Genomic DNA, 72,089 nt, shown 5'->3' with positions numbered 1-72,089 from the left:
GCAGATGTAGTTGGGAGCTTGGGGTGCAGGGGTCTTTTCCTCAGGTTGGTGCAGCGCCTCAATCCTGTAGGGCTCAGCCAGGGGCAGAGATTCATCCCTATAGGAACTTTCCTTCTTGCAAGAACAGAACAGAACCAACTAGGGAGGGGACCCTCACCCTTTATACCTGGAGAGGGGTTAATCCCTCTGCCCCAATATCTGGGCAGGCCCAGTTGACATCACAGGCCTAGTCAGCCCACCCCCCTTACATGTGACGCCAACTGCTAGGCTCCTGCACTTGGCTACTTAGTGTCTCTCTGGTTAGCCCTCTCACATGCAGGCCCATGTGCAAGAGACTTAACCCTAGCACTGCTATATGATACTAAACAGAAAGCACCTAGGGTAAAGGATATTAGTAGCTAGGGACTACGTGTCTACATTCTCCGCCTCATTCTCCCGGATGAGACACATTATATAAATCCCCCATGCCATCAACATTTATATAATAAAAAAGACAATAAGCAAGGTACAAACATATAACAATAACTGTGATAGCAGTCCCTTCCCTTGGAAGAACCAGAAACATAGCAGCAATCAGGACAGGTTTTAGGGTGAACAATGGGCCTTCCACCTTCTGCGTAACATCACACCCTCCAGACAAGGAATTCCCTGCAGGCTTTAGCCTCTAGTCCACCTGAAGCTTTGTATTGCACAGGAGAGCCTGGTACACCACCTTCCCCGCAAGAGTGGTTTCCTATTGCTGACTAGTTCCTAGCCCTCCGCATCTCTGGAAACGTATCCCTTGCCTGGTAAACAAGGCCAGAAGGGTTTTCAATTCTGACCTGTCCTGTGGATAGTTCTATAGCTGCTTTGGTGCAGTCTCTGACTTAGGTAGATCAACTCACTCTCCAGAGGAGAGAGAGTGAAAACACTACACCCACTCTCCTCTTCCGACCAGTGATCTATTTTGTTACCCTGCATAAGCAACAATCTGGTCCGGTCCATATGTGGCACATTTCCCTGGAACATAGGATCCCACCACTTCAACATATCATTTTATACTAAGTCCCCTCATACACTGCAGCATGTCATTAGATACTCAGTCCCCTCATACACTGCAGCATGTCAATAGATACTCAACACTCACAATAATATTTTACATTTCTATAATGCATTTTATAACAATCACACATTTATAGGCACATTCCCTTTTCTCCCACCCCTTCAGTGTGTTAAGGGCCTGTGTTCCCCACTTAACCCTAGGAACACATTTAGGGGCACCGTGGTGGTAGTAGAGGGATTGTCATGGTTTGGGCCGGCATGGCAATGTCCCTCTTCTCCCTAGATGTAGCCACCTTCATCACGGAAGAAAACAGATTCTTTTGGCTCGCAACCCTAATGGCTGAAGCTTGAGAATGTCCCGGTCTCATTGTCACCGTACTGCGTCCTCGTCCGATTGCCGCGATCACACCACACCTCCTTAGAAACGGAGGATCAGGCACTAGCTCCACAGATGCCGCTTTCTCCACAGCCAGCGCTCGGGCCTTCTTGATTTCCCTGCGCCACAGGAGGAATGGATTTGGATCAGCGCTGCTCACCACCAAAGACTGGAATCCTCACTGGAAGAGATGAGACGACCTCACAGCAAGAACGTGGAAGTACCAGCCGGTACCTCTGCGAATGATGCACCCACGTCACTCTGCTGGGCAGGGGCACCCTCATTGAGCTGCTGAGCTTGCTCAATCTCCATGAGGGAGAAGGAGAAGGACCCTCCACACCGGCCGACGTGGAGAACGGTAAGTCCATCATTGCTTTTCAGGGCGGGGCAGCACCCACACACCATGTAGTGGTAATAGAATCAGTGTATCCTCCCCCTGGCGAATCCAGGAGTCCCAGACACTTCTAAAAAAAATGGCACGGCTATGGCTTTCACGCCAAGCCACACTTTTTTGTAAGATTAAGTCTTTGAAAATTCTGCACGTGGTCCTCCCGGTTTTGGCAGGAACCGCTTTCAGCCACCAGGATCCTCCACAGGGACCCTGTATTCACTGTGTGCATGCTGGCAGTTCCATCCTGGGGTTCTATCATTTCAAGCCTCCTCCCTGGCAACTCCACATGTATTCGGCTGATACCAGGACTATCAGTGCACATCCCAGTACAGCAATAGTCCCCATTTACTGGCACTCCAAAGGTAATAGTAACAGTCCAGATTTAATGTGGTTCTGCACTCCAAGTCAGAATCTCAGCAGCGCCTCCCAATGTAACACCCTTTCACCCGCCCCCCCTCCTCCCGGGAGATTTGTGTGTTACAGGTGTTTTGGTGCTAACCTGTAGATTCCCAGGAGACTGTCTCCACAGATGTAGTCGGGAGCTTGGGGTACAGTGGTCTTTTCCTAAAGGTTGGTGCAGCGCCTTCATCCTGTAAGGCTTGGCCAGGGGCAGAAATTCATCCCTACAGCAATTTTTCTTCTAGCAAGAAGTGCTCTGGAGTATCAGCAACAATGCAACCTTTCTTTTATTCAGGGTCTCACAGCACAGATACATCCTTACAGCACATAGTCATTCTCCCTACAAGGCATTCTGGCCCAGGGGTATACTTCCCTCTCTCCTACTGGGAAAGGCAAAGCAGTCAGAGCCCTGGCTACTCTCTGTACTCAGACACACCTCACCCCCTAAGGGGTAAGGCAGAGCAGGACTCACTCAGAACTCTCTTCCCCCAGAGGGGAGACAACAGAACAGAACCAACTAGGGAGGGGGCCCTCAGCCTTTATAGCTGGGGTGGAGTTAATCCCTCTGCCCTAATATCTGGACAGGCCCAGCTGACATCACAGGCCTAGTCATCCCACCCCCCTTACATGTGACGCCAACTGCTAGGCTCCTGCACCTGCACTTGATTACTTGGTGTCTCTCTGGTTAGCCCTCTCACATGCAGGCCTATGTGCAAGAGACTTAATCCTAGCACTGCTGGATGATACTAAACATCATTCTCTCACATAAATTACAGGAACCACAACAGTAATTCCCCACTGGTTTTTGTCCCAGCCAGCATTTTTCTACTTCTGTTCAAAATTCACTATTTATCACCTTTTGGCCAATATTAAGACACTGTGTTAAAATCATTTTAGGTTGTTTACACCAAATAAGCAAAAGTAATGTGTCATGCCGCAGAATGTGCCAATTATGACAAATTATTCTCCTAGTGTCATGTGCCAATGGTGAATAATCAAAAATGAAATTCAATCTCTGTTCCTGTTGTTTAAGTCTTGAGTTCAAAAGTTTCCTTCTATCCATATAATATGCCCTGTTCCATATCTTGTGTAATCATTTGGCATCATACCCCTGAGAATACACCTACCAAATAAATCTCTGGCTTTCTTCAGAAATGTACCCATATATGAGCAGTTGCGATGTAACCATAGAAACTGCCTGAAAGGTATGCCATCACTTACCGGTTTTGCATGGAGATTATCATAACACAAATGTGCATTCATATCCACGGGCTTTTTAAATGTTTCAGTAACTAGTAATTCTCCCTGATCTACTCGTATTCTCAAATCCAGACATTCAATTGAATCTCCACCAAACATTGATATAAATTACATATTGATCGTGTTGAGGTTCAGGGACGAAACTAAGTTTGCACTTCTTGATGCCTTGACAAAGCATAGAGTGTGCTGTGATGGTACAGGTAAATGTGACTGCTTTAAATAAGCCTGCCATTATCCCTACCTGTCAGTAATACATCTGTATTATGTTTGTGTGTGTGTGTGTGTGTGTGTGTGTGTGTGTGTGTGTGTGTGTGTGTGTGTGTGTGTGTGTGTGTGTGTGTGTGTGTGTGTGTGTGTGTGTGTGTGTGTGTGTGTGTGTGTGTGTATATAGATATATATACTAGCTGAGAGCCCCGGTGTTGCCCGGGATGTTTGTGGTGTGGGGGTGGCATTTGGGTGGTTGGGTGGGGAGTGGTCCACGCGGCCCATGGAGGTGTGCGGTGGTACTGCTGCTGTGGCTGTACTGATGGTGATTGTATCGGGGTGCTGATTTGGGAGGGTTTGGTGTTGATGTGGGGATGCGGATGTGGGGGTGCTGATGTGGGTGTGGCGATGGGGGAGGTGCGAAGGTGCTGATGTGTGGGTGCTGATGGGGGGTTGGGAATGGCGGGGAGCCTAGAATGCCGGTGTGCTGGGGGGGGGGCAGGGGATACCGGTGTGCTGATGTGGTGGTGCTAGGGATACTGTGTGTGTGTGTGTGTGTGTGTGTGTGTGTGTGTGTGTGTGTGTGTGTGTGTGTGTGTGTGTGTGTGTGTGTGTGTGTGTGTGTGTGTGTGTGTGTGTGTGTGTGTGTGTGTGTGTGTGTATATATATGTGTGTGTCTGTGTCTGTAACAGGGGAGTTATCCCTGTTCAGTAATGTGCCTTTAATCTAGCAGTGTGGTGGTTAACTTCTGGTAGTTAATTACTAAACACCACCTGCCTGATTGAGATGGCTTACAAAAGCCTGTCTGTTCAAACAGGAAGTGAGAACACTTTAGCTGACACCTGAGCTGAACTTGGAGACACACTTGTTTTGAGCTCTGCCAAAGTTAGAAGAGCTGCTTTCAAGACACAAGGCCCAAATAAGATTTCTAAACCTGGATGCTGATTTTCTGTGCACGCTCAGTGCGGTTCCAGGAGAGCAGAGAAGCTTACTCTACAGCTGATAAACAGATAAGACTTTCATGATTAAGAGACTGCTTATATCTGCTTATTTTCATGCTATGTTTGGGGCTGGGGAGAAATGCTTGACTAGGGAGATGTGAATTGGTTGCATAGTGTTTTCACTAGAATTACTCCCAAGTGAATGGAAGCTTTGTTCCCCCCCCTGTTTTTGGATAATTTTCCTGATGAAAAGGAACAGGCACAATAAAGCCTATTATAATTTCACGTTATAAAGCCTCCTAATTGCGTACCTCTGTGAACGTCCGTCCACATATGGTAGTCAGAAGTGGGACAAGAGGTGTCCTTGTAGTTAAAAAGGACCGGAGTTTTTATGTGAAATTTTTTGTTATGCTTTTTTTGCCTACAAACAGTCTAAACAACTTGGAAAAAAAAAAAAAAACCCTCATGCAGCAGAGATTAGATTTAAAGGGACACACACCACTGAAACTTACACTGCACTGAAACTTACAAAACCACAGATGGACTCTTTTCCCCAATCCCAAGAGACTGCTGAAGCAGGTAAACCTTTAATTACCTATCACAAAGTGTAATACGGTCATTGAAATAGGGATTTTGCCTTCTAGCCATAGTCAGGGTTCAAGAAGTGAGCCAGCCCTTAAAAAGGGATAGGTTTTTCTTGTTTTCAAAAGTTTCGCTGAAGCAGTGAAAACAGATGGTGACCAACGAGTGGTACTGATTTTGCAAATAAAGGTTGCCACACCGCAAAGGTCTACCAGCTGTGAATGGAGTATATGCAGAAAAGTGAGAAAATTGATACAAAGACTGTGCTGAAGCAGGGGTATTTTTAGCAAACAAATGCTGAGTGTAAAATTGCCCTATAAAGAAAAAGTTTTTTCAAAGCCAATTGCTGAGTGTTGAGTCCACTGCAAAGAATATTTTTTTTCTGCAAGTAAAAAAGTATGCCTATTATCTTGGGAGCAAAACAGACACCCAAAGAGTGAAGTGTGAATGCCATAATACCCAAAGATGAGACTGAAAATGACTGAACTCAGGCAGAAAACCAAATTCTGTTGCTGAAGCGGAGGGATTCACCTAGCAAATAAATGGTGTATAGCAAATAGACTTTTTTTACCTAGCAACTGCATAATCTTGTATACCTGATAAGAGAAAATGCATGCACAGTACTGCTGATATTGAAAAAAAAAAAAAAATTACCCAGGAAAGAAAAATCTACAGAGATGCCTGTGAGAGCCATGACCTCTACAAGCAAAATATGCCCATCTGTAGGACTATCACAATTGGGGGTTCTAGCAAATACAGTGGCAACAGCTGCAATAGCGCCTCCTGAGGTCAGGAAGAAAATGACACCTGAAGCCTAAAAATGGAGGACAAGATGCAGCGTTCCTGTAATGAACTCTACCCCACGGAAGAGTGGCCCTTCCAGTCCAATAAAGAGGAAGACATCTATTACGGGGAACCCGAACCGAGTCACACCCACAAAACACCCCAAGAATGGTGGGGGTGCCTGAACTCGGCATGAACAGAAAAGACCGCTCCCTTTGATGACGAATATGATCAGCAGGAGACAGAGCGGGAGCAGTGGATCACCGAATATTTCCGTCAGCTATTACAGTTGCAAGAAAAGCCGGGTGGATCCAGTGACGCTGCTAAAACTTCAAATGAAGATGGAGACCCCAGTGTCCCTGAAGGGACGGTGTCATCCAAATCTAAAAGGAAGAAAAAGAAAAGCAGTTCTTCACTTACCGTGGAAGTAACAGACACGTCCGCAGATCCTGTGGAGAAAAAGGGGGACCGAGATGCCCTGCAGGCTAGAGAAAATGGAGAATTCGTCCCACGCATAACTGAATATCCAGAGGGCCCAAGGCAGAAGTCGTGTACCCCAAAGAAGTGTCTGTCCGGTGCCAACAGTGAGGAACCCTCAACCAGTCATCCCAGGGAAGTGGAGCCGGAACCAGTGAGTGACGATCCCTTGACCAGCCCTGAAGACGCCCTGAAAATTGCCAGGCATGACTGTGATCTGCTCTGTGAAGAATTGGAAAGGGAAAAAAATAATAATGCTGAGCTACAGAAGACTGTGCTCGCAATTTACTCGGCGGCCAAGACTCAATTGGAGGATCTCAAGACTGAGCTAGATACTGGAAAGGCTACTATTTCCGCCATGGATGTAAAGCAGAGCCAGTCTGACAAAATGGTGGCTATGCTAAACCGGAAGTATGAGGAGGCACTGAAGCAGATGACAGTCTTCCAGCAAGAGGTTCACACTCTGCGCATAGAGTTGAATGCCTCACGACAGGAGGTCAACAGTGGCCGGATAGAAGTGGACGTAGCTCAGAAAGAGGTTCAGACACTCCACAGAGCACTGAATGCCTCACATCATGAGACCAACAGCTGCCGCACAGACCTGGAAGTTTCCAGAAAGGAACTACAGAGTCTCACTGAGGAGCTGGACATTTCAAGGATAACTATCCTACATCTTAACTTAGATCTCAAAGTCTCTCAGAAGGAGCTTCAGAACTTAAACCTGGAGATGGAAGTCTCACGCCAGGAGACAGCCCGCCTCCAAGCAGATGTGCAAAAATGGAAGGTGGACTGCAAGGAAGCCCTGAATAGTACAGAGACTGAAAAAAGAGAAAATTTAAGATTAAAAAAAGAAAAATCTGTGTTGACAGAATACGTCAAGGGAAAGAATGAAAAGCTGCAGGCTCTTAAAGAAATAAATAAACTTTTGAAAGAGGAAATGTTTGAAGCAGAGCACCGACTGCAGAACCAACTGCAAGGTCTGCATACCCACCTCCAGTATGCTGAGGAGAAGCAGCAAATGCTGCAGGAAGAAAAGCTGCAGGCTGCTAAAGAGGTACAAGCACTGCAGGAATGTCGGAATACCCAGTACATCCCCACAGAGCAGTATGAGGAGCTAAAGGCCACGCTGCAGGTCTTCAGAGCATCATTGGAGGCAGAGCTTCGATACCAGGTGACTCTGTATGAGAGGGAGCGTGAGAAGGCTCAGAAACTGGAGCAAGAGCTGGAGAGACAGAGAGACTGTTCCATTCCCTTGAGTCAGTACACCAAGGAGAAAACAGACGCAGCAGCAACCTTGACGACAAAAATTACAGAGCTCCAGAATATGAAGGAGACTCTGATACAGATTCCTCCAATACGGAAAAGGGTATTGGCACTGCCCAAGCACCAGTATCCCACAGTAACTAATGCCCGTGAGGACAAGGGTACAGTGAGAGTTGGGGACTCCACGCAACTTCAAAACAAAAATACAAAGTTTGAGCCACCAAAGAAAGCACTAGCCAAACCTACAGCTGCCCAACAGGCAACAAACAGAGGTAGGAGTACAGAATCCTTAGCTGAAGAAGCTGAACTGGTGACTCCGTGGTGTGAAGAAGCTGCAGAAAGACCGCTTCAAGAGCAGAAAACTCCAAGGGCTAGTCCTAATTGCTCTACAACTGTTGCCATACACTTTGTCTACAAAAAGAGGAGTGCCCGACGCAACAGAAATCTCAAGACCGCGCAAGCAATAAGAAGACTTTACGTGAAAAAAGTCCTCCTCGAGCGACTGAGGAGTGCTGATCTCAAGCACCTTCGGGAGGAGACAAAAATAAACTGGAGAAAGGGCTCCAATCCCAGCGGGACAGAAGGTTCTCTTCCTCCATCCACTCTCATTCAAGTCACAGAAAGATCTCGAATGAGAGTGGAAGGATGGGCTTTGGTCGTGGTAAGCCTGAGCTTCCCACAAACAGGGGAGGTATGTAACAGGGGACTTATGCCACGTATGTGTGTTTATATGCAGCTGAAATGTTTTTGTGAAACGCGTACATTTATAAATAACATTACATATCTACTTTTTTCACAGATGTTGATATCTCCATTCCACAGCCAGAAGATCATATGAATGGAAGTATCCAAACACAGAACAACTTACAACTTTTACATCCTGCGCACAAGATGAAAACATGTATTTGACTGTTTTATACTTAACTTTGTCACTCATGCTATAAGACACAGTAAATTGTCCACGATAATTTAGTATTTTTTTTAAAGAAAATCAGATATTCTCTAATGTGTATTTTAGCATTTTTAGATTGAAAACAAAGAAAAACCTGGCGCCAAAAGTTCATTGGATAATCCTGTACTCCTCAGGGGATCAGCACACTTGCTTGACAGGCCATATAGGGGAAAAAACACAAACAGACACAGATCATAGTGCAACACTGTAGGGTTAAAACAGGTCTACACTAATACACACACTGCACATATAACATAGAGACTCCTAGTGACTATAAAAACTATTTATTAAATAAAAAGCACTATGCCATAAAATGGTTTGGACAAATGAGAACACCACTGGTCATCTAGATGTGAAAAATCAGAGCCCTACTTACAAGCAGCAAGGCAAATACAGGCAATGCAACAAAGAGTCTTCCGGCTTCTGCTGATGTCTTTGCAGAGATGTAATTCCTGCTGCACCGTGACTCTCGTGCTGACTCTCCCTCCAGGGGTTAACAGGAACAGTGGCAGTGTTGGAGGCCTGCTTGTGGGGCTCACAGCTCTCCTCCACATGAGGCTGCTCTCCTCACTTCCTCCTCCGGTTACACAGGCTGTCTCAGCGTACCTGCACGCGAGTGTGCACGTGCCCTTAAAGGGACAGTACAAGCGTCCTGTATGCCAAGAACTAACGGCTGCAATGGGGCTCAAATGTGACCAAGTGTCCCAAAAAGTCCAATACCAAGCTCAAAGTGACTGTGTCACCTGCCCTACGCGTTTCGTGGATGTTACTCCACTTCCTCAGGGGCTACAAAGACTGACACTGAATGACATGTACATATACCCTAACCAATTAAAAATTAATTGCCCAATTAGGCTGTATAGCCTGCATGTCATTAATATCAAATCACTACGTCTCTAACAACATAATACACATACAATACATTAAACAACATTAAAAACATTCAGATATCGACTAATAACCATATATCCCAAAATTGAGGCCAGATGTAATATCATAATTGGCATTGATATATACCAAAATGCCAAATTGTGGCCAAAGGATAAACAAACCTGCTTAAGCCACTTAGTATGCTACTGCTGGTACAGAGTCAAATGGATAAGGTGTCATCCATTAAGTAATGGTTGCATTTAACTAATGTTTGTTTGAGCCATTTCATCTACCTAAAAAGGAGCCCAATTCAAAATCAATATTGAGCCCATATGGGGATAGAGTCTTAAGTTCATAGATCCAAAAGGCCTCCCTCCTATTGATGTGTTGAATGTTATTACCACCTCTCCAATTGGGTGTACACAATTCAATAGGTTGACAGATAAGGCCCTTTGGATTTTTGCCATGATGTACCAAAAAGTGGTGGGACACACTGTGTGATGTTAAACCCTTTTTGATGTTGTAGATATGTTCATATATATGTCTTTGAAACGTACGACCAGTGCGACCCACATATTGCAGGCCACAAGGACACTGCAACATATAAATGACAAACTCCGACTTACATGAAATATGTGACATGATTTTGTAGTTTTTGGCGGTGACATTAGATTTAAATTCTGTGCTACAACAGCTGTACTTACAGGCTATACATTTACTGCATGGTTTAAACCCATTTTTAACCTGATTGATGTTCATTTTTATTTCACCTTGGATTAAAGGGTAACTAGGTGCCAGTTTGTTCCTAAAGTTACCAGCTTTCTTAAAAACAATAGATGGCTGTGGTGTTAGTATCTGTGACAAAGTTGCATCCTGTAACAATATAGGCCAATGTTTGGCAAAAATATTCCTTATTTTGGGGGCCATAGCGTTATATTGTGTTATAAAGGAAATATTATTTTTCCCTTGGCTGTCCCCTTTGTCCTTATATTCCAGGAGTTTGTTCCTGTCCATATCTTGAACTAAAGAGATAGTATTCTCTAGTTCGTCTAAGGGATAGTTCCGATCTAGAAACTTATTTTTGAGTTCATCCGCCTGCTCTACAAAAGATTCCAACCTGGAGCAGTTGCGCCTAAGTCGGATGAATTGTCCTTTCGGAATATTCCTAATCCATTGCGGATTGTGATGGCTGTTGGCCATAACATAATTGTTGGCCTGCACAGGCTTAAAAAATGTTTGTGTATGAATGTGGTCATCAACAATACTAATATTTAAATCCAAAAAGTTGATATTGGTTTTATCATATTGGCATATTAGTTTCAAATTTCTGTTATTGTCATTAAGGTACAAAATGAATTGATCTAATAAATCCAGTTCCCCATCCCAAATAAAAATAACGTCATCTATGTAGCGCCGCCATAGCACGAGCAGCCTTTATATATATATATTTTACAATTGTCACACTGGTGTTTTAGTCTTTAGCGCTTGTGCACATTTTTTCTTTTTAGCATTTTTAGATTACAACTATTAACATAATTTATAAATAATTAGAATAGATACTAATTAGTTTTGGAACATGAAAATAAACTTTTGAATTATAAACATTGTGTCTGTGCACCATTTTACGTATAGCTCATGTTCATGCGTCTTTAAACGAGTCATAAATACTAGGAATAATGTTTTAATACGTTGTGTGAACGACTACACAATGTGTTATCCTAGAATTTTCATGTATTCATGAAACTTCAACATGAGCAATTGTATGAAGCATTCACATGAAATATGACCATTGCAGTATGTCAAGTTGCCATCAAACTAATCACACTATTGTTAGGGACACATACCAGGTTACTGATACAAGATATCCCCATGTAAGCAGCTCATACTCCTGCAAGTATATTAAAAGAATGTATGTTGTAATTGTTCATTAAGTCTGAATTATACAATTAAGTAAGGAATGTGAACAATAAAAATTAACTAAATATTTGCGAGCACAACTCCTCATAAATAATTGTAATGATTTTTTAATGGTTATTATGAAGTGAAAAGGTGATAAACATTAAATATATTTAAATGTACAGTACTTGGTAAGTCTAAATATAACATTCTCTGCATATTCATCAGTACAGCAATATCTCTTATCTTCTTGCACAACATTCTGCATTGTATGTTGCACACATTGTAGGGAGGGAAACATGATTTAGAGAAGGACAAATGTGTTAAACTCTTACATACCATTCTCACGTGAATATGTGTTAATTCAGTCGAAAATGTGCATTCCAATTCAGAGAACAGGATCCTATGATTAGATACACACAATGAAATGTGACACAGATCACAAGATGAGTATAGATTATCTTCTATGTACATGAAAGTCTTACATGTGAAATAATTTTCGATTACAGTTCGGCGGGTCTCCACCCCACTGGCTGTATGCTCCCTAACCCCTGGATGAGGCACAGGAGGATCCTTCTCTAGATCCTCCCGAATGTTACCTTGAAGATTGTGACGTAGTGCAATGTTGTGCAGAATGTACAACAAATCACTATGTCAGCAACCTTTTGTGGCAAATACTGTAGGGTTCCACAAATCTGTCAAGAAATCTGACGCGACTTTTCAACAGTCCAAATGTCCTTCAATAACCGAGCGGGTGGAGACATGGGCCTCATTATAACGTTCTTCTGCAGGGGTCTGAGTATTACATAGTGGGGTCAGGAGCCAAGGCTGGCTTCCATATACCGAGTCGCCTATTAGACAGTTAAAACACATAAATGTTGATATAATACGTAACAAAGATTCAAAGCATTGCCTATTGACTTGTCCTAGTACATGAAAGTGATTGAAGAATGTTCCACACATGACATTAAATACAATATTCATAATTTAATAGCTTTGATATAGTGTCATGATGACATCCGTTGAACATTATAAACATGACACTCTGATGGCTATAGTATTAATACTGCAATATGTAAGCAATTACTGTTTTGTCCACTAATTCTCTATTGTGTGATTAATAATTGATGAAAATTTAAAGATGCCTAACATGGATTTTAGTTTTTGTATTAAAAAAAAACCCATATAAAATGTTTCAAATGATTTGTTTTTACATTATATATTATCAAAACAGAATAAAACATTAACCTGTACATGAACTTTAGATATAAGTTCAGTTTGTATTACATTGACTGACCCAATAGCCAACCGTCCTCGAATACCCCCACTTCAAATGCACGAAAGACTAAAGAGTTCTGCAGGATATGGGAATTATGGCAGGCACCTGGGAATAGGGCAACCACACTCAGAATTTTCATGTTTGTATCACATATAACTTGCACATTCAGCGAGTGGTAATGTTTCCTGTTACGAAAATGCCTCTCAATTGCACTTAGTGAGGTAAACGCAACATGTGTGCAATCTATAGCACCCATCACTTTGGGTAACCCTGCTATATTATAAAATGCAGTCTTCAGTGCCTGCCACTCTGTCGGCTCACTAGGAAAATGTATATAATCCCTAGCGCGTCTAGTCAGTGCACATAGAAACTGGCTAAGGACCAGCGAGAATGTGGTCTGCGAGACCCCACCTACTATGCCCACAGTTGTCTGAAAAGACGCAGAAGCAAGACAATGTAAAGAACTCAGCAATTTAACAAGGCCAGGCACTGCATGACTCCTGTCTGTTATTGGTTCTAAATCTTCTCTTAACTCATCATAGTGTTCCAAGATAGCCACTGAGCTCAATCGATAGCGGCTGATCCCCTCAGCCTCACTTAATTCTTCTAGGGAGCATCTTGTTTTGAAGTTACGTGGTGCCAATGTACGCCTTACTTCTAATTGCCTCTCCCTCCTCTCCCGCCATTGTAAAAGAATCTCTCTCCTCCTCTCAATACGAACTCCATCACCACACAATTGCCTATGACCTCCATTTCACCCTCCAAGGTAAGTGTTTCCATGTATCCTGTAAATAGGCAGACTAATTAACCACATTAGTGTTAACGAGACCACATGTGTTGTATAGTATCTAGAACACGTGAATTTTATTAATCCAAGCAGTCATTATAGATTGAATGAGATGTGTTGCACACATAATTTAAATGATGTAATCCGAAAATAAACACCATTCATTAATCCACAGTCAAAGCGATGATGCGAGCCAATATTAATAATTGTTGTTAAAAATCACACAATCATGACATTTGGATGTAACATGTTCAGTCATGAAGGTGTTAAATCACAAGAAAAAATTGGTGCTATCTAGAGAGGTGTGGCAGAAGCCTTGATTATTGTCAGGTTGTTTTATGATCATGGGAGTATTGCCCTTTAAATAAACCCCCTCCTAACGTTTGCAGTTAGACAATGAAGTTATGAAGATGGATGTCATGCAATTGTACTTAATTGTGATTCAATAACCGGTTCCCCTTCGATTCAATTAATGTGAATAATCCCCATGTTCCCCGGGGGACACAGAAATATTCACGACAACACACTGTGACCTCCAGACACCCGCGAGGGCCACGAAGGCCCCCAGACACCTGTGGGCACCCCCCGTTGGGTGTATTGTTTTTATTGTGGGTAGCGGGGGTGGGTGAAGCGGGTATTGTCCCCAAGGATGGGTAGTTAGGCCTACTGGGTGGGTAGTGGGGGAGGGTGGTTAGGCCTCCTTGGTGGGAAGTGGGGGAGGGTGGGTTAACCCCTTAAGTACTATAGCAGTTACTAACCGCTAAGGTGATTAAGGGGTTAGGGGACATTAGATTTTATTTTTTTAATTATTTTGTATTGTTTATAGCAAAGGAGAACATAGACGGTGATGAGGATGAGGACGGCCTTCATTGTGGGTGCCGTGGCTCTCCCTTTGCTCTTCGTTTATTCAGGTTGCAACCCGGCTTGGCGGACGTCCCTCTCTGGCTCTGGATCCCGGCTCCCACTTGACCTTGCAGCTTCTCTCATCCCTCGACCACAGCTTGGACCTCGACCTCCCGGATCTCTCTCTCCCTGACCTTGGCTAACGGCAACGACTTCGTCTCTTCTGTACTCTTCTCGTCTCTTCTGAACGTCTTCGGTACCGGCAAGTATTGCTCCACCTATTCATACCTGGCCTGGCAACGCCGAAACACCACACTCCGGACACGTTCCTTCTGCTGCGGGTGCGTGCACATATACGTCCCCACCTCAGTACAGGCATACCCCGCATTAACGTACGCAATGGGACTGGAGCATGTATGTAAAGTGAAAATGTACTTAAAGTGAAGCACTACCTTTTTTCCACTTATCGATGCATGTACTGTACTGCAATCATCATATCCGTGCATAACTGATGTAAATAACGCATTTGCAACAGGCTCTATAGTCTCCCCGCTTGCCCACAGCTTTGGTACAGGTAGGTAGACAGTATTGCTGTTCAGGACGTGCTGACAGGCGCATGCGTGAGCTGTCGTTTGCCTATTAGGCGATATGTCCTTACTCGAGAGTGTACTTAAAGTGAGTGTCCTTAAACCGGGGTATGCCTGTATAAGGGACGAGTCTGGTCTGCGGGCAGCACCGGCGTAACAGTTCCAAGCCCATTATGGTAAGGGATGCAGAATCCTTATTGTGTATAGAATTGAAGTCTGTAGATACACTATGTGTATCGATACCATTAACTACATTCCTTCTATGCTCAAGAAAGCAAATACTCATTGGCCGTGTGGTGCAACCTACATAGCTTTGTATTTTATTTGATCTATTTCATGGACCTACATTAGCAGGGAGGTTGCTGATATTTACAGGACTAGTGGTTAGGGCTACTACATCATAAATAGGTAGTCCACTCCCACTATCCTCCGGTTACAGTTCTCACCTGATTACCCTGTATACTAACGAAGCAACTGCATAGCCAGTGATGCCCTTCTCAGTGTTTGATAGTGGACACATTTTTGTCTCATTCTCATCAGAGACTGTGGGCCTCACACAGTAAGCAGCGGTAAGCCCCTTATCACCAGCTTCTCCCCAAAAAAGCCTACTGCGATTCAGTAAGTACAAGAGTGTGGTTGACCAGTGCATCAGAAGTTGATTATGTCCCATAAACGTATGTTTCTCCGCTAAGATGACTCTACTGTATCTTGAAGTATTAGTACAGCATCCCTTGCCAGGGATAACCAGAAAAAGGGCTGCGCACTTCCAAAAAGCAGGAGGAGGCTCACAGATAAAATAAAGGGATTTATTCTATAAATGGATCAAACTTGACCCCTAGAGCAGCAACAGAAACACACCTACGCGTTTCGGGCCATATGCCCTTTATCCTTGATGGCCCGAAATGCGTAGGTGTGTTTCTGTTGCTGCTCTAGGGGTCAAATTTGATCCATTTATGGAATAAATCCCTTTATTTTATCTGTGAGCCTCCTCCTGTTTTTTGGCAGTGCCCTGCCCTTTTTCTGCATCCTTCCTGCGATTCAGTAAGCCACGATAAGCTGGCGATACGAGCAAAAATCAACGTTCCCCCCCCCAAAAAACGCAGATGCGCGGCGATAAGCCACTTTACGGCACTGATCAACAGTTTCTCAAACTTGCTGTACTCTAGTAGCCCCGACCAGCTAATCGCGGCTGATTGCCGCTCTAGAATGGTGATTTCTTCTCCAAATCATTCCGCCACAAAAAGTTGGCAAGCAGGTGGGGAGAAGCGGCGAGACAGCATTTAGAAAAAATCAGGCCTTCCTCCTGCATTGGATTGATGCCGGGGTCTCAGGAGCTGATATCCATTAATATCACCACCGGAGAACCCCAGCAAGAATCAGATGCATGAAAAATGCATTACAGGCAACTTCATTACATTAGAGGCTAACCGCTAAGGCAATGAAGGGGTTAAACACCTGTGCAAGGCTTATTGTGGGTAGCGGGGGTGAGTGACAGTGGTATTTAGTCCTTGGTGGGTGTTTAGGCATTGCGGGGGGCTTGCGGGTTGACTTAACCCTTTCATTACCATAGTGGTTAATACCACTAAAGTAATAAAGGGGTTAACCCCTCCCACTACCACCTGGTAGGCCTAAACACCCATCCTTGGGGCTAATACCCCTTCACCCACCCCGCTACCCACAGTACAAAAAAATACACACAACAGCCCCACTACCCACCTCCTAGGCCCCCAATAAACCATTACAATATTTAATACACAACCCACCCCCTGTGCCCCCCCATACTGTAAAACCATGATTTATTATTTTACACACACGATTAATACCACTGTTCAGCGGGGGTCCCTGGTGGTCCCGACGGGTGTCCGCAGGCCCCACAGTGCACCCCGGACGTGCTCACGGTTGTCTTGGGGCCTCCAGGAGGTCCCCGCTAGGCTCCGTGGGCTTCCAGGTGGTACCCGCAGGTCTCTGTGGGCCCCAATGGGGTCCACGTGTGGTCCCCGAGTGTGTCTGGGGCTCCCTAGATCATTTCAAACAATCCAGGAGGAGCAAAATATAGGGAAATAAAAACAGAAAACAGTGCAAATTTAAGTGCAGACGTTGAGACTCTGATGAAATAATAATGACAATATCTTGGCTCTGTCGGTCTATCTACTCACAAGATGTAAGTGGTAAGTATGCAGTTGGCAGATTGGGCTGCCACCCCAGGTAGTAGCTGTATATTGTGGATATCCCTCCAGGCTTATCTCGTCAGGGTTACCATGGTGTACATATGGGAGGAAACAAAGCTACATAGCGCGATCTGTCTTTCCAAAAACTTTATAAAATGAATATGAGCATATAAAATGTGCACTTACAATGTGCCAGAATTAAAAATGCATTTATCACAATCACAGTGATTCTAGGGGGTTTTATCCGATCTCACCGCCTCCTCTCTGGCTCTGGATGTCAGCCGTCTGCAACCTGGAACGCTCAGCTCCGTTTCTCCTCCGGCGCGTGTGACGTCACTGCTCAGTGGAAGGTACAGCTACGGATCCCTCACTAGACCAAAACACCACTCTACGCGTTTTGCCCAGCTCAGCAAGCTGTCAATGGCTTCGTCAGGAGTGTGTGAGTTGTGGGGTTAATGAATATCCTTATATACCCTCTCTGGTCTAATTATGCAATCAATGCAGACAATTACATCAGCGCTATGGTGACCAATCTTTACATAATTGTTCCAATTAGGATTTCTATATTACACATGTTACATACTTTGATTCTTGATGAAACATCATTCTCATAGATGATAATCTTTATATAATGTTATCCATCTACAGGAAAATTATATCTATTCAGCACTTGGAATATATATATATATATGGAGTATCAAGTGCAGTTTAATAGTATTTTGATTTTTAATTAGCAATTTACATTTTATAAATGGAGTTAGGCTGATTTCTTTTAAAATTTTCCTTGAGACTTATGTTAGTCTCTATGTATACAATAGAGGCTGCATCACAAAAATGGGGGGGGGGGGGGAATTCGTTCTTGTTCATGAATAAATGTATTAAGTCAGCAGTTGACAATGGGCAATTTTAGTTTATTTTGATGTAATTGATTAATTCAAGTTGCTGCTGTTATATTGCAACCTGATTGATTGTAACCAACTTTATATTTATGTCAGTATTAGTTTCATTATTATTTCATCTAGCTGAATTACTTAGAATCTGCTTCTGTGTGAATAATCCTAGACCACAATACAGATGCTTCTGGGATAGTAAATTCGTATCTGGTGTTATAATTAATTGGTTTTAATGCTAGCTGACATTAGGGGGAAACTTCAAGTAGATATTACTTATAAGGTAATTAGGTTCTTAGTACTCATTATATAATTTTTAGTGTTTATAAGTGACTATAAATTTGGGTGGAGAATGACATTTCATTTACATTATAATATACATATTTATGCGATTTATATATTTTTTGTATTTTTAAACATATGTTCTCAATGCATGTTTATAACACAAGCGTAACATACAACAGGACATGTATAATCTACTCTAAAGATCTATAATGATAAAGACTCATACACATTCCAACAAGTTTATACATTATGTCATATCAAAAAGGTGTTATACAATCTCTGACTATCAGTGCTAATACACATAGTGTGATTTCACTATCTGAAAACACACGCAGATAGGATATATTGAGCCTAGAGGAGAGGAAAAGGAGAGGCAAAAAAAGGGGGGGGGAGGGGAGAGGAGATTACAATCAGTTAGATATTCAGACTAGGAAGGGTGTCAGATCTATTTCTGCATTCAGGCCCCTTGGTGTCATAGTTTTTAGGCGGTGGATCCAAAACGCTTCCCTTCGCAATAGTTCTAAACCTCTATCGCCACCCCTCCAATGTGGCAGAACATGCTCTATAGCTTGATAATGCAGGCCTGTCGGTTCACCAGCATGGAAGTCAGAAAAATGTTTTGGAATACTATGATTCTGCAGCTTCCTGTGAATCCCACTAATATGTTCCAGTATTCTTGTTCGTACAGGCCTTATGGTCTTTCCAACATATTGTAACCTGCAGGAACATTCCAAGAGATAAACCACATGGTCTGTCCTGCAGGTTATGAAGCTTGATATTTGGAAGCTTTCGACTGTAACGTTTGATACAAATTGGTTTTGGTTAGGTGATTTGAACCGACAGGCTGTGCATGTCTTGCATCCGTAAAACCCCTTTGTATGTAGCCAACTATTATCTATACAGTTTTTCTTACTTCTCAGAGCACTTGGTGCAAGTTGATCTTTGAGATTCTTGGCTTTTTTATATACTATACTAGGTCTATTAGGGATGACTGGGCCTAAGACAGGATCATTTTTTAATATATCCCAATGTTTAAATAGGATTTTTTTGATCGCATTTGCCTCCCTATTGTAACCCGTAAGGAAGGCATATTCAAAGTTCCTGTTCTCCTTTTTTGTCTTATCTTTTACTTTCAATAGGTCAGATCTATTCATGTTCCTAACTTTTTCCCTAGCACCATTTAATAGTTCCTCATTGTAATTCCTCTCCAGAAATTTGCTCTGGATCCTATCTGACTGTGTTTCGCACTCTTCTACATCGGTGCAATTCCTTTTAATGCGTATCAGCTGACTGATTGGAACGTTGTCCATCCAATTCGATAGATGACAGCTATCTCTCCTGATGTAGTTGTTTTTATCAGTGTCTTTGAAATGTGTTTTTGTCTTTAACATTTTATTTTCAACATAGATGTTTAAATCTAGATAGTTCACCGCTGTGTTGCTCCACTCATTGGTGAAAGAAAGATTACATGTGTTTACATTCATATTGTCCAAAAAAGTAATGAGTTTGTCTTCTCCCCCACTCCAAATAATAAAAATATCATCTATGTAACGGCGATAGGTGACAAGATCCGCGCCCAGCTCGTTATCACTCCAGATGTTGTCATTTTCCCAATTTGCTACAAATAGGTTTGCGTAGCTGGGCGCAAATCTCGTCCCCATCGCCGTTCCACATTTTTGCAAATAAAAAGTGTCACTGAACCAAAAATAATTGTGGTGTAATATAAACTTAATGCTATCTATAATAAAATTAATTTGTGATTCTAATAAAGTGTCGTCTCCCTGGAGGAACCCTTTCGTGGCAGCACATCCCTGATCATGCTGTATTACTGTATACAAGGATGCGACATCGCATGTCGCTAAGATAAAATGATCTTCCCATGTCACATCCTTTAACACATTTAGCAGATCTGTTGTATCTCGCAGATACGATTTTTGTTGGGTCACATACTTTTGCAAAAAGGTATCTATATACATTGAGAGGTTTGCAGTTAGCGAGTCAATCCCCGAGACAATTGGTCTGCCCGGGGGATTGACTACGCTCTTGTGTATCTTAGGGAGGAAGTAGAAGACAGGCATCCTGGCTTTTTCCTGATATAGGAATTTGTACTCTTTTTCATCCAGGATGCCCGCCTCCCTTCCCCCATCCAACAATTTTTTAAGTTCCTCTGTATACTCCTTGATCGGATTGGAAGGTAGCTTACTGTAAGTATTAATGTCACCCAAGAGTCTTTGTGCTTCCTTCTCATAGTCAGGTTTATCCATAAGGACGATACCACCTCCTTTGTCTGCCTGTTTGATAATGAGGTTTTCCCTTTCTATTAGTTGTTTTAAACCTTCTTTCTCCGTTTTAGTTAGATTTTCAGTTTTCCTTTTGTTTGATTGTATAGTGTCTTTTTTAATCAAATCATCAAAATCTTTAGTAATCATTTGGAAGAAAACCTCCAAATGATTACCTGAAGCGAAGTGGGGAAAAAAAGAGGATTTAGGCCTCAGCCCTGTATGGATAAATTGTCTCTCCTGTTCAACAACGGGGGGCACTGTCGTATTCATTATGGGTTCGGTATGTTTACCTAAAAAATATCTTTTTACAGTCAGCTTCCTTAGATACCGATTGGCATCTATAAATAAGTCAAAATTACTATGCCCTTTCATAGGCGCAAAAGATAGACCCTTGGAGAGAATGCTTTTCTGTGGGTCAGTAAGAATTACCCCACTCAGATTATATACATTATTCATTTCTATTTCGCATTTCTTTTTTCTCTCCCTTTTTCGTCTGCCTCTCTTTCCTCTGACAGTAAATCCTATTTAAACATTGGGATATATTAAAAAATTATCCTGTCTTAGGCCCAGTCATCCCTAATAGACATAGTATAGTATATAAAAAAGCCAAGAATCTCAAAGATCAACTTGCACCAAGTGCTCTGAGAAGTAAGAAAAACTGTATAGATAATAGTTGGCTACATACAAAGGGGTTTTACGGATGCAAGACATGCACAGCCTGTCGGTTCAAATCACCTAACCAAAACCAATTTGTATCAAACGTTACAGTCGAAAGCTTCCAAATATCAAGCTTCATAACCTGCAGGACAGACCATGTGGTTTATCTCTTGGAATGTTCCTGCAGGTTACAATATGTTGGAAAGACCATAAGGCCTGTACGAACAAGAATACTGGAACATATTAGTGGGATTCACAGGAAGCTGCAGAATCATAGTATTCCAAAACATTTTTCTGACTTCCATGCTGGTGAACCGACAGGCCTGCATTATCAAGCTATAGAGCATGTTCTGCCACATTGGAGGGGTGGCGATAGAGGTTTAGAACTATTGCGAAGGGAAGCGTTTTGGATCCACCGCCTAAAAACTATGACACCAAGGGGCCTGAATGCAGAAATAGATCTGACACCCTTCCTAGTCTGAATATCTAACTGATTGTAATCTCCTCTCCCCTCCCCCCCCCTTTTTTTGCCTCTCCTTTTCCTCTCCTCTAGGCTCAATATATCCTATCTGCGTGTGTTTTCAGATAGTGAAATCACACTATGTGTATTAGCACTGATAGTCAGAGATTGTATAACACCTTTTTGATATGACATAATGTATAAACTTGTTGGAATGTGTATGAGTCTTTATCATTATAGATCTTTAGAGTAGATTATACATGTCCTGTTGTATGTTACGCTTGTGTTATAAACATGCATTGAGAACATATGTTTAAAAATACAAAAAATATATAAATCGCATAAATATGTATATTATAATGTAAATGAAATGTCATTCTCCACCCAAATTTATAGTCACTTATAAACACTAAAAATTATATAATGAGTACTAAGAACCTAATTACCTTATAAGTAATATCTACTTGAAGTTTCCCCCTAATGTCAGCTAGCATTAAAACCAATTAATTATAACACCAGATACGAATTTACTATCCCAGAAGCATCTGTATTGTGGTCTAGGATTATTCACACAGAAGCAGATTCTAAGTAATTCAGCTAGATGAAATAATAATGAAACTAATACTGACATAAATATAAAGTTGGTTACAATCAATCAGGTTGCAATATAACAGCAGCAACTTGAATTAATCAATTACATCAAAATAAACTAAAATTGCCCATTGTCAACTGCTGACTTAATACATTTATTCATGAACAAGAACGAATTCCCCCCCCCCCCCCCCCCATTTTTGTGATGCAGCCTCTATTGTATACATAGAGACTAACATAAGTCTCAAGGAAAATTTTAAAAGAAATCAGCCTAACTCCATTTATAAAATGTAAATTGCTAATTAAAAATCAAAATACTATTAAACTGCACTTGATACTCCATATATATATATATATTCCAAGTGCTGAATAGATATAATTTTCCTGTAGATGGATAACATTATATAAAGATTATCATCTATGAGAATGATGTTTCATCAAGAATCAAAGTATGTAACATGTGTAATATAGAAATCCTAATTGGAACAATTATGTAAAGATTGGTCACCATAGCGCTGATGTAATTGTCTGCATTGATTGCATAATTAGACCAGAGAGGGTATATAAGGATATTCATTAACCCCACAACTCACACACTCCTGACAAAGCCATTGACAGCTTGCTGAGCTGGGCAAAACGCGTAGAGTGGTGTTTTGGTCTAGTGAGGGATCCGTAGCTGTACCTTCCACTGAGCAGTGACGTCACACGCGCCGGAGGAGAAACGGAGCTGAGCGTTCCAGGTTGCAGACGGCTGACATCCAGAGCCAGAGAGGAGGCGGTGAGATCGGATAAAACCCCCTAGAATCACTGTGATTGTGATAAATGCATTTTTAATTCTGGCACATTGTAAGTGCACATTTTATATGCTCATATTCATTTTATAAAGTTTTTGGAAAGACAGATCGCGCTATGTAGCTTTGTTTCCTCCCATATGTACACCATGGTAACCCTGACGAGATAAGCCTGGAGGGATATCCACAATATACAGCTACTACCTGGGGTGGCAGCCCAATCTGCCAACTGCATACTTACCACTTACATCTTGTGAGTAGATAGACCGACAGAGCCAAGATATTGTCATTATTATTTCATCAGAGTCTCAACGTCTGCACTTAAATTTGCACTGTTTTCTGTTTTTATTTCCCTATATTTTGCTCCTCCTGGATTGTTTGAAATACATCTTTCTACTTGGAACCCTGGAAACAGGTTCTACCAGAGGGTTTGAGCAGGGTTTATTATTTGAGCACTAATATTAATTTTTTATTGCACTTGCACGTATCACTATTGTATATATTTAAGTTGTTAGCGCCTTATATTCACTTATTCACAATAAGCTCCCTAGATCATTCCCATAGGTGTCTGGGGGCCCTCGGGTGGTTCCCATGGTTGTGTGGGGACCTCGGGTGGTCCATGCAGGTTCTTTCCCGCAGGAGCCCCCCAGGGGGCCTCAGGTGGTACCCGTGGGTCCTCAGGTGGTCTCCGTGGGGCCCCACATAAACTGGTGGTTATTTTGACCTTTCATTTATTTCATAATGGTTTTGTTTTGGTGTTTTAATTGAGAATTGTGGAATTTATTTTGGATTGGATTAATTGATTGGTTGTAATTTAGTTCTGTTTACTTCTTTATTTGTTTTTAATTTCTGATTGTTTGGATGGCATTGAAACTTGTTTGTGATTGTTTCTTTTATTTTGACCATTGACTGGCATAGTGTGAAATGATGCATAGATTATATGGGCATCATTTACCCACTCAGCCATTCAATTGTTTTATTGGCATTTGTTATGTATTTAATTGGCTATGTGATGTGTTTTATTTTGCTATGTGGTGCATTTTATTTTGCTATGTGCTGTGTTTTTGCTATGTGCTGTGTTTGATTTTGCTGTTTAATGTTTTTTATGTGGCTATGTAATGTTTTTTTATTTGGCTATGTTATGATTTATATTTGGCTATATGCAGGCATACCCCGCATTAACGTACGCAATTTGACCGGAGCATGTATGAAAAGCGAAAATGTACTTAAAGTGAAGCACTCCCTTTTTTCCACTTATCGATGCATGCACTGTACTGCAATCATCATATACGTGCATACATGATGTAAATAACGCATTTGTAACAGGCTCTATAGTCTCCTTGCTTGCGCACAGCTTCGGTGCAGGTAGGGAGCCGGTATTGCTGTTCAGGACGTGCTGACAGGTGCATGCGTGAGCTGCAGTTTGACTATTGGGCGATATGTACTTACTCGCGAGTGTACTTAAAGTGAGTGTCCTTAAAGCGGGGTATGCCTGTAATGTGTTTTATTTGGGCCTGATTTTTTAATCCTTCCCCATTTCTTGGTATATTGGTCAATCATGCCCATATTATATAGACATGATATACCAATGAATGAGTGAAGGGTGGTATAGTGGGTCTGGGGTGGGTTGTTAGGCCTTCTGGGTGGGTAGCGGGGCAGGGTGGGTTAAACCCTTAATTACTATAGCAGTTATTAACTGCTAAGGTGGTTAAGGGGCTAGGGGACATTATAATGTATTTATTACTGTATGTATGCTTTCAGGCAACAGAGGACAATAATGGGCAAATAATCTATTGTCCATATCTGGATAATAGTTATTTTGCCCATTACTGTACTGAATGTGTTTGGTGGGGGGAAGGGGGTGAGGTGTATTAACATACAGGATTGGTACCTCAGGCATGCGGGGACCCACGGGTATCACCTGAGGACCCACGTGGGACACCTGTGGGGAAGAACCGGGGGGCTCAAAGCTGTGGGGGCTGTGCGGACCCACAAGGACCACCCGAGGGCCCCAGACACCAGTGGGAACCACCCGAGGGACCTGAGACCACCGTGGGAACCACCCGAGTGCCCCCAGACACCAGTGGGGACAACCCAGGGACCCCCATACACCCACGGGAACAACCCGTGGACCCCATTGGGCCCACGGACACCCGTGGGTACCACCTTGACGCCCATGGAGCCTAGCGGGGACCACACAGAGACCCCCAGACACCCCTGGGTACCCCCGTGGTGCACTGTGGGCCTGTGGACACTGGTCATGACCACTGGGGACCCCCGCTGGACTGTTGTATTAATTGTGTGTGTAAAATAATAAATCATGGTTTTATTGTATGGGGGGGCACAGGGGGTGGGTTGTGTATTGGTGCTTACTAAATATTTTTACATTTAAATTTTAATACTAGTGTAGATGAGCAGGTGGTCTCCGGAGCTGAACCGCATTGTTTCAGTTCCGGCGACCCCCTACTTCCCGAGATACACCCGTTTTGGGGTGCTGGTATCTCCTATGCACGGTCACGTGATCGGGACATTTACATGCATAGGAGATACCGACACCCCCTAATGGGCCTGTATCTCAGGAAGTAGGAGGTCCCCGGACCTGTAACCAACGTGGTCAGCTCAGGAGACCCCTTGCTACAATACACAGTAATAACATTTAAATGTAAAAATATTTTTATTTTCAGTGATTTTTTCGCAGAGAGAGGCGGATCTCTCTGCAGCAGATACAACTCGTCGGGTGAGCCCTTATCAGTGGGCAGGTCCTATCGCCGCCGGCAACTCGCCATGTTTGTAAATGTTGCTCTCACGGGTATTCGGGCCTTTCTGCATACCGTGAGATCAATGCTGCCAAAAATCGCGATTTCAAAACCCTGCCGATAATTTCTATCGGACTTTAATGTATAAGGCCCTGTATCTTTAAAGCAGCTGCTTTCATGGTAAGGAATTTTCTTAGGACCCCGTGAGCGCGGTAGTTTGACTGGATTGCTGTTGTGCTACTCCACCATAATTTTGTTTTTCTATTCTGCGTTTTGTGAAAAGCAGATTGTAGTACTGCAATGGCATTGCAGATATGATTATAGGAATTCACAGCTTTCTTGGTTATGATGTAGAATCTATTTCCGGACTGAGTCATATAAGAAGCTTGCTTCACATCCCTGTAGTGTCTTTGTTGCTGATACTTCCTAACATTGGACTGTAGTAGAATCACACATTCCTTCAAGTATTCATACTTCTTTCTTTGCATCTTTCAATGAACACAACTCTGTGTTGAGATTGCAGGCCTCCTTCTGAGAGACTCTAGTCTGTGAACTGGAGTCACTCCCAGGTACCGTCCAAGACACTGTATAGGAGTGTACCTCTATCGAGGTTCTCATCTACCTTTCATCCTTACAATGCACTAAAAGTCCATACTATGGCAACCTAGTGTGCATATGCATAGGGTTGGCGTTAGAGCAACTCAAGTTGTGACACTTCCCTAGAACCCATCCTCCTTAAAAGAAAGATAGCATCATGACTATTACAGTGGCCATTCCTAGATAAGGGACACTCTTCCCTAACTGTAAAATAATAAAAGGTGACCATTCTTCTTCACACAAAGTTGCACATTAAAGACATAGCATGAAAACTATATACTTAAAACAGTGAGACTCCCCTCCTCTGGTGTCCTCCAGGATTCTATGGTCTAGAAGCTTCTGCAGCTTCCTTCGTATGATGTCATTATCCAACCCCTGTAATTGGGCAAAATACAGACATCCTTAACCTATTAGAAATTATACATGTCAGTTGACTTGAGCTACTTTGGCAACATAGAATTAGCTACATGAAATCAGCTATATAAAATAATCTGCATTTGGCTGGGATCTTTCCTATTCATTAACCTGTCAATTCCATATTAACCTGACTAGTAGTCCCACAAGGAAGGTTACACAAGTAAAGCTGGGAGTAGACACCACTGTAACTCGGCGTTAGCCTCTCACGCCTTGTACAATCATGGCTGGCAGATTGGAGTGCAGGTGTTATTAAGGCATCTTTATCCTGGTTCAAGGATTCATCTTTATTTTTCTCCTCCTTTTTCTTTGCCGCCATTCCCGTGACGATTCTGTCATTGACTCTGGTCAGCACCACATCTCGGCTCCTTTCTGATGCATATTCTCCTGACATCGCAGGCTCATACGTTTCTGTAACTTCCTCTGTAAATTGAGAAACACTGTTCTTTCTCTTCCTCTTTACCTTTGTGGCGCCAAAGACATCAGTTTTACTGGGCACCCACTCAATGTTCCCAGCTTCTGCTTCTTTCTTGTGCTGCTTGCTATTGCAGCTGTGGGACACAATATTGTTTATGCTGCTCTTCTTGCCACTATTTATATTTAAGAATATGGGGACACGATTCTTCTGTGTGACCTGGTTCACGACAGGCCCAGCATACTAAATCCTTCAGCTCATCCCCTGGTCTCATTCTAGATGGCGTGATTCCAAATTCCTAGTCACTGACTCCAGGGTTATGGGGTCCTGCGCTCTGGACATATGTTGCTAGTGCAACTTTCATTTGTGGGTATGGCTATTTTCCTTGGGCCCCATATGAGTCATCATCATCCTCATCATCATAATCAGATGGCCTGAAGGGGACACTGTTTCACATGGTGTATTGCAAAACAAACATTTCATGTTGACCATTTTCAAACCCTGTTTTTTGTTGTTGTTTTTTTTTCACACCCTATAGGGCAGACTTTACACCCAGCAGAAGCTAGTCACGTGCTTTTCACAGCACAGTGATCCTGGTTTGGTGACACAAAAGGAGCGACCAATCAGAGCATGGGAATTCCCTCCCACTAGCCATTAGGAATAGGGGCTCATCCTTTGGCCGACGTCAGAGAAGGAGGCGTGCCAAGCCGCCTTGAAAAGCTGGGTGGGTGGGAAATATGAATTAGCCAATGGGAAATGTGCTTACGAGCTGTATCTCCCCCGGCTAACTAATTTCCACCGGCTTGGCATGCTCCTCCAGGTCTGGCAGACTCAAAAGGTGTCCCCACAGGGTGCCCTTTGTTCTCCAGACCTGGACTATCGCCCTTCCTCGCCCACCAAACAGTTTTGTCACCTTTGGACATCCTCCCTCCTTTGAACACCGGTCTATCCAGACTTCCCGGCACCAAGGCGGATGCCCGGGCTGACTGAATAGACATTTATAGTAAATGCACCAAACGTAATAAAATATAGTTGAATATATCATATATCTTGGGAAGACCCATATCTGTGAGGGAAACAGGACTGGGATATCTGGGCTCGAAAAACCAGGAGTCTGGGGGACACTGGGCAGCTCCGGTGTAATTAAACCCACATACCAGCAAATAATGCCTGCACGCCGGGGAGAATTGGGGGACTACCGGTAACTTTGGCCCCCGAACTCCTGCAAACAAAACAATTGCATTTCTACCCAAATATCCCACCTAAAACGTACACTCAGAAAGTTTCATGTCTGGGGCAAAGGGAACATGAAAAGTTGAATCTGCATTATAAACTCTTCCTGTGGATTTCCCCATGAAACCCTGATAGTTTGTGAAGCCAATAAAAGTTTTTTTTATATATATCTGAAGAGCCATGGCAGAAATGCAAGAAATCCACAATATGTTGTAGTGACCCCGGAGACATTAGTTCCTTACGAGCAGGAGATGCTCTTTACTGAGATTCCATATTTTGCAGCAACAAGAGGCTCTAGAAGCCATGCTGCATAGCCTGTGTTTTCTCTGTGTCCTGTAGATTCCCTGTCTGATTCCGGCGCACCCAGTAACCTTGTGGATTAACGATTTGAGACCACTTCTATAAACCAGGACACCGTCAAAAATCAGTTTAGCCTGTTCTTAAACTCTCTTAAGTCACACACGAGTCAATTAATGACCAGTGGCCAAAGGATTGATAAACAACAAAAAACCATTAGGTTCATTGGCACATATAACAATCAATGGAGCACAGTGAATGCATTTTTTTTTGTAGTGATTAAAGTAAGATTGTATCCTTTTCACTTAAAATGTATCTGTTAATTATAATCTTTTGACTGAGGATCTTAGTTTCCAACTTTGGCGGCTGTATTGTGGAGATATTTGTGCCTTTGAGCATCAGATGTTAAATACATTACAAGTAGTTAGTGCATTGTCTCTGGGGGCTTTTCTTATACATTCTCTGGGATTTTCCTTTTGCTGCTAGCTTTTGCCCAGATGCACAAACGTATATGAAATTATTTTATTCTTAAAGGTTGAGCGGGAGGTCATATGCCAAATTTAGACGACATACTCTATCCCAGGCCTGCACAACATATGCGGCCTGCGACGGCCCCAATCAAAATACCCGCTCCAGCAGTGTGACGCGCTGACGTGCTCCCCCCCCTCGAGCCTGCTCAAGTAGTGTGATGTGCTAACGCGCTCCCCCCGAGCCCGCTCCAGCAGTGTAACGTGCTCCCCCCCAGCCCGCTCCAGCAGTGTGACGCGCTCCCCCCCTCGACCCCACTCCAGCAGTGTGACGCGTTCCAGCAGTGTGACCATGAACTTCCAGGGTCTGCTGCTACAACACGCTTCTTACCTCTCGCCTCACCTTCTTGCCCTAATACCGGTAGCCGCCAACACCTCCTGGGGCCCACTTCTGCTGCCGCCCAATCAGGTAGGCTTTGGAGGGGGGGGGGGTGGTTGATGAGGGGGACTGCAGAAAGGGATGGAGGGAGATATGATGATGGGGGGTGCTTGGGGAGCTGACAGGTGCTCGGGGAGATGATGAAGGGTGCTGGGGGAGATAATGATGAGGGGTGCTGGGGGAGATAATGATGAGGGGTGCTGGGGAGATAATGATGAGGGGTGCTGGGGAGATAATGATGAGGGGTGCTGGGGGAGATAATGATGAGGGGTGCTGGGGGAGATGATGAAGGGTGCTGGGGGAGATGATGATAAGGGGCAATGGGGGAGATATGTTTTGTGAATTTTTTTAATGTCTGCGGTCTCACCAAATAAACCCTATTTTATTTAACAATGTTGTCCTGCCTAGTGGATTGATCCAAGAAGGTATACAGGTGTTAATTATAATTTTGTTTCAAGTAAACATGGTAAATAAATGTATCATTTTAAATAATAAATGCTGTCTTACCCGTGCGGCCCAAATTTGTTTTCCTTGGAGCATTTCGGCCCTTTTCACTTTACAAGTTGTGCAGGCCTGCTCTATCCTATATCCCTACTTACAGTATATGGATCCAGAGGAAGGCAAACAAAAACCCCAGTGAAATATCATCCAATAATATCTCATAAAGGGGAAGAATACATTCCTTCCTGGCACCAATAATTGGCAATCAGATTACACCCTGTATCAACATCCTTCATATGTATACTTATTTGGTATATCCCTGTATACCTTTCCTTTCAAAAAGATGCCCAACCTTTTTTTGAAGATATCTATTGTATCTGCCATCACAATCTCCATGGGTAATGAATTCCACATTTTGACTGCCCTTACTGTAAATAACCCTTGCCTTTGTTGCTGTTGAAATCTCCTTTCCTCCAACCTTAAGGGATGACCCAGTGTCCTTTGTTCTGCCCTTGGGATGAAGTTATTTTGAAAGCTCCTTGTACTGTCCCTGAATATATATATATGTATATAGTTATCATATCCCCTTAGATGCCTCATTTCTAATGTAAATAAAGCTAATTTAGCTAGCCTCTCCTCATAAATCAGATTATCCGTCCCCTTTATTAATTTGGTGGCTCTCATCTGCACGTTCCATAATGTCTTTTCTAAGGACTGGTGCCCAAAACTGTACTTCATATTCAATGTGTGGTCTTATTAATGCTTTATAAAAGGGGCATAATTATGTTTTCTTCTCTTCCATCCATTGTCCGTTTAATGCAAGATAATATCTTGTTTGCCTTTGTAGCTACTGCATGACTTTGGGCACTATTGCTAAGCCTGCTGTCTACAAGCACTGCTAAATCCTTCTCCATCAAGGATTACCCCAACTTATCCCCATTTAATTTGTAAATCACCTGTTTATTCTTAGTTTACCAAAATGCATAACCTTACATTTATCTGTATTAAACCTCATCTGCCAGTTACCTGCCCAAGTTTCCAGTCTACCCAAATCCCTCTGGAGAGAAAATTACACCCTGCTGTGATTCTACTACATTACACAATTTAGTGACATCGCAAAGATGGAGACTTGGCATAGAGAGCAAACCTTAAGGTCATTAATAGACAAGTTAAAAAGCAGGGGTCCCAGTACCGATCCTTGAGGTACTCCACTCACACCTTTAGTCCAACTTTAAAAAGTTCCATTTATGACAACTCTGTTGTCAATCCTTCAACCAGTTTTCAATCCTGGTGAAACTATTTTTAGAGTCCAATTTGCTTAATTTTGTACACTAAACTCTTGTGTGGAACCGTATTTTATCTTCCTCAATCTCACAGATAATCTCTCATGTAAAACACATCCACCTCCTCTTCTATTTGTTTGATCCTTCCGAAAAAGGGAATAACCCTCTAAATTAACTGCCCAGTCATGAGTTGCATCCCACCATGTTTCAGTAATGCCTATGATATAATACTGCTCCCTTGTACAGAAGCTATTAATTCAAGCTCCCCCATTTTATCTGTCAGGCTTCTTGCATTAGCAAGCATGCATTTAAGGTTTTTTTTCCCCAGTCTGTACTATTATCTTATCTGCTCCTGCCTTTCTACGCCAATTGTGTTTAGTCTTTAGACATTTTCTAGAATAGGTGTAAACAATACCCAACTAACGTGAATGGAATAATACCAAGAAAATATAAAAATTGTAAGAGTATGTATTTAAAACAAGGTTCGTGCAAGGATTTTAGAAAATGGAATTGCAAAAACGTTCAAATGATCTGTGGATATATTTGTGCAACAAATGCACAAATATAGCCATATATTATTTTCTTATTTAAATGCATAACTTACTTGACATACAAATTTTCTTGGTGGAAAAAAAAAAAAACGTAACGCACAATCTAGGAGCACTGCTAAATTTGAACAAATGAACACAGGAGTTGGAAATTGTTAGAGCTTGCATATTTATTGAACAAATTCTACTAAAATAGTTAAAATACATAGGGTACTTGTAGTGCATCATTAAAGATCACATTATTACAAAAGCTTGCATTTTTATCAATACACAACTGCAACCATACATAAATGACACAAACTGCTTAATACTGATTCATTGCTCTATTATATACAGCACCGCTCACATTTTCTAATCTTACAATATGACACTTAAAAAAGGAAAAAGTTACAGAGGAAAAGAAAAACTAGTACAGTATAAGCAAATCATGCATTTGTATTTAACTGTCAAAAGCTAAAACAGCTCAGAACACAGTCTGTACTGTGAGGGGAGAGTTAAAGACAGAGTTATATAAAAGAAAATAAGGTGGGCTTCCAGATTGTGTCTAACACAACAGCATTCGTGAGTTGGTTACTTGTTTGTTTGGTCATTGAGAGCAAAAACAAAAGTGTAAAATTCAGAAGTTAATTGTAAGCAAAATCTTACCGATTTTCTCAGCTAAAAAAAAAAATTGCAAAATTACTAGCTGCCTTGCTACTAAAAATAATACCTGCTCCTAAAAGTAAGACCACAGGACAATTACATACCTGCCTCTTTCTTCAAATGAACCTTCTAGAAAATAAAATACAAAGAAAAAGTTAAAGATTTCTGCAAGGCCAGTGAAATATTATTGCTATTTTTCTTTATAGTAGGAAGGGGACGTAGATAAGAGTTTGTGTAAATTACAATTTTGTGATTGCTCCCACCACAACAGTTACTTTGTTGGTGAACCTACCCGGTATATTAAAAAAAAAAAAAAACCTTTTCTCACTTGCTCTGTTAGCAGTTATTCACCATAAAAGACTGCAGCAAAAAAGCCACACTAAAGACACACACACACACAAAAAAAAAAAAAAAAGTCAGTCCCGTCTAAAGAACAACAATCAGGAGAAAATACCAACACCTTCTTAGAACATGAAAGTAAAAAATAACTCCCACCAGTGCTACCTTGCCAAGGAGCATGTTTAGAAGTCCAAAATAGCACCATTCATCAGTGTCTCATATCCCGTGGCAGCTTCTCTGTCACTTACCACAAGGAAACAATGTGTTTCAAACAACTATTTCTATACATTAAAAAGTGTACATGGGTAAAATATAGATATACAGACGATAGATGTAAATAAACTAACAAGTATGCTACATCGAAGTGAAAGTAATACACAATAAAATGGGGACTCTTAGCCTCTGCGAGGGTACTGTTTTAAAGAGTAAACTGTAGTTGTGGAAGAGGAAAGGCGGAAGTCTTTCAGTTTCCTGTGAGCTGTGGAGTTTGACCAGAGGAAGACATTGTTGTGGTAGAAACAGGCCACAAGGCCCACCTGTACTGCGTGTAAACATGGATTCACATTGTGAACATTTTACTTTACCCAGACTGTAAAAACTGATTTATGGTAAACATTGTCCATTGTAATTCTCTAAGCAAGGCTCAGAGTCCCGTACATTCTTACACTTGATGATTTTACACAGGAACGATTCCCAATATATGACATCATGACCATATTAACAACCATAAACCAAATGCACTACACATGGAAGAGATATGATTAAAAAAGGAAGAGGTAATTAATTTCAGTGAAGAGGTGTTCGCAGTCATTTTCTGGAGTCAGGCATGTCACAGCTCCATTGTTCTCCTTGTGGTTGACCTCCTTAGAGAGATGAAGATGTCCCTATGCAGGAGGGAAAAGAAAGAGATCAGGAACTTTCCATTAAATAAAACAATGTATAGATGTATGTGTCTATACTGAGAAAAAAATAGCAGCTGACGCCATTGATGTGAAAAAAAATGTGAGGTGGGTACAAAATTCAAATTGGTTCATTTGTTCCCATGATGTACTGTAAGTAGAAGGCCAATGCAAAAAAAAAAATTACTTTATCCACTCCTGCTCTATTAAACAGAAAGCATGTAGTGGCGGAACGGGAGAAAGAGGTGGAATAGAAGGATGCAGGAGATCAAATAATATGCCCAATAAAAGAGGAAAACTGGACAATAAGGTAAAATAGATATCCCGTTGTTTTATAACCGTTCTTGTTATGAAACAATTAGATTTGTGGGGATCTGTGCATCGTTGATGTTATGGGAAATAAAGGGTGAAGATCACACAAGAACTAAAACATGTTTAGTAGCTTCTGCAAGAGATAGATAGGTAGATAGATAGAAATAATAATCAGAAGCTGCAGTCTAACAAGATGTATGGAGATGGCTATCTACAGCAAATCTCTCATTTCTGATTAACAATATCTGACAGTTATACACCATGTCTAGATAAGGCTATTTCTTACACTAATTGACCATCCTTATCCACTACTCCTTTAAAATATATCTGGAGATAAACGTGTAGGTGCACATTAACTGGTCTAAATTTAAGAGATACAAGCCCATGTCTGCAACAGTGGCAAGCAAATATTTATACTGATTTCTATGTTTTTGCTGAAGAATATTTGTGATCCAAATCAGCCATAAGGAATGCGATAATCTGTATTTCTAATTAAGAAGTTTCAAATCAACAAAGCTGTCTTTTTAACAGTAGACCATTAAAGCAAAGTTGTCAGGTGGGCATTACTGCAGGATGTGAAATTTAGCAGCAGAACCTAAACATGCACACAGACTGCAATCTTTGGAAGGCTCCCAGAGCATTGTTTTGGGCAGTTCCTTTCAGCTGTGAAAACATTTATGAAGTTGAAAGCTTGCCATGTGATCAAATCCAATGGGATTTCTCAACATTAAAAAATAAAGGTTTTTGTTTTTCCATTAAACAAAAAACGTCCACTTTTGAGAACTAGTTAACAAAAATGTGTATCGATGAGATAGAAAAAAAAGGTAAAAAAAAAGGCTGCAACACCAAATGTCACTGCATTGCCTATTTATTTCATGCACCCTCAGTTTCAACTAGAGCTAGAACATTTCCCACACTATGGGGGCTATTTGTTATAAAACACAATTATTTACGTTGAAAGACATAATGAAACAACTAAAAAAAACAAGCACGCTAACATATTCTTCTTAAGGGAGCATGCCGTAAGGAAGGGAGAAGGGTGATAATGAAACATCAAGGTATAGGGGGGTAGTCATTAAACTGTGATCGTGCACCACACAGAAATGCCTACTGACTTCAGTGGTAGTTTTGGTGCGAAAGTGCTGCCCCGATCAGCACATTCACAGTTTAAGAACTATCCCTCTATACCCACCTCCCCCTGACTGTAGGCTCTTTTGAGCAGAATATATTAGCCTGCTTGTGATATTTAGATCTGATTGCCAACTTCTTCATTGAAGATTCAATGCAGATTCTTCCAGCTTTAAAAGCTGGGTGGCCGTATTGAGAAGGAGTAGGTAGTTTTTGAAGTTTTATTGGACTTTCAAATAGGTGATAAGTTACAAGCTTACAAACCATACCGCGTTCTTCATCAGGTATGGCAGAAGTACAGAAATATATAGTACATATGCAGTAATATATACACATTGCACAGCATTAGCACATCTTGAAGCAAAAGGGTTAATGTACAGTACAACATTTGGTATTAACAGAGATGGAATAGGCAGCCTTTATTCTTAACTGACCAGATAAGCAAGTAAGAGTCAGAGTCCCAAACCATGTGTTCTATGTTTAAAGTAAGGCATTTCAGCAGATCGTGGACTAAGAGAAGTATGTACCGTGATTTTAACAGATAAGATATTAAGCACTTATCCAAACACAATATTTATTTATTTTAATTCATTTGCAAATTGAATGCCAGGTTTTCCTGCTACATTTAGTTCTGTGCCAACACTTCAGACATGGAGATCGGTTATTTTTGTATGCACATGAAAGAATGATAGCCTTTTGCAAATACTTGTGCATTAGTAGCTTTGCTTATACACCACAGATGAGGATAGTACATAATCAGAGTATTTATTCCTAATGTACTTTCTATCTTTTTAGTGTTCTGGACAGCTATTTAAACAAATAATGGATTTTAAAGTGCTTCACAGAAAGGTACAGGAGCACATTTTCCTCCTAGTCAGACATCTCCTAGTCAATCTCTAACAAAATAGATTTGTTCCTTTCTTACATTATATATTGTTTAAAATAATTCTTGCCAGTGCTTTTCATTTAGCTTTCTTACCATTCCTGGAACACTTCTCAATGTACCTCACTTTTGTGGTCTTCTCACTCGCCTGTATAAGTAGTTCTGTACACACAGGGGCTATACAGTATATCAAGTTTCCAAAACTGAATGTACTGTTGTCGGAAATGTATCAATGTACTTGGGCTAATTTTAGGATTATTTGTACCAGGAAGCAAAATGGAGGATTGGATATTTTTCTCCCTTGTTATACCAGTTTTAGTGCCATATCTAAGCTATTCGTTTTTCCACTAAGTTATGCAAAATGCAACTTTAAAGAATATGTTGGAAGAATACGAAGGCTCTTTCAATATATCACTATATCTACGTACAAAGTCTCAACATGCAGAAGGTCATATATCCCATTGCGTTTAACACACATTGTGTTTGTGACTGGCTCGGGAAACTAAAAAGATATTAAATAGATTAAGACCTGGAGAGGAGAAGGATCTCAAATGTGTGAGGCGTTATCGTAGCCCTTCATAAGGATATTCAGTTCTGAATGTTAAGTTATTTGCTTTTAAACAACAAAAAGAACACACACTGGTTAACAGAACAGTTCAATCCACTAATGGAAAAAAGGAAAACATTCTACTTTGTTTAGTCAGTTTCTGGTTTGTTTATTTGCCAGTTTATCTGCCAAAATAATTGCCTGCCAAGATGAGTCATTCTACAGCTAGACCCTGAGAACAAAATTAAGTACAGTACAGTATCTTACTAGTTTTTTTTGTACCGCTTTTTTACTTACGTTTCAAAAAAGTGTAAGTTATATCTAGCTTAGGCGCTAATGACCAACCACAACTTAAAGAATAATTATTTCCTACTCTGACTCTTTAGTGTCTACATTTAATTTAGACAATTGTAAGCCGAGTCCTGGTAAAAAAAACGGTAGGCTCGGTAGAATCAATTATTATTCTGGCTTTACTCCAACCAAGGACTTTCAGAGAACCTTCTGGCATCCATGCAAACTGGAGTTGGGATGGCTAAGCCTGAGACTCAAAACGTTGCTAATTTGGGTTTATTATGTCAAATCCGAGACAAGTAGAAAAGATTCAGATTCCTAAAAAAAAAAAAAAACTGATTAGATGGAACTGAAGTGGGACATACAGTTAGGTCTGGAAATATTTGGACACTGATACAAGTTTTGTTATTTCGGCTGTGTACCAAAATAAATTCAAGTTACAGTTAAATAATGAATATGGGCTTAAAGTGCAGTCTATCAGCTTTAATGTGAGGGTATTCACATTCAAATTGGAGAAAGGGTTTAGGAATTACATCTCTTTAATATGTAGCCCCCTCTTTTTCAATGGACCAAAAGTAATTGGACAATTGACTCAAAAGCTGTTTCATCAACAGGTGTAGGCTATTCCTTCGTTATTTCATCATCAATTAAGCAGGTAAAAGGTCTGGATTTGATTCCAGGTTTGGCACTCACATCTGGAAGCTTTTGCTGTGAACCCACAACATGCGGTCAAAGGAGCTCTCAATGCAAGTGAAACAGGGCATCCTTAGGCAGCAAAAAAAAGAAAAGAAAATCCATCAGAGAGATAGCAGGAACATTAGGAGTGGCCAAATCAACAGTTTGGTACATTCTGAGAAAGAAAAAAAAAAAGAACGCACTGGGGAGCTCTGCAACACAAAAATGCCTGGACGTCCAAGGAAGACAAGTGGTGGATGATTGTAGGATCCTTTCCATGGTAAAGAAAAACTCCTTCACAACATCCAGCTAAGTGAAGAACACTCTTCAGGAGGTAGGCATATCATTATCCAAGTCTACCATAAAGAGACGTCACGAGAGCAAATACAGAGGGTTCACCACAAGGTGCAAACCATTCATAAGTCTCAAGAATAGAAAGGCCAGATTAGACTTTGCCAAACAATATCTAAAAAAGCCAGCCCAGTTCTGGAACAGCATTCTTTGGACAGATGAAACTAAGATCAACCTGTACCAGAATGATGGGAAGAAAAAAGTATGGCGAAGGCTTGGAACGGCTCATGATCCGAAGCATAGCACATCATCTGTAAAACACGGTTAGGCAGTGTGATGGCATGGGCATGCATGGCTGACAATGGCACTGGGTGACTAGTGTTTATTGATGATGTGACAGAAGACAGAAGCAGCCGGATGAATTCTGAAGTGTATAAGGATATATTGTCTGCTCAGATTCAGCCAAATTCAGCGAAGTTGATTGGACGGCGCTTCACTTTACAGATGGACAATGACCCAAAACATACCGTGAAAGCAACCCAGGAGTTTTTTTAAGGCAAAGAAGTGGAATATTCTGCAATGGCCGAGTCAATCACCTGATCTCAACCCGATCAAGCATGCATTTCACTTACTGAAGACAAAACTTAAGGCAGAAAGACCCACGCAAACAACAACTGAAGACAGCTGCAGTAAAGGCCTGGCAAAGCATCACAAAGGAGGAAACCCAGCGTTTGTTTATGTCCATGCGTTCCAGACTTCAAGCAGTCATTGCCTGCAAAGGATTCTCGACAAAGTATTAAAAATGAACATTTTATTTATGATTGTTAATTTGTCCAATTACTTTTGAGCCCCTGAAATAAGGGGACTGTGTATGAAAATGGTTGCAATTCCTAAACGTTTCATACGATATTTTTGTTCAAGCCCTTGAATTAAAGCTGAAAGTCTGCACTTCTATTGCATCTCGGTTGTTTCATTTCAAATCCATTGTGGTGGCGTACAGAGCCAAAATTATGAAAACTGTATCAGTGTCCAATAATTTCCGGACCTAACTGTATGAATTCAGCACAGACTCATCACATGGGCTGAACTCATGGGGGAGGGTACATCCTCAGAAAATTATCTGTTAAATATTGGCAGTTGGGTGCGTGGTTTATCTTGTGAGGAAGCTGCTGTGGCCTCATTTAAAAAGTGCACCAATACAAGATTCTGAAAAGTTTTACCTCAGGAAATCTCCCATCTCTTTGCCTGGTTTTATATGGTTCCTGACTGCCCCAGATTGTCAAACTTGGCTCATACACCTGCAAAAGACAAACCGTTTCACAAAGTTTAAAGTGAACAAGTTATGATACTTAAAAGACACTATTCCTAACAGTGTATATGTTGGTGTTAGCTGTGGAAAATTTCATAAAAGCAACCGCTTTGGCGATTTATCAACATTACAGCGAAGTGACGAACGGCATTGAAAATAGCGTGTGATTGTCACAAGAAATTCAAAAATCCAGTACAACATTTTCAAACAAAGGGGGGATGGCTTCATAATGCAAATTTTCCTTTAGAAGACAGTAAATTTCACTTAATATTATATATATATATATATATATAAAAAATTTGGCACACTACAATGCTATACAGAGGCAGCAAGCTTATTACTCCTGTTAACGCGACGTGTAATTACCTCACAATTTACCTTTGAAAACAATGATAATGTGTGCAGTATCTCCTTAACGCACGCAATACTTACCAAGTGACTTCTTGCGTCATTCCACGTTAACGGGGGTAATAATGCTTGTTACATCTGTATGCCTGTTTCACTGAAATCAATTCAAGCTTCGGTTTTCTAGCATTATATATGGAGCATTGTCTATAAGGCCCCTACTCAATATGCTGTGAAGTCACTTCTCCATTTCACGGAAGCTCTTACCTCCATCCAAATTAATTGTGCTCAGAGCTTCCCTAACTTGGAAAAGCGGCTTCACAGCATACTGAATATGACTATTATGCCAGGAAAAGGTATCACAACTTGCAAAAGCCTACAAGTGCACAAGAAAACATAAGTATAACCAGTTTTAACAAAGAAATAAGATGTCTGATTCTACAATATGGTACTGCTATAGCTTTCCTTCTGCAATTATCTACTGATTAAATTGCAATGCAGTGTAAAAGTAAATGTTAAGTGATCTCCCCCTCAATGTGGTCATTGGCAAGCTCAAAAAATCATTTTCTGCAGAAAATCTGTTTTTTTTAACATGTTTTTTTTATGCATTGCAATATAGTACAAAAACTGTGTCCCCTATTCTCATCAAGTCACAAATATGTGAGTTATGTCCCCAAATGTACATCAAACTTCAATTGACCTTTTAGACCTTTAACAATAATACTGACAAGTGAGCCCTTAGGAGCCAGAGTGATGAAGAACAATTAGGAGATATATATCTCTATATCTATATATATTTATATATATAGATATAGAGATATATATATATATATATGTAAATATACGGCAGAGCATTTCATACTTTCGCTAAATTAATGACAGGTATGTGAATGGACTACAAATAGCTAACATGGTGGTGAGGTGTTCAATGAATATGGCAGAAAGGATTAAGTATTTTAATCAATCCAGCACATTATATGTTAATGTTAAAGGAGCAATCCATGCAATATTCCACATAAATGTTTTTTTTTTTAATAAATCAGTTCTGTAGTATTAGATAATACTTACTGCATTTTTTTTAGTTCAACTTATTGTAATTTTTAATGAGTTTTAATATAATGAGCATCCTTTATTTCAACAGCAGGTTTTAACACACTTCCCCAGCAGCCAGCGCAAGATCTTTGCAATACTTTCCTGTTTGTGATCATTTGTTGCCAATATTTCCAGTAGTTTGAGCTGCAAACTGTAATAATAGATAATGTTACCTTAGTAATATAAGAATACTTTGTAGCTGGTGAGTTTCACTGACTAAAGGATTGATTGAAACTGAAAGACAGCCATTTAGTGAACCCTGGGAAGCAGGATCTTTGCTGATAGATGACAGAACTACTTGATCGGCACCTTAGGTAATTCGTTTTCAATAAAAGGTCATCGCAAGTGGGGGGGGGGGGGTGATTGAAATCATGTCACAATTCTTCCATGACACAGGGAATAAACTAAAACCTCACTGGAGTGCTTTCATGACAGGTTATTTGTTTGTTTTGATTCCTGTGGCATGTCAGTAGCTTACATTATCATGGATATGCTTTGATCTGGTTGCTGTGACGCTGATGTATACAGAGTGGGAGGAATTCCCTTTCACTCACGCATGTGTGACACTGCTATTATGTGGGCGTGCATTCTATCAGTTGGTATGAATGCTGTGGGGTCATTGTGGTATTCCACGTTGCCAGATATACTAGTGCATGCGCAGGACAGTAATAGTGGAGTTTTTTTGTTTACATAGATGCTTTAACCAGCATTTGCACATAAGCCACCCTGGCATGTTGCGTGCGCACGGATCCCGTCGGTTGTCATAGACACGTTGCTAAGGATACGACTCCACGACGTGAGCCTGCGCATGCGCAGTATATTGCATATAGCTTACGGCTGTTCATACACTGACGTACGCTTATCCAATGATGCGGTCGGTTGTATTCAATGTGATCACGTTGTGAGCGCGCACCCTATTGGTTGCCACGGATGTGGTACTGCATTACGCGATTGCATATAACAAGCTTGTACATACGCGGAGCCCTGATGTCGGGTTTTCGTGTGCCATGTTTGTATTGGTGCTTGCAGTACCTTGCATTGGATTCTTCAGTATTGGTCTTCTGAGTTCAGTGGGTGGTACCTATGGTTGTTGTTTGGATTTTTATGGGTTTTCACAGAGTTTACGATTAGGATTAGGTGTTTTTTTTACTTAGTGGTGGGGGTATATATGAGTGTCCAGATCAGTCACTTGTTGCACTGCCCTGAGGAAGGTCCCTCTGTGAGGACCGACACGTTGGCTGCCCTGTGTTCACAATACACATTTTTTTGGATTATATCTGAGGTGTGCTGTCTTTTTTGTCAGCAGGACCCCCTTGGTTACTGTGTGCATATACTTCATCTATGGGAGTGTGTGTGTGTGTGTGTGTGTATATATATATATATATATATATATATAGATATACATACACACATATATATCATTTTCAAACATTCTGAGATGTAATTACAGTATATAGCGGAGTGCGTTACATTTATTGCACTCTTACATATGTTGTTCAAAAGGTGCAATCCCACATAGTCAGCCAGTTGAAGAATGGTGCTTGTACAACACAAATTGTAGAAATAAATTTAAATAAAGAAATATTACAGAAACTACTCTTCAAAGTTTCAAAATGTCTCAACTTATATCACAAAAGTCAGGACATTGCAAGAATAGGCTGTAACATAGGATTACATTTCCAAATCATAATGATTAACCAGAACATTTCAGAATCAAATTCATTTTCATTTAGCTGAACAGCAAATGTACTTTTTTCATCAACAGCATCCAATTACTGATCATCACATTGCATCTTATGCGTACCACACTGGTGACTTGCACTCAACACAGGGACATAGTGACCTTTTGTAAAGTGTGACTTAATGAGTTTACTGTAATGGCTGCATTAAAGCAGCAGTGCCACCAAGTGTATCCTGTAGCATGGATATCAACAATTAGTACTCACCTTTAGATGATGAAAAATTGATTTCCCACTTTCCCTACAAATTCTGTCATTGTCACACGTTTACTGTATCTGGAAGGTTATTTCTCAGGCTGCCCTGTAGGCTGCACTTATAGTGCCAGCGACAGCGTTGGGATAAAACAAACGCATTGCTGCCATCACGTGCGCTTATAGTAAGTGCCACGGATGTGTTGCGATCGCTGAAAGTCATCTTATTTGATTTTCCAGCAACCGTCGCCGGCACTATAAGTGTAGCCTAAGTGGTTTCATTTTGAGGCCTACTGACACCTAAGTATTTTTTTTCTCCTTGTGTATAATACTAATCTTAAGTGCTGTGGTGTATTATTATGTATGCATACAGTACAAATGTCCTTGTGCTGTCTATTATTTTCTATAATTTCTCATGCTATCGCGCTGAAAAGTTGTGGTGCTGGGCGAAGTTTTGCAAAAGTTGTTCATTCTAAAAATCTTCAGCACTTTGTAAATGCTCAATGTTTGCCAAATTTGCAAGAATTTTTACGCAAATCTCAAAGTAAGCCTTCACCTAGAGCAGGGGTGGGGAACGTCCGGCCCGCGGGCCACATAAGGACTGCAAAATCATTTGGTCCGGCCCCTGTGCGGCTCTGCCCTTTATATTAAAAAAAATGGCAGCGATTCCGCATGCGCAGAGCCGAGGTCCCGCAGGGCAAGCAGGGTGTCCGGCCTGCTGCCTGTGAGCTCGCTCCCCCCCTCTTCCCAACGTGGGACGGAGAGCAGGAAAGCGCCAACCCAGCATCCCCCGCGCTGTGCTGACCTGCGGACTACCAGAGGTCAGCCAGTGCGGAGTTTACAGTGAGAAGTGCGGCTCTGGACTCGGCTGTCATGCTCAACCCGAGGAGCCCAAACCACTGCAGGCGCTGCTGGAGGGGAGGGGAAGGGAGTCTGTGTGTGGTATGTGTGGTATGTGTGTATGTGTGTGTGTGGTATGTGTGTATGTGTGTGGTATGTGTGTGTGTATATATATATTTTTTTTTAATCTGCTGTCTCCTTGAAAACCATTCCCTCATCCCAAATGGAAGATTTAGGATTTCCCAACACTTGCATTCTGAATCTCCCTGGGAACGGCTTTTATATTGGCATATATGTCCCAAATATTTGGGGCCATGGACATCATTTATCAAAGCATGCTGTATCAAATACCTAGAAAGTGCATGTAAGCCTATAACAGATAAGTGTCTAAATAAAGTGTGAAATGTATATTTGTCCCACAAAAATGGCTGCATGTGTTTGTGTCAGTGCATCAAGACCAATTTTATAGTCTCTCTCCCACCCAGTTCACTGGATCTGATCTGATGCTATCACCTCTCATGTTAGACTCAAGCCAACAAACCTTTTACATATACAGTACTGGGGCAGCGTATACCTCACTCACTCACCCAGTCAGTCACTGTCACCCACCCAGTCACTGTCACCCACCCCAGTCACTGTCACCCACCCCAGTCACTGTCACCCACCAGCTAACATCACACGCCTCACCAAAGAGAAGCAGTTCCAGCCATCACATTAGGGGTGAGTTAATTAAATGTTTGACCAAAATAGCAGGCTAATTTTTAAGTTGATAATTTTGTATGGCCCGCGAATGATGTTATATCCAAATGGCCCTTGGCAGAAAAAAGGTTATTTTAAAACAGAGACAGAACATGAAACACAGACAGAGCTCAGTGCACATCCAGTGAAACCTAAACACAGTACAGAGCCTAAATATATATGTATAGATATCTATTAAATAAAATGGTCTTTTAGTTTAAAAAAAGGTTCCCCACCCCTGACCTAGAGGGAAAACTTTCCAGGTGAAATGGGGCAGAAAAGGATACATCAAAACAAGGGCCCTACATATTTTTGTTACAAAAGGACACACACAAATTGAAATAGTATTTAATCGAGTAGAATATTCCTGGACTCCACTCATCGTTAAATGAAGAAATTCATCATTTAAAATTGATACAGGTAAAAGAAATTGCATTTATTCATATGAACAACGAATGCTCGATCTGGATTGGCTTTAACCTACTGTAAATATGATTATTTAAACCTGGACTAGGAGGTTGTGCATGACTTTATATGGACCCATATTTACTTCCCTGTAAGGTGTCTTCCCCTACAGGGAATAAAAATATCCAGTCAAAAGAAGCCCATTGGAAGGGGGGAACAAAGGAGTAGTTTCAATATCTGTCTAAAAAGTTAAGGCACAGTTTGAACTGAGCCTCTCACAAGTGTATTCAATATAGTAAATAAATAAAACAAATCTTAACTATTACAGCTAAAATTAATTGCAATCGCATGATACAGTATCAGGCAGAGAAAGGCTTTGGATGAAGATAATTCATGATAAATTACCTGGAGAATTCCAATAATTCCTTATGTGAGTAAACAGAAGCGGAGTGAGAACTTTTTTGACAAATAGCTTTCATTTTGTTCTGCTGACTCCATTCTTAAAGGGTGGCATGCTCAACTGTATTTATGATGCTCTTCCCTCTATCACTTTAAAAGGTGAAACAATGTATCTGTTTTTAAAAACAGAACAAGAATTTCAACATAGAGGCACTTTAAAACTGTCATTTACAAGATGCCTAGAAATGGGCAAATTTTTCGCCAACTTTTGAATTTGTCACGAAAATTGTTGTGTTTTCACATTTTCGAATATTCACAAATTTGTTAATGTTCCAAAAAACACAGTTTTTGTTTTATTTGAATACCTCATAAATGCAGAAATTAGCGAAAGTTCACAAATGTGCAAAAAAGATGCAACAAATGTATACCATACCAGCAAAGTATTATTATTTTTTTTTAATTCGGAATACCAAAAAAAATAAAATAAACGATTTGCATCAAATTCACCCATCTCTAGAAATACATTGATTATGATCTACAATGCGCACATAAAAACTGGGGTTATTTTTGCCTTTTTAGGAATTTAATAATATCTCAATCTTTCTTATATATAAAGAATATATAGGATTTTGAGGACAAAAAGCAAGATTTCATGTACATATCCTTTCTTTATTCTGGTATATTCCTGGATGACTTTCAAATACAAATCTGTTTTATAAAACTTGTCATTTCATAAAGTAATATCAACAACCATAGAGGATACATTTAGAATTAAGCTGAATTGTTCCTGGATAAGGAACCAGTTCATTGTTTGAGAAATGGAAGGCAGCTATTGTCCTCATACGAACCCTAGCTTTGTTATAACCAGCTTCTGAAATGGGAGGAGCTGGAAATCAAACACTACACTGCACAAAACTAAGTGAAGCCACATAGAGAAATTTCACTAAATCACAAGTGAATTGTTTTTTTAGGAAAAAATAGTGTTTTATATATTAAAACTAATACAACACGCTGTCTTTTTTCTTCTTCTTACCATTTTAACAATCTGGTGGTAGTCCTGCAACTGCATTGTAGCCATTAGCACAAGAAGAACAATCTGAAAAATAAAATCTTTTGCATTACTGTATATAAATGAAAAACAAAGATGAATGAATGAGACATTGTTAATCATAGTGCCCAGATTAGGAAACATTATCCTCTGATGGCTTTACTTGTGGCGCAATTTATACGTACGGCTGTCTGCAGAAATGATTTCTAATCTATAAATTCACTGCAGTGTGCAGAAATTCAGAATAGTACAGTATATATACATACATAATGCTCAGCAGAGTCATGAGCCAACGCACGTCTATTGCATATCCTTGCAAAGCTTGGGGCTATTATTAGCTGTTTTCACAACTTAGAAGTGCACCCTGAGTGATTCACACACTGAATCAGACAACAGCAGAGGTAGATAGTCATTCTCCCAGCCAGCACAAAATGCATATATCTTAGTACTCCCAGTCATACCTGTGTATGTCAGACACTTCAGTAGAACAAAAAGGCACACACTGCAGTGTATTTTTGAAATGCCACTCTCTATTACATAGCCTTTCTAGAAATCAACTGTTAGTGCCAGACAAAGCAGGGGAAGCCATTGTGCCAACGTGTTCCTGTGTAATCCAAACCCAATGTACTTAACTTCGGTGATCCTGATCTAACATTGTTGCCAAGTAGTAAATATTGCATCTCCTTTAACTTTTATCGGAAAGACCATTTAAATGTTACCCGACCACTATAATTAACATTGTGGGTACATTGTTGAATGTGAATGGTAAAGGAATGCATACTTTGGGGGCTTTTAAATTAGGGATTTCACATAACTGGAAAGTTCTGCCTTTCCGTATTCGAGGGGTTCCCAGAGTATATTGTGCAGGTTAATGAGGGTTAATATTCACAAACCAGAAAAAAAAAGTGTGTGTGTGTATATATATATATATATATATATATACACATACATACATACACACGTATATATATTTCACATGCAAAAACTGCTTTCCCGGTCTCCCAAACTAATGTAAAATTATTAGACAAGTTCTAGGAGGTGAATTATAATTACTTTACCCGTCATCATAAGAAGATAATAAGCTGTATCACGACATTAACCAAGGTCTGTTAAAAAGTATGTTTGCGTCAAAGTTTACCTCCAAAAACATTAAAACATTTGCAAAATGTCCCCATGATGAAGATGCACAATCCAGATGCAATGTGTGTGCCCGCTCAGCAGCCCCTGGCATGATGTCATTATTCTATTCTGCAACTAGGAGCAGGCACAGCCATTCCCTTCTGTCCCTGCTCACACACTGCAGCAGGGACACGCTGCTGGGGAAGGAAGCAGCACAAAGACAGGCTGTTCATGGGTAGGGTGGGGGTTTGGTTTCATACTTACAGGCAGGCGGCTCTGCTCACTGCTTCCACTCTCTGTCCTTAGTTTTACCTAGTTAACAAAGAGGTGGCTTTAAGGGGGGCATTTTGCTTCGGGGATCTCTCTGGGTAGAGAAGTCCTTGTACTTCGAGAAAGAAGAAGAAGTGCAGCTCTGACAGAAGGGGGTCTAAAAACAAGTCTCTTCCCCACCTCTTCTCTGGCCAAGGCTGGGCTTAGGTTTGTCTGTGTGGGATAGTCTGAATTAACGAGCTAATTTGGACGGTCCCTGGCCGATTTCCCAGGGCCTCCGCTTTTGCTGCTGCAGAGCCAGACTGCTTAGTCTGCAATAATCTGCAACTCAAAGTCTCCCCCCCACCCCACCGTCTGGAAACCAGAACCTCCCCACCAATACCAGCCACGGCCACCGCCTGCAGCCCAGCCCTTCCCGGGGCCCGGCTCCTCCCCCCCCATACCCTCCTCTTTGCTGCGGGTGGGGTAAAAGCAGCAGCCCCCCCCCAATAATGCACTGCACAGTCCTCGTATGATCCCTGCTGCTCCCATTCTGCAGACAAGGCCCAGCCTCCCCCTTTTCTGTGCATGTAGGCATTGGCCCCCTGAACCATCCGTTAGCATCAGGAGGCGGGGCAGCTCTGCCCTCCCTCTTCCCTCTGCCAAATAAAGTGAGAGGAGATTGGTTGGGATCCCAGTCATGCACCCCGGCCCAGGCTGATGCTGCTGCTGCTGCACATACGTGGCTGGCTGCCAGCAGAGAGGGGGGAGCCGCGCACTGTAATCAGAAACCTGCAGCAGAGGTCGTTTCAGGCAACGGGGACAGAGACGTGCGGCTGCCTCCTTCCCATTTTTGAGCATGTCTGTCGCGGAGAGGAGGAGGGGAAATGGTGCACTGGATGTGTCTTCTTTGTTAGATTATCCCCTTTTTATTTGCCAACCCACTTTTTTTTCTTCTCTTACCTGGTGTGCAATAATTATAATAAACCCCTCACGTCTCCGTCGTCGCCCCCCCCTCCCCCCCAAGGCAAAATCTTAATGCAGTTCTAAAAAAAAAAAAAAAAAGGGGTTTACTATTTCACAGCCAGCTAGTAGTAGATGGGAAATTTGGGTTTTTGTTTCTGGTTTGGTTGTTGCATTACATCACCAAATCATCAGAGTAGGTTAATAAAAAAAAAATATATATATATATTAATATTTATTTTTTCAATCTTAAGGATTGATGTGAATGTATCTCAGTGATATTGACTCCAAATAATTAAGTGTCTCCTTGAAGTACAATATGTAATTATTCTGTAAAATATGTTTCTTTAGTCCAGAACCCCTCTTCTCTGCATCTTAACCCTTTTGCTGCTGGGGGTAGGAGCAGTAAACGCATTGAGGCCCCTCGCTGAAAGTGAAGTAAAAAAAAAAATCATGATGCCCAAACAATCTAAAACTTGTCAAATCTCCCTAATTTTTAGCAGCAGTAATCTCATAGATTGCAGATCAGTAAAATAAGAGAAATACAGTGACATGATGAATACCAGGAGTAATTACAATGGCAGATAATTGATTACTGATACAATTCTTGCTCAGATAATCTTACTAATCGTGGATACAAGGGGCACAGGAGAGGTCAGATGATGCAGTGGTTGCCCTGCATGAGCCTAGCAGCTCAGCTGACAGTGAGATACTTCTCTGTCCCCTGGCAATGGCATTTGGTGACAGATGTCACTGAACAAGCAAAACAGCGAGGAGAGGGGGGGTATTAGATTGAACCTTGTCAACTAGGACAGATCGTGATGGAAGTTTTTTTTTTTTCTGGAATTTGTATAGACTGCACTGTCTGGGTTTGCACATTTCTGTTAGTTTATTAAGAACTGGATGTTCTGCAGGGAAACACGTGGTGCCAACTGACTGCTAAGTGTTTTAACTCTTGTGGCATCAAAAAATAAAGATTTATCAGTAGGATAAGTATGTGGAGGTCCATCTGAATCACCAAACTTACCAGCTTCCACAAACCTCAAAAAGAATAAACCGCTTTTTAACAAAATCCGAACTGCTTCGCACAATGGGACAGAATGACTTAAGACGTCAGTGGGTAATTGAAGCTGCTGTTGAAGATGTTATTGGACAAAAAATCCCATGGGCCCAAACGGCAATATATAGAATACGGTCCTTAGTCTCTTTAGAAAGAGGAAAGTGAAAATACCCAATATCCAAGCAAGAGAATATAGAAGTCTGATTCAACTCAATGTTTCATTTGGGTGCTTGTCTCAAAACAGTGTGGCCACGCGGTAAATCTGAACAAACGAGCAAAAAGAAAGACATCGCACCCATAAACACTCCCCATTACAGTATCATAGGTTTCCCGCAAAAAAAAGTATTAATTGCAAATGCAGCATCTTGTAGTTAAATTCAAATGCCTCTTTAATTTATGAAGGACAAGGCAATATATAAAAATATAATGTTTGAAGCCCAAAGGTGGCCATTCTTCAGGTAAGTGTCTCCTGCACGTCTTGCAACCAACAACCCTTGTGCAATGAGAGCGGTTATATATTGTTTTTACATTTATTTATTAATTAATTTAAAGCTGCAATTCAAGCAATATCCTACATGTGTTTGTTTTTTTAAATAAATCAGTTCTGTACTATGAGAAAATATTTGTAGCATTTAAAAAAAACTATTTTAAAGATATGTAATGGGTTTTCTGGACCGGCCTGACCCACCCAATCTCATATTGGCCCCTGTGGTCTAACCAGTCCCCATTACAGTGTGATGTCTGGTGGTGCACCTGTTGGCAACAGGACTCCTGAGTCTCCCGCATGATGGTGCGTGGGGATTTGCCAACCCAGACAGGCAGCTGAGGTAGTGTGCTGAGTCCTACCTATATCCAGTGCAGCGCCTCCACCTCATCAGGATCCCGGCGTCCGCTTGGGGATGAGTCTGATGAGGAACTCCTCTGTGGTGCTTCTCTCTGTGCAATAACTCCACACTTGCACACGAGAGTGTTGTTAATCAGGAACATCTTTATTAGTACGGTGGGCCAGCTGCCCTCCACAATGGGGTGTATTCAGCCTCCCATGTTCACCGCACTTCCCTTTGAAAGGTATCTCTTCCCTTAATTGGTGGGTTCCCTATCTCCCCTTTAGGGAGATAGTCCCTGTGCCAGGTCCCTGGTCACAGTCTTATAAGCTGTCTCCTCCCAAGCCTGCACTCAGACTTGCTCCTTGTCTCATAGTTCTTACATCAGCCTCCAACAGCTTTTCTCTGTCTGCCTTGTGCTGCCAGACTCACAGCTCTGCATCAGACTACTGCAACAATGTTGCAGACCTCCATGTGCCTCTTACTGAACAGAGGCAGCCAACAACAGGAACTGAACTAACTTTAGACAGTGCTGTGTCTTATATCACCTAGGAACAGGCACATCTCTGATGTCACTAACTGTGGACACACAGCATGTTGTCACTTCCTATGGGACATATGACACCTCACCAGGGTGTGAGGGCAAACCTCCATGATAACTGCTGGCATGCCCATAATTTACCAGGCCTTACTGTCAGCAGGAGAGATGACTGCAGCCATTTTACAGCATGGTTACAGATATTTTTAATGTACAGTATTGTAATGTAACAAGCATATTTGTTCGTATAGCAACCATTTACAAAGTCACATCCCCTTCACCTTCTGAAACAGCATCACCTGTTTGAGCCCTGCCCTCTCTAGCAGTGAACCAATTAAATCTAGTGCCTGTCTTGTCTCTTGATCTTCCTCATAGAACTTTGGCCGTCGGTGCAGCAGAAGAGGACTCAATGCATTTAGTGTATCTTCAGCGATCGATTACAGGAGAATGGGTCAATCAGCAACTTAGCTAATCACTTGTTAGTGTGTAGATTGTATTGATGCACATATTGAATTTAAAAAAAAATTAATACAACCGCTTGAATTGCAGCTTTAAAAAAAAAAAAAAAAACGGACAGATGTAGAGTTTTTCAACAGCTGTCTTCCTGTAGTAAAAAATGCCTTATGTTTAGGTTTAAGAAAAATGTACATTGCACATCGGGGCAAAAATTGCACAACAAACTTGTAAAAAGATGGAGTAACCAATGTGAATTAGTTCAGTCAATCTAAAAGTGTATGTGTGGAGGGATTATTAAATTGTGCCTTAATAAAATATCCTATAAGCGGTGAGTTTACTGTACATTGTGTTAATATTTGAATGAGTTAAAATAACTGCTGCGATTTTACCAAGTTTGCAAGGATTCAAGAACATCACCCAGATATGAAAATTACCTTGTAATTAAATAATTTAAATACTGTAAGTGGCAAAATGGGGAAACTAAATTTTTGGTCAGATTGTTTGTGATTCCTATATATAATTTGCTGGATGTTATATGTTAAATAATATCAACTTGCAATGTTATTATTATAGATGTCTAGATACTTAATACTTTTTAAAGCTCATCTATAACAACATGTTGAAAATCTGTCATGTTACTGCAATACATTGTATATAAACCTGCCTTAAATTCACCAGAAGGTTTTTTTAGAGCTATGTATTTAATGCTACGCTACTAGAATTATTAACCATTTTCATTAGCTTTACTGATTATTATTTTTTTATTTCTGCTTCATGTGCTCAGTTAATGGATATAAATGCAACACAAGTGACTCGTCTGTGAGCCTAATTGGTAAAACACATTAGTTCTGGCTCTTCTAGCATTGAATGAGTTAATACAATTCCATGGATTTCAGCATATTACTTATTTCCTTATCTGCTGGTTTGTGTCAGCAGCTGATAAGATTATGCAAAAAAGACCAGGTGCACTTTAAGGAATGAGCCCTGAGACATTTAGGCTGGGGGGCAACATGCAGGCGTGGATGCTAAGCCTCAACTTCGCTTCTGTTTTTTTGGGAACGATAGGTTGTTGGAGTTAACTGGCAGGTGTGTAGCCAGGTAGATTATCTCTTGTGCTGTCCTGATTGATAGTGGTCAGGAAGATATGTGGAAGGAGTGGATTGGTCAGCTCATGGGTGCAAAGCAGATGTTTGATGGGTATGAAAGTTGAGGGAAAGTCAGTTAGGCCTTGGTCCCGCTGCCCCCGTTCTAGATGCCCCGCTGGCTCCTTCCGGCGTGGCTGACTGCGTGCTGTGACGCGTCAGCCAGCCGGAGCTATAAGGAGCTTGTGGTTTTGGCGAGTGTCACGTCACGTGACATCCCAGCAGCCAATCCGATTCCCCCCGTTCCGATTTCCCCCTTCAGCTCCGATTCCCTTTCCGATTTCCCACCTGCTCCGATCTCCCCCCTGTTCCGATTCACCCCCCCCCCGTGTGTATTTGCCTGTGTGTGTGAGTGCCTTTGTGTGTCCTTCCCTCTGTGCCTGGCTTCAGAGTGCGAGGAGCTCCGGGAGTGAGAGAGGGATCGACAATTGACCGCTACCTGCGGTCTGTTGGGAGCGGGAGCCGGGGGCGTGGTTTGAGCGGGGGGGGCGTGGTTTGAGCGGAGGGCTCTCGTACCACCCCTCTCCCCCCCCCCCCCCGCTCAAACCACGCCCCCGCTCCCAACAGACCGCAGGTAGCGGTCAATTGTCTGTCAGCGCGCTGCCTGCATGCAGTGCGGGCGCGCTGACTGGGGAGTGGGGCCTTAGCCTTAGGCAGCAGAGGAACCGTGCAGTTATTATCTTCCCTCCCACCCAAGCAGACTATTCCATGCTGTCAGTACAGTCATCTTTGATAGGGTGACTTCCTTGCTACATACTGTCACGGGAGACCAGCACTTTTAACACCAAAAATCTTCCGGGATCACGATCACCAAGCACAGGACAAAGAAATTGAATAAACAGAGTTTATTCTGGCAGAACCAACAAATACACAAAATACACAGCATGACATACTGTAGTGCCGACGAGTATTCTAAAACCAATCTGGGGCAATCACCAACAAGACCCAGGTACATACTGGGTACATGCTGAAAACATGCTGGGTACATGCTGCAACATTTCTGCAGCCAGACTAATGGCCCATCGGATTAACAGCGGAGGTCCCTGGCAGTCAGCCAGACAATTTGCCCAGTTTGTTAGGGGTAGCTAGCTGGGCTTTACCTTTATTGTGTGATGCCAGCTACCTCTACCATCACACATACCTCCGATGGTATTGAGTCCCTCCTACAAGCAGCGAGGGACAGAGCACTCTTTGCTGGCAGTGGTGATTGGCCTTGTGTTGGCCCCTTCCTCATCATTGGGGGATCTGATATGGCAGGCCAGGTCCAGCACCTCTATCATTCAGCTTCCTGCGAAGTACATAGAGTAGCCCAGTCATGGTAGGAGCCATTGATTATGTAGATACAGTATTTTGTAATTGCTCCCCTGGAGGAAGGAGGTATTGGTTAAATGGCAGAAAAAAAGGTTATGACAGGCATAGGCCAGTGCTTAGGACTTTGAACAAATGACTGCAGTTATGCTGTATATGTGATTCGTAAGATGGTCCTACAAAATGCTGTGCCTTTTCCAAGCATGTAGACAGAATACTGGAAGCATATAACATATATGGTGGGTTTTCTTGGTTTGCCTAAGACAATACATGTAGGTATGTTAATCACCAAAACTGAAATGGAGTATAAAGGATGTAGACTTGTAGCTTTTGTTGATTACTCCCTCAAACTCAGAGTTTAAGAAGGTTATCTGCTGGGCTTTCAATGAGTCACGGTGCAAGTGGTAGAACATGTAAATTTGCCACGAATGCTCAGTCTGCAGTGTTAGTCACTCTGTTTTGAGGCTCTTATGTTAATATGGTCTACCTACAGCTTAATATGTGGTTTAAGGAAAAACACATACCTATGAAGACTTATTTAATTGCCCACAAACACTCTTGGGTAAAAGGGAGGCTTTCTGGAAGCTACTGTAGCTCTTCATGTGGACAGAGGATTGCAGTTGCCCCCAATTCTGCTGGGAGTTATTATCCTCTCTATATGTTATTGGATTTAGCAACCTGCGTGTCATTCATAATGTGTTTCTTATGTAAACGCTTGGGGGCGCGGCTTGTGTACTTTTCGCAGTTTTAGGATTGTGATGCTAGTTTGTTTCAAGGTGCCATAGTGTGTTTTAGTCTTAACCAAGGAGGGTCAGGGACGGCGATTAAAAAGGTATTTTTTTTCCCCCTTAAAACTGCGCGATGAAAAAGACTGGCCAAAACTGTTTTTTAGTCAAGCAATTAGTTAATGGTTATTCTAACGGTATTGTGATGCGGGATACAAGGAAGCCAATTACACCTTACTTTTTGTGCAAAATGCTTCATGTTGTGCAAATAGTTTGTTTTTCTGAATTTGCATGTATTCTATTTAAAGTTGCATGTGCTACTGTATTGCCTTTTTTTGCAGCTGTATGTAAAAGGTCAATTGGTGTCGCAGAGCAAAGAGTGCTATGGGGGTTTGCTTATTTCTGAAGAGATACTTACTGAAGCAGAGTTAAAGATTTTATTAGAAGATCTAAAAAAAAAAATCATTTGGCAAGGTTATTTGGTTGCAATTGTTTGCCCTGCCAGAAAGTGAGATTTTCCCTGATGTAGAGAATTTTAGAGGTTGACCCTTTGTTTGCCTTAGCGGTTAGTAAGGCATTACCTTACTAGCTACTTAGGAGGCCAAGGGGTGTAGGTAGTGTAGTTTATTTCAGTATTAATCCCTTATAGCCCTTAGTGAACAGCTAGTCATGAAAACCTTCAGCTAGCTGTCCATTTAGGCTACTAAGATTAATATCTACTTGAATGAGTTATACGGATATAGTATAGCTTACCATTCACGTTGCCACGGCCGCTCATGGCTTGTACGGATCAACGCTGCGGGAGGCCTGATCCGGAAGCATTGGTGCCCCACAGCGTGATTGTGGCAGACACTGTGGACAGTAACTCTTGCTGCTATTATCACCTATTCCATGTTGGTTCTTTTGCTTATCTTGCCTATGTATATAATGGGCAATGTATTTGCCATTATATACATTGGAAAGACAAGGCTAACGCCAGCCTAGATTAGGTGATACAAAAATGTGTACTATTTAGTCATATTGGTGCCAGTCCCAATATTTTTATCGGATGCTGTAAAAAAATGCTTTATTTTTAAAACATTAATGACTTGAACCTTAAAAATAACACTTTTATGTTGCTATAATACTGCATTTTTTTGGTTAATGCCATTTGATGACTCGAGACCTTTTTTCTTCTATTGTTTGGCAATTAATTTAAAAATATATTATGCTTAACTCTTTGAGTGCCCCAGGACATAGCTGCTACGTCATGGGATCTGGCACTCAGGAGGCCGCATGATGTAGTACGTTAAAAAAATCCTGCTTGCTTTACTAGGACGGATTGCTTCTTACACTCCATAGGATCTGAACTGATTGGAAATGAAAGAGGGATGACACCTCCCCTTTTGTTTTGTGATCAATGACGGAAGCGATCACGTGACCGCTTCTTGTAGCTGTCACCGGGTTGGAGGGGCGGTGGCACTTTTGCCCCGCGGCCCCACCTGCACTCAAATGGTTAATATTCCTATATTGCATCATAAGGATTACATTTCTTATGATAATGATAAAATCTGATAAAGAATACATTTTTTAAACATAAGCAAGAGAAATGTGCAAACCCACAAGTTAATACAGGAGTGTAGCTATAGCCTGGGTAGCCCGGGCAAACCCTGGGAGCCCACACTCTTGGGGGGCCTGCTCTCCTCCTCCCCTGTCGATGTCATATTGTGGGACCTGAGATGAAGGAAGGAAGCACAGAGGGAAATTCCTTCCTCTGCAGGTGAGCGGGGCCTGGGTCAGAGGGGGGGGCCCTTGATACAGTAAGAAGGACAGAGGGGAATGTCCTTTCTCTGCAGAGCCTCGTAGGTGGGTGGGACCTAGGTCAGGGGGCGGGGCCTCAAGTAGTGCAGTGTGGGTCTGGAGCTGCAGCCTCGGTGTGCGCTGCACGAACAAGTACCGCCCCTCAATGGGGCTGGTCCCAGTATGTGCGTTTGCGCGCATTTGGCAGCCGCGCTGTACTACCAACTTTTCAAAAGATGGCAAAATTGTGTTTAGAACTTGCGACGGAGGGGTGGCCACGGCCAATTCAGCCAATGAGGCCGAACCATCCATGTGAGGTCATTGCCCCCCCCCCCCGGCGCAATCTCCTGTATCCGCCATAGACCGCAGATCACAGTGAAGCCGTGGCACGCCTGCTGCAGTGCAGACTGTGACTGCAGCCTTACAGACAGGCTGGGAAAGGGTGAGAGGGAGGGGAAGGGTTAAATCACAGGGGTAAAAACAGACATGAAAAGGAAAGGATACAGGAAGGAAGGAACAAAGAGAAAATGAAGTACAAGAGAGAAATTCATAAGAGGGAAAAGAAAGACGAGAGAGAGACAGAGCAGAGAGAGCAAAGAGAGAGAGATAGACAGTGCAGAGAGAGAAAAAAGAGAGCAAAGAGATAGAGAGCAGAGAGAGAGATACCAAAGAGAGAGAGAGAGAGAGAGACCAAAGAGAGAGAGCAAAGAGAGTGAAAAGAGAGAGATAGAGTGAGCAGAGAGAGAGAGAGAGAGCAGAGAAAAAAGAGCAAAGAGAGAGAGCGCAGAGTGCAAAAAGAGAGCAGAGAGACCAAAGACAGAGAGATACCAGAGAGAGAGAGAGAGAGAGACATGAGGGGGAGAAAATTGAGATAGAGGCATGAGGGGCCCTGAATTTTTTTTGCCTGTGGGCCCACACATGTCTAGCTACGCCACTGACTCATCCATATGATTTATATAACAAATAGTGAAGATACTGAAAATGTTTAATATTTTGTCTACAACAGCAAAAGTTTCAAGCTTTGTAATAAAGATTTAATGTGTCTGAAACTTCAATTAATGTACACAAAAGGTTGCCAAGAAAAATGTTGTGTACAATCATAAACAGGATGTAAAGTGTTTGCTATGCATATTTTAGTTAGAAAATTGATTAATGACTTTAGATCCGTCAGTGTTTTAAAAGTTTGAGAGACAATACAAAAGGCATCCTGTGTTTTCAGAATCCGTCCTGGCAAAATCTGGGACTGTGTACTGATTATCAAACGTACAGGGAATTCTCTGAAGCAGACGTCTGCTTCCTAACCCTATTTCAGGCCATTCATTCTGTTGAAGCTCCTTTCCTCATGTTGAATGTTAGGCCAGTGAAATTTTTTTTTACATGGAGTTATGTTTTCCCTCTACAAACTGACATTGTATGTCAACTAATCACTTCCCCTACCCAATCTAAATTGTGTGCGGGGGAGAATTAAGTATAATTTCTCTCTCCTCTATACCAAAGCACTAGGAGATGGGTTTCCCTTTAGTCCCTCATTTCAGAATTTACTGCAGCACTGGAGCCAGGTTCTGGTCACATTTCAGGTTGGAAAAAAAAAAAAAAAACTTAACTGGGAAGTACTCCTGAAGAGCATTTCATTGATGTATAACATGACCGGATAGCAAGAAGGTTATAGATATACTGTTGGTGATAAGACATGATCTTATCCAACAATGTCTCAATGTATTAGAGATCAGTTTGACATACAAAGTCTTTACCTGTAAGTCAGCCAGTAGTATAGGAATATATTATCTGGTTTTGTGGCTACTGGACATTACATAGGTCAATTCTAAATTATTACAGAATGATAATATTGTTCAGTAATCATTGTTGCTTGTATTTACTGTTCAGTAATACAATGACAATGTATAAGAATTGGGCTGTAGTTAGGAGTAAGCCTAAAAAATAATGCTAGCCTATCTAATTTCTAGCAAGACTGGTCAGGAGAAAAGGGAAAAAATCACCATGTAGGAAGCTTATGATGAGCCGTAGTTCATACTGTAGTTCATGCTAGAACTTTAAAGTGGCTTTGAGGTTTAGATGATATTAGACTACATACATTCCATTCAGTCTACTTTCAGCATCGTTTGCAGGATACTAGAACATAGATTTATTTTTGCAGCATTTCCAAAATAAAAAGGACTTTGACATTGTTTTTTTTTTTTAATAGAATAGGCAAAGGACAATTTTATGTCATGTATATTGTTGTCATATAGCCGCCTTGGTGCACAAGAACCAAAAAAACAGCTCAAGTGACTTCACACAATTTTAGTAATTTTCACATTGACAGTATTCTAAAGTTCTTGTGAGATCTGCAGCTCCACCAAAAAGACTTTTCAACTGTCCACAAAATTCCCAAACACACTGAAAAAAGATAAATTAGAGGTGCTTTTTTCCCCATTGTAAGCAAAACATTATTTATTTTCAGCTAATGATTAAAGTACATTTAGCTGTATAAAACCACAATATAAATGTGAATCATAGTAAAACACCATATAAAATTACCTATATATAGCACTTAAAAAAAACATATTTGATTGAACTGCTAATAGGACAAAAATTGGATCATGTGCATTGTGTGGATGCAGGGGAATCAGGCCCACTCACATGGTGTACATGATAATCGGGCAATGTGAGAGCAATCAAGGACATGCTGGTGTTAGAGAGATGACTCACGATCGTCTCGCCTTTTATATGGATCCGTTGTCAGAGAAGAGAGGCAGATATAGTATAATACCACTTTTATCAGAAAATAAGAAGAAAGCATATGTATTCACACACACATGTTCAATAATAAAAAACTTGCATTGAGACCAAACGGGGTCAAGAAGTGAATGCAGTCGCAGAGTTATGACGATGCCCACCCCATCCTTTCGTTCCTACGACACACGCGGGTCGGAGCACTTCCGAAAAGTGACGTGCGGAGGTGGGGAAAGTTCCAGTTCAGCGTCTTGTTAGGGCAGAGAGTCTCTATGTATATGTATTGCTTGACCTGAGGAAGAGAGGAGAACTCTCGAAAGCTTCTCTTATAATATCCATTGTTAGTCCAAATTAAAAAAAGTATCACCTACAGTAATACTGAAGTACTGTACTCATTTACTCTGCACTATCGCAACTGTAGTACCATTTCTACATAATTCATAATAAAAGGTAGATGTCAAACTGTCCAAAGATAAATCATATAGCTATCTCCAGTCAACATGTCACATGAAAAATGGCCATGGAAGGTACTACATGCATTATATAAATTACCCAAATATCATATTGCAATAAAATGCATTAAGATATGGGGAAAAGGGAGAAAAAAATAATACATATTATTACATAGTATAGGTACATCTGTGACTAATTGTACACCTCAGGACTTCTTTGATACAGTATGAGACCACACGAGACTACCCAAAGTGGGTCTTCCCACCATGCTTCCCCTTCACTGCTCCTGTCCAATAAGCCAGCGTGGATAGGGTTAATTCCATCAAGAAAGGACAGAAAAAGCTTGAAAAACTTGGAGAGTCTCACTTTCTCCTCCCCCCCTGCATTTTTGCTGGAAGGGTCTGCTTACTTCAAGCTACTATCACTTCACCTCAGGACTTTATTGATATGAGACCATAAGGCGGCAGCTGAAAGGCAGCCAAAGGGCATCCGTCGTTTGCTGCCATTCGCTGATGTTAGAGATGCTTTGTTACAATTTCCATAATCATTTATTATTCCTAACTACATGATATGTCTGTAAACTGAATGTATAACCTCTGTTCATTGATTGTACCCCCCTGTACCTTATGTTTCCACTAACTCTTCCTTATAGATTGTAAGCTCCTTGGGAAAGAGCCCTCCTTACCTACTGTAACAATGTAAGTTTACATTTGTTATTTTATTGTTTTCGTCCTCCAACCCTATTCTACAGAGCTCCGGAATATGTTGGCACTTTATAATAAGAAGAACTCTGGCTTTGACAATCTATCTCATGTGAGAAAAAATAATTTTATTTAATTGTAGTTGTTCTCAAACTGACTGTAAAGTATTGCGATGCCCCATTAAGTGGAGGCCTGTATTTACTTAAAAAAAAGCTGTGTGTGCTGAGTGCACGCGCATAGTAAGTGAAACTTCTTTGTCTTTTGTCACTGTTTTGTCACAGAAATTGTATTTGTAAGAATGATATATTTAATAAAAAATACAATTTCAGTGCCAAAACATAAAGAAGTTTGACTTAAAACACGTGTTTTAGCTATTTGCACTTCTATATTTATAGTAACTGGGAATTCTGTGTGTGTGTGTGTGTGTGTGTGTGTGTGTGCGTTCGTGTGCATGTCAGTCAGTGTGTGTCAGTCACTGTGTGGTGTGTCAGTGTGTGTGTCAATGTGTGTGTGTGCGTCAGTCAGTGTGTGTGTGTGTGCGTCAGTCAGTGTGTGCGTCAGTCAGTGTGTGTGTGTGTGCGTCAGTCAGTGTGTGTGCGTCAGTGTGTGTGCGTCAGTCAGTGTGTGTGTGTGCGTGCGTCAGTCAGTCAGTGTGTGCGTGCATCAGTCAGTGTGTGTGCGTCTGTCAGTGTCTTTGTGTGTGTGTGTGTCTGTCAGTCAGTGTGTCAGTGTGTGTGTGTCTGTCAGTGTGTGTGTCTGTGTGTGCGCGTGCACGCGTGTGTGTGTGTCAGTCAGTGTGTGGTGTGTCAGTGTGTGTGTGTGCGTCAGTGTGTGTGTGTGTGCGTCAGTCAGTGTGTGTGCGTGTGCGTCAGTCAGTGTGTGTGCGCGTCTGTCAGTGTGTGTGCATCTGTCAGTGTGCGTCTGTCAGTGTCTTTGTGTGAGTCTGTCAGTCAGTGTGTCAGTGTGTGTCTGTCAGTGTGTGTGTGTGTGTGTGTGTGTCAGTCAGTGTGTGTGTGCGTCTGTCAGTGTGTGTGCGTCTGTCAGTGTGTGTCAGTCAGTGTGTGTGAGTCAGTGTGTGTGTGTGTGTGTCATTCAGTGTGTCAGTGTGTATGTGTCAGTTAGTGTGTGTGTGTGTGTGTGTGTCAGTCAGTCAGTGTGTGAGTCAGTCAGTGTGTGTGTGTGTGTCAGTCAATCAGTGTGTGAGTCAGTCAGTGTGTGTATGTGTCAGTCAGTGTGTGTGTGTGTGTCAGTCAGTGTGTGTGTGTGTGTGTGTGCGTCAGTCAGTGTGTGTGTCATTCAGTGTGTGTCATTCAGTGTGTGTGTGTGTGTCAGTGTGTGTCCCCATGTTGCAGGCTGCAGATCAATGACAGGTGTCTGTGCTCCCGAGCAGGTCTCAGCCAATAGCAGCGAGGCGGGCAGGCTCTGCTGCTGGGTGAGGTGCACAGAGCGCTGTGTGTCAGTGTGTGTGTGTGCGTCAGTGTGTGTGTGTGTGTGTGTGTGTGTGTGTGTGTGTCAGTCAGTCAGTGTGTGTGTGTGTGTGTGTGTGTGTGTGCGTCAGTCAGTGTGTGTGCATCTGTCAGTGTCTTTGTGTGTGTCTGTCAGTCAGTGTGTCAGTGTGTGTCTGTCAGTGTGTGTCAGTGTGTGCGTGTGTGTGTCAGTCAGTGTGTGTGTCAGTCCGTGTGTGTGTGTGTGTGTGTGTGTGTGTGTGTGTGTGTGAATCAGTGTGTGTGTGTGTGTGTGTTATTCAGTGTGTCAGTGTGTGTGTGTGTGTGTGTGTGTGTGTGTGTGTGTGTGTGTGTGTGTGTGTGTGTGTGTCAGTCAGTGTGTGTGTGTGTGTCATTCAGTGTGTGTGTGTGTGTCTGTGTGTGTGTGTGTGTGTGTGTGTGTGTGTGTGTGTGTGTGTGTGTGTGTCAGTCAGTCAGTGTGTGAGTCAGTCAGTGTGTGTGTGTGTGTCAGTCAGTCAGTGTGTGAGTCAGTCAGTGTGTGTGTCAGTCAGTGTGTGTATGTGTCAGTCAGTGTGTGTGTGTGTGTGTCAGTCAGTGTGTGTTTGTGTCAGTCAGTGTGTGTGTGTGTGTGCCAGTCAGTGTGTGTGTGTCAGTCAGTGTGTGTGTGTGTGTGTGTGTGTGTGTGTGTGTGTGTGTGTGTGTGTGTGTGTGTGTGTGTGTGTGTGTGTGTGTGTGTGTGTGTGTGTGTGTGTGTGTCAGTGTGTGTCCCCATGTTGCAGGCTGTAGATCAATGACAGGTGTCTGTGCTCCCGAGCAGATCTCAGCCAATAGCAGTGAGGCGGGCAGGCTCTACTGCTGGGTGAGGTGCACAGAGCGCTGTGTGTCAGTGTGAGTTACAGAACAGGGGCACAGACCCCACAGACCCAACACTGACCCCAGCACAGCACAGCCTCTCAGTTCCGACACCATGCGGGGGGCTCCCGCTGCAGCGCACCTGTACCACGGCCTCTGCTGGCTGCTCCTCCCGGCACTCACTGCCCTGCTCTCCATGTCAGGTACTGTCTTGTCTTCTACCTCTGTACCTCCCCCCCTCCCTATCACCCTGCACCTCTCTCTCTGCTTTACCTACCACTCTATCCCTGCTCCTCTCCTACACCGCGTGACTCCTCGCACCCCACCACCAAAGCGCTCGGTCCTCCAGTCACCGGTGTGGAAACAAGCTCCTCCCACGCGCGGCATTCCCCGCTCCCACTGATTAGTACCGGCATCTCAACGGGCTGCTGTCCGGCACCGGGTCTCTGTGCCGTGGCGTCCGGTGTAGGGGAGCGTTAGGAGTGGCGGCGGCGATTAAATTTGTGGGAAAGGCGCCACTGCCAGCCGCTTCTGCGCATGCGCATATGTCCGTAGTCATCTCCATTAGTAATGCGCATGCGCGCCATTGCAGCGGACGTATGGGGAGAATAGTGGACGTTAGGAGTGGCGCCGGCTATCGCCGCCGCCGCCGCCACATGTTACAGCAGGCGTGTGGGGGGAGGGGGAGGGGGAGCCGTGACGTCACTTCCGTTTCATTTTCGTCTCCATCTCTCCCATTTTGCCCCATCAGAATAGGTGCCACTAAAGAAGTTTCACTTCAAAAATAAATGATGATGATAAAGGTTACACCTATTTAGAGGAGTCTTGGACTGCAATAAGGATGGAATAGACCGAAAGAAAATAAGAAATAATAAAAATAATTCAAGAATAGTCAATATTACTGTAGAAATTAGATCTCAGATATATAGATAAGTGCTGCATGTGGTAGGGGTGAGGAGCTTGTTCAGATAGATGGGTAGCTTGCCCAGAAAGTATTGAAGGTGAGACAGGAAAAATGAACTTTGCACCTAGACTCAAGTGATAGTAAATCTAGTTCTTTGAACATTTCGCAGTAATGCGTGTAATAGTTGCATTGGAGGATAAAGCAGCATATTGAGTTGTAGAGGGTGTCTAGTTTTCTAAGGTGATTTTGGGGTGTGGTGCCATATACTATGTCTTCATAGTCTATAATTGGCATTAGTATCTGTTGTGTGATGCACTTTCTGACCAATTGGCTTAGGGAGGATTTGTTCCTATAAAGTACACATGGTTTGGTATAGGCTTTGGATGCCAGTATCAATGTGCAACCCAAATGTTAAATAGGAATCAAACCATATGTCCAGGTATTTAAAACTAGTGACAGGGTCTATAGTGGTGTTAGAATTGGTTCTGATCTGTAGCTCTGTCATTTGCTTGCTTTAGAAATTTAGCCTGGGTCCAAATACCATTGTTACTGTCGTGTTAGTGTTTACAAATAGTTTGTTTTGAGAAATCCAGTGTTCAAGACTCGAAAAATCAGATTAAAATACTAAAGATTTGCTTCATTAGATGGGAACAAATAAATGTCCCACCTTTCAGTGATATATCAAATAATCCATGATCCGGTTCTTTTCTCAATTTATTCAGAGACAACAGAACTTTTACAGCATCAGTTAAGTCAGTTAATACATAAACAATTTGGTTATAGAGTGGAGAATCTTCAGCTTAGTTGATGTTAAATGAGTCAGCTTCAGCATGGTGATAATGATTCTGAATATACATTTCTGATGCTGACATAGACCTATGACCCTGAGACAAATGAACTAGAGAAGAGGCAGCCGTATCTTTGCGAACAGGAATATCAAATACCTGCTGGAATTCTTGGCGGAAGAGCTGGTAATTCGAGGTGAACTCTGGATGCAGTTCCCAGATGGGAGAAGCCCAGGCCAAGGCATCCCCTGTTAAGAGAGAGTAAACATAGGCTACCTTGGTGCGTCCGGTAGGAAAGAGGCTTTTAGACATTTCAAACTAAATTTCACACTGGTTCAAAAAACCTTGACAGGCCAGAGGGTCACCCGCATATGCTTTAGGCGTAGGGATTCTGAGTTCCGAAGACCGGATGTGACGGTTCAGGGGATTCCTGCTTCCCAATGTGTCCCTGTCACCCCTGTTCTCCCTGCCTCTGACCTCTCCCCTCTGCCTCCTCGTTCATCTCTCCCTTCCTCCTCCCGCACCCGTTCCTCTGCGGCCTGTCCGGACGCACGCCCCGCTGTCATGCGCGTTCCCCGCAAGGTGCGCGCTTATCCTCAAACACCCGATCCCTTCCGCGGCACTCATTGCTCGCGGCGCCTCTCTATCCCCTCTCCTGTTACACTACCTCCTTCAGCCGCTCCTCCTGCCCCCTTGCCGTCCTTGGCGAGCGCCCCCGCGGCGCGACGCTCCTCACGCTCCCTGGCACACACTGTGCGCGCGCATCCAACCCTTAAAGAGGGCGCGCGCACACGCTCCACTTGTAGGTCTTCCCTGAGCCCTGGTTCCGCCCCTCATCGTGTGCAAGCCATATCCCTATCTGATTTACCTGTCTCCTCCCTCACTCCTTCTGACCTATCTCTGCAACCCCTCACTCTACCCTCTGCTCCTCCTCTCTCTCCCATTGGTGCTCCCTCCTTTATAATCCCGGTCTGTCCTCTAGCTCATTGCTCTGCATAGCTTCTTGTGACCCCTGTGTGTGCAGTCTCTATGCTTGGCTCTCCTGTCTCTTTCAGCGCTGGTTCCTGACCCTGTTTACCTTTGGATCTCCCTGGCTTGAACTCTGCTTTGATTTGGATTACCCTGCCTTCTTCTGCCCTTGGACCCTGCTTTCGGATACGTTTACGTTGCCCTCTCCTATCCCCGAACACTGGTTTATGGACTTGATCACGATGCTCTCTATTACCCCTGAACTTTGGCACACGGACATTACTACCCAAACTCAGATATCCTGGACATTGCAAGTATCTGTTAACCTTTTCTCAACAGGCCCGGCAACGCACTACCACACTCCGGGCACGCCCTCACTGCTGTGGGTGCGTGTTATAACCTTACCCACCTCAGTTCTGGGGACTGGCCAGGTTTGCGGCATACAGGCGTTACATTATGCAGAGCCCAACAAATGCAGACCCCCCTGAGGTGGGCCAAGGTGTTTTCTTGGAACGTTTACAATTTGTCAGTAGCCAATTAACCACTGTTTCGCAACAGCTTGCTAATCTGTCTCTCCAGGAAACCCCAGTGGCTCCGTCACCTCCTGTCTCAGTGCCCTACGGTAACTCAGGACCACGTATACCACCTCCCGACCGATATGATGGGGACCCTCTCGCTTGCCGTGGATTCCTAAACCAATGCGAGGTGCAATTTGAAATGTCCCCCTCTATTTTCCCTACCGGCCGTACCAAGGTGGCCTACATTTACGCCTTACTAACCGGCGATGCCCTCGCTTTGGCTTCTCTACTCTGGGAGCACAAACCTGAGTTGACCCAAGATTACCCTAAATTTAGGCATGCATTCCAACAAGTGTTTGACACTCCCGCACTCCGGGAGACGGCCGCCTTCTCTTTGTTTCACATCTCACAGGCACGAAGATCTGCTGCTAAATATGCTATAGAGTTTCGCACTCTCGCCGCAGAGACTCAATGGAACGATGAGGCACTTGCCGCAGCATACTGGCATGGTCTGTCTGATACGTTAAAAGATGATCTCGCAACTCACGCCCAGCCGTCCTCTCTGGAACAACTGATTACTCTCAGCATACATATGGATCAACGTACCCAAGAACGACGTCACGAGCGACACTGTTCCCGTTCTCTTCCCCCCTCGTCTGTCTCTCATAGGTCTCCTGCTTCGCCCTTCCTGGCTTTGGATGCTCCTGAACCGATGCAAATCGGTAGCCAACAACTACAGGCAACAGAGAGAATGAGACGTCGTCCGAAGGGCCTCTGTTTCTATTGTTGTTCCCCAGAACATCGGCTCCAGAACTGTCCCCTGAAGCCGGGAAACGGGAACACCCAGTAAAGGTAGAGGGGCTTTTGCTGGCTACAATCTCTTCTTGCCCCTCTCTCCCTAAGGACCTCCCAAAGAAACTCTTGCTTCCTGTAATGTTGACGGGCCCTAATCTTCTATTAGAAGTAAAAGCTTTCATTGACTCCGGGTCTGGCGGCAACTTCCTGGAACACACCTTCGCCTCTGAGAATCAAATCCCTCTGGTCAAGAAAAAAGCGCCCATTGGACTTGAAGCTATCGATGGACGTCCGCTTCAGCCAGCTTTCATCATCTGGGAGTCCATTCCTCTTACGTTGACCACGGCAGATGGCCATAAGGAGGTAATAGTTTTTGATATCTTCCATTCTTCCACCGTTCAGGTCATTCTAGGATTGCCTTGGATGCAGCTCCACAATCCGTGTATAGATTGGACCGACACCGTACCTATCCAGTGGTCTTCTTCACCTGAGCCTTCGTCTACCACTCCTCCTGCCGCTGTGCTCGCTGGTTTGGATTCCGTTCCTTCCGACCTATCTATTCTGCCGAAGGTGTATCACAAGTTCCTGGATGTTTTCAATAAGGTTCAAGCTGAGGTACTGCCTCCCCATCGTCCCTACGATTGTCCGATTGATTTAATTCCAGGAACCATCTTTCCGAAGTTGAAGTCATACCCTTTATCCGTTCCTGAAACTGAGGCTATGACGTCTTACATCCAAGAAAATTTGGAGAAAGGATTCATCCGCAACTCTACCTTCTCGCTGGGGCAGGCTTCTTCTTCGTGAAAAAGAAGGATGGATCCCTAAGACCTGTATCGACTTTCGCGGACTCAACAAAATTACGGTAATGAACCGTTATCCTCTTCCCCTAATTTCTGAACTTTTCGACCATCTACAAGGAGCCTCTATCTTCTCCAAACTCGATTTAAGAGGCGCCTATAATCTCATCCATATAAGAGAAGGGGATGAATGGAAAACCGTGTTTAATATGTGATCTGGACATTATGAGTATCTAGTGATGCCCTTTGGGCTATGCAATGCTCCTTCTGTTTTCCAAGAGTTCATGAACGATATCTTCCGGGACATGTTAGGAACATTTGTTATCGTATATTTGGATGACATTCTCATTTTCTCTAAGGATTTAGAAGAGCACATTCGCCATACCAAACTGGTACTCTCTAGGCTTCGTGCTAATCGCCTATACGCTAAGATGGAGAAATGTTTGTTCCACCAAACGTCCACAGCCTTCCTAGGCTATATTATCTCTAACCAAGGTTTTTCTGTGGACCCAGAAAAATTGAAGTCTGTCCTCGACTGGCCGCTGCCAAATTCTCTCAAGGCCGTGCAGCGTTTTCTTGGTTTTGCCAATTATTACCAGAAGTTCATCCGTAATTTTTCTTCCATTGCTCTACCCATCACCGCCTTGACTAAAAAGGGTGCTGACCCTACGACTTGGTCTCCCGAAGCCATTGACGCCTTCGAGTTTCTCAAAAAGGCCTTCATCTCTGCACCCATCCTACGACATCCTGATACGTCGCTTCCCTTCACGTTAGAAGTTGACGCCTCTGATGTTGGAGCCGGTACAGTACTCTCTCAAAGATCCTCTCCCCAGGAGAAGCTCCATCCCTGCGGTTTTTTTTCTCGGAAATTCTCGTCAGCCGAGAGAAATTATGATGTTGGGAATCGTGAGCTACTGGCCATTAAGTTGGCTCTTCAGGAATGGAGGCATCTCCTCGAAGGTACCAAGGAGCCGGTTGCCATCCTCACCGATCACAAAAATGTACTGTATATTGAGGGGGTCGACGATTAGGATCTCGTCAGGCTCGTTGGTCTTTGTTTTTCTCCCGTTTCAACTATACAATTTCTTATATTCCCGGTACCAAAAATATCAAAGCAGAAGCTCTCTCTCGCCAGTTCGCCACGGAGAATGACTCCAATGAATCCGCTGAATCTATTCTCCCCGCCAAGTGCATAATTTCTGCCAACAGTTTTGATATTTTGGATGAAATCATCAAAGCCCAGGTTCACATTCCCAGGAGACTTAAGGTGCCAGAGGGCCGCTTTAACGCAGCTCCACGTTTTCGCCACAAAATTCTACTTTGGGGACATTCTTCCAGATCAGCCGGTCATCCAGGCTTCAAGAGAACAGTGGATCTTATTAAACGGACCTTTTGGTGGCCTGAGATGAACAAGGACATTTTTGATGTCACCAAAGCTTGTCCGGTCTGTGCCCAGAGTAAATCCGCTCATCATAAACCTTCTGGTCTTCTCATGCCTCTTCCCATTCCGGAGCAACCTTGGAAACATATCTCTATGGACTTTATTGTTGAGCTTCCCAATTCTAAAGGAATGAATACCATTCTTGTTGTTGTAGATAGATTTTCCAAGCATTCACACTTTATTCCCCTCAAGGGCCTCCCTAATTCTGCTACTTTGGCTGATATTTTTTCTAAAGAAATTTTCAGATTACACAGTGTTCCTATTTCAATTGTTTCTGACAGAGGTTCTCAAATTCATCTCTAAATTTTGGCGTGCGTTTTCTCAGAGACTTGGGATTTCTCTTCTATTTTCTTCTGGTTATCACCCTCAGACCAACGGTCAAACGGAAAGAATGAATCAGACCTTAGAGCAGTATCTCAGATGTTTCGTCTCCGAGTCTCAAGACAACTGGGTGGATCTTCTACCATGGGCCGAGTTTGCAATTAACTCTCTTAAAAACGGATCTACACAAGAGTCCCCTTTCTTCATTAATTTTGGATTTCACCCTAGCAGTCTTCCTCTCTTTTCTTCCCCTTCTGGGGTTCCCGCAGCGGATTCTCATGTCTCTACTCTTCAAAACTCTTGGAGGAGGATTCTGAAGACTCTACAAACTGCCGTCTCAAGACAAAAAACAAAGGCAGATCGTCGACGCCAACCGGGTCCTTCGTTTAAACCCGGAGACAGAGTGTGGTTGTCTTAAAAAAATATAAGGTTCAAGACCCCGTCTCTGAAATTGTCTCCGAGATTCTTGGGTCCCTTCAAGATACTGGAGAGGATCAATCCGGTCGTATACCGTTTGGCACTTCCTCCCACCATGAGGATTCCTTCTGTTTTCCATGTGTCCCTGCTCAAACCTTTCATTCAAAGCTCCCACTTTCCGGATCGTTCCCGAAAACCAAACCCTGTGACCATTCACGGACAGCAGGAATATGAGGTGCATTCCATAATCGACTCCCGTTGGTCCAGAAACAACTTTCAGTTCCTCGTTCATTGGAAGGGGTATGGTCCAGAGGAGCGTTCATGGATTCCTTCTCGTCATATTCACGCTCCCAAACTCCTCTGGCAATTCCATCGGAAATTTCCCCAGAAGCCATGGCAGGATCGCCCGAAGATCGATCCTCAAGGGGGGGATACTGTGACGTTCAAGGGATTCCTGCTTCCCAATGTGTCCCCGTCACCCCTGTTCTCCCTGCCTCTGACCTCTCCCCTCCGCCTCCTCGTTCATCTTTCCCTTCCTCCTCCCGCACCTGTTCCTCTGCGGCCTGTCCCGACGCACGCCCCGCTGTCACGCGCGTTCCCCGCAAGGTGTGCGCTTATCCCAAAACACCCGATCCCCTCCGCGGCACTCATTGCTTGTGGCGCCTCTCTATCCCCTCTCCTGTTACACTACCTCCTTCAGCTGCTCCTCCTGCCCCCTTACCGTCCTTGGCGAGCGCCCCCGTGGCACGACGCTCCTTACGCTCCCTGGAACACAGTGCGCGCGCATCCAACCCTTACAGAGGGCGCGCGCACACGCTCCACTTGTAGGTCTTCCCTGAGCCCTGGTTCCGCCCCTCATCGTGTGCAAGCCATATCCCTATCTGATTTCCTCACTCTAGTTCAGGATAGAGAAAGCGGTGCAACTGCCACACAGATAAAAATCACAGACCAGGGTAAGTACACTCTTGTGAAGCTTTAATGACACCCCACAGCCCCCAAAACCCACTCTAAAGAGTGGTCGTACCACTCTAAAGAGTGGGTTTTGGGGGCTGCGGGGTGTCATTAAAGCTTCACTAGAGTGTACTTACCCTGGTCTGTGATTTTTTTCTGCGTGGGAGTTGCACCGCTTTCTCTATCCTGAACTTCTTCCGACTTAATCAGCTACAAGTCCTGCTATCACAACAGTGAGTACCATTTATATCGTAGTCCCTGTCCCATACAAGATTTACCTCACGTTGGAGGCTATTGGGGGGACCGTTGTACCACTGTATTCATTAGTGTTTTATACACATGGACGGCTGTTCAGCAAGCAGTTTCAATGTATTATGACTGTGGTCACTATTGAGAAGCGCCACTAGGGGGTGTGAGACTCCCATTTTTCTGCAACCCCTCACTCTACCCTCTGCTCCTCCTCTCTCTCCCATTGGTGCTCTCTCCTTTATAATCCCTGTCTGTCCTCTAGCTCATTGCTCTGCATAGCTTCTTGTGACCCCTGTGTGTGCAGTCTCTATTCTTGACTCTCCTGTCTCTTTCAGCGCTGGTTCCTGTCCCTGTTTACCTTTGGATCTCCCTGGCTTGAACTCTGCATTGATTTGGATTACCCTGCCTTCTCCTGCCCTTGGACCCTGCTTTCGGATACGTTTACGCTGCCCTCTCCTATCCTCGAACACTAGCTGATGGAGTTGATCACGCTGCTCTCTATTACCCCTGAACTCTGGCACATGGACATTACTACCCAAACTCAGATATCCTGGACATTGCAAGTATCTGTTAACCTTTTCTCAACAGGCCCGGCAATGCACTACCACACTCCGGGCACGCCCTCACTGCTGTGGGTGCGTGTTATAACCTTACCCACCTCAGTACTGGGGACTGGCCATGTCTGCGGGCATACAGGCGTTACACCGGGCGCTTCCAAGTGCGGCTGCAGCTGGTGGCTGAGTGGGCTGTAGTGAGAGAGACGATAGCTGTTGAATCAAATCGGAAATCTGCATTCCCAAAGCTTGGATGCATTGCGCAAAGGTTGAAAGTAGTTGGCCCACCTCAGCCAGGTCTGCGTTTGGGCTCTGCATATTGTCACGCTGTGCAGCCCGCAGACCAGACCAGTCCCCTGTACTGAGGTGGGATGTAGAGTATACGCACCGACAGCAGAGGGGGCATGTCTGGGATGTGGTGTAGTAGCGTGGCCAGGCCTGGATGTAGATAAAGAATGGTCAAGTACTTGCCGAGTCCGAGGAAATAGAAAGTTCCGTAGTCAAAATCCGTAGCTGAGTCCGAGGGTCTTAGAGTTTAGAGTAGTCTGTAGGAAAGCCGAGTTCAGGAGCCAGAGGGGGTATTCAGACGAGCCGGGTCATTAGCTGTAGGAATAAACACAAAGAGAGCACGACACAGGTTCCAGGCAACACAGGTAGCAAGGAGGAAGTGACAGAGCTGGGTATTTAAAGCGGTATCCACCAATCCGGACGGGGCGTGAGGAGGAGCAGTTCCTGAGAGGCTGGAAGTAACATGGCTCAGCTGAGAGTGCAGAGGGCGTGGCAAGGACTCCCGCACCGAGCGGGGGGTGGAGGCAGGCAAGTGTAGCGATGGGGGGCAGCGGCAGCTGCAGTACTGGTAGTGGGTAAGAAGGGGTCACGTCGCAGGGGACGTGGCCCCCGGTTCCTTACAGGCTGCTAGCCCCACGAGCCCTCTGCTACTCACAGCTGTGGCTGCCAGCCCCACGAGCCCTCCGATCCCCTC

The 72,089-nt window shown here is 42.8% G+C and overlaps 1 protein-coding gene across 5 annotated transcripts; it reads right to left on the bottom strand.

Moving 5' to 3' along the window:
• Positions 1-32,097: 32,097 nt before the first annotated feature.
• Positions 32,098-47,821, bottom strand: NREP (neuronal regeneration related protein). 5 transcript variants are annotated; one of them, XR_012801818.1, is made up of 6 exons: positions 47,443-47,821; positions 46,045-46,107; positions 45,018-45,184; positions 40,675-40,849; positions 39,173-39,250; positions 32,098-33,810 (listed from the first exon to the last, which is right to left on the bottom strand). XR_012801818.1 is itself a non-coding variant. In XM_075601772.1 (4 exons), the coding sequence occupies exons 2-4, from the start codon at positions 46,087-46,089 to the stop codon at positions 33,688-33,690; spliced, it is 246 nt and encodes an 81-aa protein (XP_075457887.1). In that variant the 5' UTR covers positions 46,090-46,107; positions 47,443-47,804; the 3' UTR covers positions 32,098-33,687. The 5 variants fall into 5 exon arrangements, 3 of the variants coding, with proteins under 3 accessions (XP_075457887.1, XP_075457879.1, XP_075457869.1); XR_012801817.1 differs by lacking the exon at positions 40,675-40,849 and having other exon boundaries at positions 47,443-47,818; XM_075601772.1 differs by lacking the exons at positions 40,675-40,849; positions 45,018-45,184 and having other exon boundaries at positions 47,443-47,804.
• Positions 47,822-72,089: the final 24,268 nt, after the last annotated feature.

This window comes from Ascaphus truei, chromosome 1 (assembly GCF_040206685.1).
Source record: "Ascaphus truei isolate aAscTru1 chromosome 1, aAscTru1.hap1, whole genome shotgun sequence".
Lineage (NCBI taxonomy): Eukaryota > Metazoa > Chordata > Amphibia > Anura > Ascaphidae > Ascaphus > Ascaphus truei.
Note: the sequence above shows the minus strand (reverse complement) of the source record. Positions and strands in the feature narration are given on the sequence as shown.

Coding starts and splice junctions, on each gene's coding strand:
- NREP (XM_075601754.1), bottom strand. CDS start 47,290: ATGCCAGGGGCTGCTGAGCGGGCACACACATTGCATCTGGATTGTGCA. Junction 46,108..47,197: donor ATGTTTTAATGTTTTTGGAG/GTAAACTTTGAC, acceptor TTTATTTTTCAG/ATTGTTCTTCTTGTGCTAAT. Junction 39,251..46,044: donor ACCACCAGATTGTTAAAATG/GTAAGAAGAAGA, acceptor TGTCTTTTGCAG/GTGTATGAGCCAAGTTTGAC.